The following is a 53,779-nucleotide window of genomic DNA, read 5'->3' as shown; positions in this document are numbered from 1 at the left end:
ACTGGAATGGAATGGAATGGAATGGAATGGAATGGAATATGGATCGGAATGAAATGGAACGAAATTGAATGGAATGGAACGGAATTGAAAATAAAATGGAATGGAATAAGGAATGGAATGGAATGGAATGGGATATGGAATGGAATGCAATAAGGAATGGAATGGAATAGAATAGAATGAATGGAATCGAATGGAATGGAATATGAAATGGAATGTAATGGAATATTGAATGGAAAAGAATGAAATGGAATGGAATATGGATTGGAATGGAAGGAATATGGAATGAAATGGAATATTCAATGGAATGGAATATGGAATGGAATGCAATGGAATGCAATGGCAATGGATGGAATGGAATATGGAATAGAATAGAATGTAATGGAACCGAATGGAATGGGACAGAACGAATATGGAAAGAGTGGAATGGAATGCAACATGGAACGGAATAGAATATGGAATGGAATAGAATATGGAATGGAAAGGTATTGGAATGGAATGGAATGGAAGCATATGGAATGGAGTGGAATATGGAATGGAATGAAATGGAAAGGAATATGGAATGGAATGGATAGAATATCAAATGAAATATAATGTAATATGGAATGGAATGTCTCATGGAATGGAATGGAATATGGAACAGAGTGGAATGGAATGGAGTGGAATGAAATATAGAGTGGAATGGATGGATGGAATGGAATGAAATGGAATAGATATATAGAATGGAATGAAATATTGCATGGAATGAAAGAGAACGGAAGGGAACGTAACGGATTGAAAAGGTATATGAAATGGAATGGAAGGTACGGAATGGAATCGAATGCAATGGAGTATGGTATGGGATGGATATGGAATGCAATGGAATTGAATGCAATGGAATATGAAATGGAATGAAATCCGGAATGGAATGGAATGGAATGGAATGGAAGCGAATGGAATATGGAATGGAATGGAGTATTGAGTGGAATGGAATAAGGAAAGGAATGGAATGGAATATGGAATGGAATGGAATTTAGTGGAATGGAAGGGATATGAATGAAATGTATATAATGTAATATAATGGAATGGAAAGGAATTCAATGAAATATGGAGTGGAATGGAATATGGAATGGAATGGAATGGAATATGGAATGGAATGGACTATGGGATGGAATGGAATATGGAATGGAATGGAATGGAGAACTGAAAGGAATGGATATATAATGGGATTGTACACGGAATGGAATATGGAATGGAATGGAATGGAATGGAAGGAATGCAATGGAATGGAATCGAATGGAATACCAAATAGAATGGAATATGGAAAGGGATGGAATATGGGATGGAATGTAGAATGGAATGGAATATGGAATGGAATGGAAGGAATGGAAAGAAACGGAATATGAAATGAAATGGAAGGGAACAGGATGGAATGGAATCGAATAAAATGGAATGAAATGGAAAGGTATATGGAATGAAATGGAATATGGAATGGAATGGAATGGAATGGAATGGAATGGAATGGAATGGAAAGGAGTGAAATAAGGAATGGAATGGAATGGAATGAAATATAGAATGGAATTCAATGTAATGCATTACGTGGATGGAATGGAAAGGAATATGGAGTGGAATGGAATATGGAATTCAGTGGAAAGGAATGGAACACAACGAAATGTAATGGAACGGAATATGGAATGGCATGGAATGAAATATGGAATGGAATGGAATATCCAATGGAATGAAAGATGGAATGGAAAGGAACATGGATGGAATGGAGAGGAATGAGATATAAAATGCAATGGAATTGGATGGAATGGAATGGAATGGAATATGGAAAGTAATGGAAAAGAATACAGAATGGAATGGAATATGGAATAGAATGGATTATGTAATGCAATGGAATGGAATATGGAATGGAATGTAATTGATTATGTAAGCAATGGAATGGAATATGGAATGGAATGGAATACGGAATGAATATAATAAAAGGGAATGGATGAATATAGATTGGAATGGAATGGAATGCAATGGAATGGAATATGGAATGGACTATGAAGTGGAATGGAATGCAATGGAATAGAATGGAATGGAATGAAATGGAATATGGAATGGATTGGAACATGGAACGAAATGGAATGGAAGGGAATCGAATATGGAATGGAATAGAATGGATGGAATATGAAAAGGAATGGAATATGGAACGGAATGGGATGGAATCGAATATGCAACGGAATGGAATGGAATGGAATGGAAATTGGAATGGAAGAGAATATGGAAGAGAATGGAAGGGAACTGAATGTAATGGATAATGGAATGCAATGGAATATGGAATGGAATTCAATATGGAATGTAATGGAATATGGAATGAAATGCAACGGAATGGTATATGGAATGGAATGGAAGGGAATATGAAATGGAATGGAATGGAATGCAATGGAATATGGAGTGGAATGGAATGGAATATCGATTGGAATGGAATGTGTAATGCAATGCAATGGAAAGGTATGGAATGGAACTGAATGGAATGGAATAAGAAATGGAATGAAATGGAATGGAATGTAAAAAGGTAATGGAATATAAAATGGAATGGAATATGGAATGGAATGGAATGGAATGGAATAGAATATGGAATGCAATGAAATAAAATGAAATGGATTATTGAATGGAATGAAATGGAATATGGAATGGAATGGAATGGAACGAAATGGAATGGAATGCAATGCAATGGAATATGGAATGGAATGGAATGGAATAGGAATGGAATGAAATCTGGAATCGAATGGAATATGGAATGGAATGGAATGGAATGCATTGGAATGCAATGCAATGGAATGGAATATGGAAAGGAATGGAAACGAATGGGTTGTAATATGGAATCGAATATAGAATGGAATGGAATATGGAATGGAATGGAACAGAACAGAACGGAATATGAAATGGAATAGAAGGAACGGAATGGAATGGAACAGAACAGAAGGAATATGAAATGGAATAGAAGGAACGGAATGGAATGGAATGAAATGGAATATGGAATAGAGTGGAATATGAAATGGAACGGAATGGAATGGAACAGAATGGAATGGAATGGAAAGGAACATGGAATGCAATCTAGAATGAAATGGATATGGAATGGAATGGAATGGAATGGAATATGGATTGGAATGGAATATGGATAGAATAGAAAGTAACTGAACAGAACGGAATGGAACAGAACGGAATATGGAAAGGAATGGAATGTAATGCAATATGGAATGGAATGAATATGGAATGGAAAGGAATATGGAATGGAAAGGAATATGGAATGGAAAGGAATGGGATGGAATGCAATATGGAATGGAAAGGAATGTGGAATGGAATGAGATGGAAAGAATATGCTGTGGAATGCAATAGAATATCAAATGAAATGAAATGTAATATGGAATGGAAAGTGATATCGAATTGAATGGAATATGAAACAGAGTGGAATGGAATGGAGTGGAATGGAATATGCATGGAATGGAATGGAATGGAATATGCAATGGAATGGAATGGAATGGAATGCAATGGAATGAAATGGAATGGAATATGGAATGGAATGAAATATTGCATGAAATGACATAGATCGGAAGGGAACATAGTGGAATCAAACGGTATATGAAATGGAATGGAAGGGGACGGATTGGAATGGAATGCAATGGAATATGTTATGGGATGGAATATGGAATGCAATGGAATTGAAGGCAATGGAATATGAAATGGAATGAAATACGGAATGAAATGGAACACAATGGAAGGGAATGGAATATGGAATGTAATGGATTATTTAATGGAATGGAATATGGAAAGGAATGGAATGGAATATGGAATGGAATGGAACGGAATGGAATGGGATATGGAATGAAATGTAATGTAATGTAACATAATGTAATGGAATGGAATTCAATGAAATATGGAATGGAATGGTAAGGAATATGGAATGGAATGGAATATGGTATGGAATGGAATGGAATATGGACTGGGATGGAATGGAATATGTAATGGAATGGAATGGAGAACTGATAGGAATGGAATATGTAATGGGAATGTACGTGGAACGGAATGGAATGCAATATGGAATGGAATGGAATGCAGTGGAATGGAATGGAATACGGAATGGAATGGAATGTGGAAAGGGATGCAATATGGAATGGAAAGTAGAATGGAATGGAATATGTAATGGAATGGAAGGAACAGAAAGGAACGTAATATGAAATGAAATGGAAGGGTACAGAATGAAATGGAATCAAATAAAATGGAATGAAATGGAATGGTATATGGAATGAAATGGAATATGGAATGGAATGGAATATGGAATGGAATGGAATAGAAAGGAATGAAGTAAGGAATGGAATGGAAGGAATGGAATGGAATGGAATATGGAATGGAATTTAATGTAATGGAATTGAATGGAATGGAATAGATTTGAATATGGAATGGAGTATGGAATGGAATGGAATGAAATGAAATATGGAGTGGAATGCAATGGTATATAGAATGGAATGGAATATGGAATGCAATGGAATCGAAAGGAATGGAATGGAATTGAATAGAATGAAATATGAAATGGAATGAAATGAAATGGAATGTAAAAGGTAATGGAATATGAAATGGAATGGAGTATGGAATGGAGTGGAATGGAATGAAATGGAATGGAATGCAATGCAATGGAATATGGAATGGAAAATGGAATGGAATGGAATGGAAGAGAATGGAATGGAATTGAATAGAATATGGAATGGAGTGAAATATGGACTGGTATGGAATATGGAATGGAATGGAATGGAATGCTTGGAATGCAGTGGAATGGAATGCAATGGAATGGAACTGCACGGAAGGGAACAGAACGGAGTGGAACGGAATATGAAATGGAATAGAAGGGTACAGAATGGAATGGAATGAAATGGAATATGGAAGAGAGTGGAATATGGAATGGAATGCAATGGAACGGAACGTAATGGAAGGAATGGAATGGGTTTGGAATGGAATGGAATGGAAGGAATGGAATGAATGAAATATGTAATAGAATGTAATGTAATCGAATGGAATGGAATATGGAATGGATTGGAACGGAATGGAATGCAATATGAAATTGAAGGAGAACGGAATGGAATGAAATGCAATGGAATATGGAATGGAATGGAATATGATATGGAATGGAATGAAATGCAATGGAATATGGAAAGAATTGGAATATGGAATGGAGTGTAATGAATATATAATGCAATGGAATATGGAATGGAATGGAATGGAAGGTGGAATGGATTACAATGGAATATGAATGGAATGAAATATGGAGTGGAATCGAATGGAATGGAATATGGAATGGAATGGAATGCAATGGAATGAAATATGGATTGGAATGGAATATGGAACGGAATGAAATGTGTCGAAATTGAATGGAATGGATTGAAATGAAATATGGAATGGAATGGAATACAGAATGGAATGGAATGAAATGGAATGGAATATAGAATGGAATGGAATATGGAATGGAATGGAATGGAATGGAATAGAATGGAATACAGTGGAATGGAATGGAAGGAATGGAACAAAATGCAATGGAATAAGGAATGGAATGCAATGGAATAATGGAATGGAATGGAATATGGAATGGAATGGAATGGAATGGATGGAATGGAATGGAATGGAATGGAATACTGAATGGAATGGAATGGAATGCAATGCAGTGGATGGAATGGAATGGAGTGGAATATGGAATGAAATGGAATATGGAATTTACTGGAATGGAACGGAACGGAACGGATGGAACGGAACGTATTATGTAATGGAATGGAATGGAATGAAGTGAAACATGGAATGGAATGCAATATGGAATGGAATGGAACATGGAGTGGAATGGAATGGAATGGTATATGGATTGGAATGGAATGGAATGGAATGGAATGGAATGGAATATGGAATATAATGGAATATGGAGTTGAATGAAATGGAATGAACAGAATATGGAATATAATGAAATGGAATGGAATGGAGTGGAATATGGAATGGAATAGGAATGGAAAGGAATATGGAATGGGATGGACTGGAATGAATGTAATGGAATGGTATATAAAATCGAATGGGAACGAAAATGAAAAGAATGGAATCGAAAATGGAATGGAATGGAGTATGGAATGGATTGGAATGGAATGGAATGGGATATGGAATAATTGAATTGAAAATCCAATAAAAAACAGAAAGATGCACCCGAAGAAACTGCTCTCTGACGTCTCCATTTTTACACAGTGTTAAAGCTTACTCTACGTTTCCCAGTTTGAAATTCGGTCTTAGAGGGTTCTGAGAATGGATAGTAAGTGGCAACTGGAGGCCTGTGTTGAGCACAGAAATGTCTTCCATCGAATTTTTGAGAGAAGCTTTCTGTGTAAATTTTTGAAGTTTGTGCTCATCTCAGAGAGTTAAATCATTCTTTGGATTGAGTCGTTTGAAATCACTGTTCTGGGGAATCTGCGAAAGACCATTGGAATAACGCCTTGGAATATCCTGAAAAATAAATAACCTCAGAGAGGAACCAGAGGGAAGCCTTCTGTGAAACTGCTCTGTGTCATGTGAATTTCGCTCACACAGTTAAACTTCTCTTTTCATTGAGCAGGATCATAACACTGTGTTTGTATAGTCTGCGAAGGGATATTCAGGAGCACTTTGAGGCTTATGGTGAGAAAGTAAAGTCTTCACATGGAAACTGGAGAGAAGTTTTCCGAGGAGCTGCTTCGTGACGTGTGCATTCCACTCACAGAATTCCACTCACAGAATGACGTGTGCATTCCACTCACAGAATGACGTGTGCATTCCACTCACCTTTCTTCTCCTAGAGGATTCCAGAATCCCTTCTGGATAAAAAGCTACAAGAGACATTCGGGAGTATAGGGATGGCTGTGCTGAAAAAGGAAAATCCTCAGACAAAAATTGAAAGATTTCTGTGAAACTGCTTTGTGTTAGATATATTTATTCATCTCGCATAGTTAAAACTTTTTTATATTATGCAGTTTGGAACTCTGTCATGCACGGTTCTGTGGAGGGACACTCGGGAGCACATTCAGGCCTACGGTGCAAGAGGAGATATCTTCAGATACAAAGTGGTGAGAAGGTTTCTGAGAAACGACTTTGTGATGTATTCATTCCACTCAGGGAGTTATACCTCTTTTTCACAAGGCAGGATTTGAACACTGTTCCTGTGAAACCAAAAAAGTGATATTTCAGAGTGCATTGAGGACTATGGCGAATAGTGAAATATACTGAAATAAAATCGAGGAAGAAGCGTTCCAAGCATCTGCTCTCAGATATGTGCATTCACTTCACAGAGGTAATGCTTTCTCTATGTTGCGCAGTTTCGAAACTCTGTCTTTGAAGGATGTGGGAAGAAATATTTAGTGACACCCTGAGGCTTGTGGTGTGCAAGGAAACATCTTCTGATGAAACCTGTAGAGAAACTTCTGAGCAACTGCTTTGCGATTGTGTATTTCTCTCATAGAGTAAAACAATTCTTTCGATGAACAGCTTGAAATCACTGGTTTGTGGAATCTGATTGAGGACATTTCGGAACGATCCTTAGAACATGGAGAAAGAAATATCCTCTGGTAAAATCCAGAAGAAAGCTTTCTGTGAAACAGTCGACTTAATGACTCTCATTCAGTTAATCCCCTCTTTTCATTGAGCAGTTTTCTAACCCTGTGTGTGCTTAGCTTGTGACGGGATATTTGGGAGCACTTTGAGTCTCCCAAATGTGGAGAGGAAATCTGTGGAAAAGGTGGAAAAGGAAATCTGTCAGACCAAAACTGGAGAGAAGCTTTCTGAAGAACTGCCTTGTGACGTGTGCATCCCACTCACAACGTTATACCTCTCTCTCATACAGCGTCAGGGAAACCCTTTTGGAGAAAAAGGTACCAAATGATATTCGGGAGCATGTTGGTGCCGACGGTGAAAAGGAAAATAGCCTCAGACTACCACGGGAAAAAGCTTTGTAGGAAACTACTCCGTGTTATGTGTAACCATCTCACATATATAATGCCTTCTTTACATACGCAGCTTGGAAACTGTCATGGACGGATCTACAAAGGGACCTTCGGGAGCACTTTGAGGACTATGGTGAAAACGAAATATATTCAGATCAGAACAGAAAGAATCTTTCTGTGAATCTGATTTTGCTATGTTTATTCATCTCTCATAGATGTAGCTTTCTTGACATTACACAGCTTGGAAACTCCCTCGTGGATGGATCCCTGAAGGGTTATTTGGGATCACATTCCGGTCTATAGTGAAATAGGAAATATAGTCAGATCAAAACGAGAGAGAAGGTTTCTGACAACTGATGGTAACGTGTGCATTCCACTCAGGGATTTGTAACTTTCTTCTCATAAGGCACAATTTGAACACTGTTCTTGTAAAACCAAAAGAGTGATATTCGGAGAACGTTGAAGACTATTGCAAAATTGAAATGTCCAATAAAAAACAGAAAGAAGCACTTAAAGAAACTGCTCCTGACATGTCCATTTTTACACAGGGTTAAAGCTAACCTTCATTGTCCAGGTTGAAAGTCATTAATGAGGGTTCTGCGAAGGAATAGTAAGTGGCAACCGGAGGCCTGTTTCGAGGAAGGAAATGTCTTCCATCGAATATTTGACAGAAGCTTTCTGCGCAACTCTTTTTTGAAGTGGTGCTCATCTCATAGAGTAAGTCATTCTTTGGATTGAGTAGTTTGAAATCTCTAATTCTGTGGAATTTGAGAAAGGACATTTGGAAACGCTCTTTAGAATATTCTGAAAAAGAAATATCCTCAGAGAGAAAGCAGAAAAAAGCTTCTGTGAAACTGCCCTGTGTCACGTGAATTACACTCACAGAGTTAAGCTTCTCTTTTCACTGAGAAGTATCATAACTCTGTTTTTGTTTAGACTGAGAAGGGATATTCAGGAGCACTTTGAGGCTTACGGTGAAAAAGAAAACGTCTTCAGATAGAAACTGGAGAGAAGTCCTGAGGAGCTGCTTTGTGACGTGTGCATTCCACTCACAGAATGACGTGTGCATTCCACTCACCTTTCTTCTCCGAGAGGATTCTGGAATCCCTTTTGGAGAAAAAGCTACCAAGAGATATTTGGGAGTACAGGGAGGCTATGGTGAAAAAGGAAATATCCTCATTCAAAAACTGGAAAGAGGATTTCTGTGAAACTGCTTTGTGTTAGATATATTTATTGATCTCACATAGTTTAAACATTTCTTATATTATGCAGTTTGGAAACTCCATCATGCACGGATCCATGAAGGGACATACGGGAGCACATGCAGGCCTATGGTGAAAGAGGAGATATCTTCAGATAAAAAGTGGAGAGAAGCTTTCTGAGAAACGACTTTGTGATGTATGCATTCCAGTCAGGGAGTTATACCTCTTTTCTCACAAGGCAGTGTTTGAAAACTATTCCTGTGAAACCGAAAATGTGATATTTCGGAGTGCATTGACTATGGCGAATAGTGAAATATACTGAAATAAAATCGAGGAAGAATCATTCCAAGGATCTGCTCTCTGATATGTGCATTCACTTCACAGAGTTAACGCTTACTCTATGTTGCCCAGTTTTGAAACTCTGTCTTTGAAGAATCTGTGAAGGCATAATTAGTGATGCCTGGAGGCTTGTGGTGAGCAAGTAAACGTCTTCCGATGAAACCTGCAGAGAAACTTTCTGAGCAACTGCTTTGCGATGTGTGTATTCGACTCATAGAATTAAACCATTGTTTGGATTGAAGAGCTTGAAATCACTGTATTTTTGGAATCTGAGAAAGGATATTTGGGAACAATCTGTAGAACATGGAGAAAGTAAGATCCTCAGGTAAAATCCAGAAGGAAGCTTTCTGTGAAACTGCTCTGTGTTGTCTTAATGGCTCTCACTCAGTTAAGGCCCCCTTTTCATTGAGAAGTTTTCTAACCCTGTGTATGCTTAGAGTGTGAGAGGATATTCGGGAGCACTTTGTGGCTTATGATGAAAAAGGAAATATGTTCAGACCAAAACTGGAGAGAAGCTCTCTGAGGAACTGCCTTGTGACGTGTGCATTCCACTCACAGTGTTATACCTCTCTTCTCATACAGCATTGGGGAAACCATTCTGGAGAAACAGGTACCAAGTGATATTCGGGAGCATGTTGATGCCGATGGTGAAAAGGGAAATAGCCTCCGAGAAAAGGTGGAAAGAAGCTTTCTAGGAAACTACTCTTTCATATGTGTAATCATCTTGCATAGATAAAGCTTTCTTTACTTTACGCAACTTGGAAACTGTCATGGACGGATCCAGGAAGGGACCTTCAGGAGCACATTCAGGACTATGGTGAAAAAGGAAATCTCTTCAGTTTAAAACTGGAAAGAAGGATTCTGTGTTTCTGCCTTTTGCCATGTTTATTCATCTCACAGAGATGAAGCTTTCTTTACATTATGCAGCTTAGAAACTCCCTCTCGGATGGATCCACAAAGGTATATTTGGGATCACATTCGGGCCTAAGGTGAAATAGGAAATATAGTCAGATAAAAACTGGAAAGAAGCGTTCTGAGAAACTGCTTGGTGATGTGTGCATTCCACTCAGGGAATTGCAACTTCCTTCTCATAAGCCACCATTTGAATACTGTTCCTGGAAAAGCAAAAGAGAGATATTCAGAGCACATTGAAGACTATGGCAAAAAGTGAAATGTCGTCCAATAAAAAACAGAAAGAAGCATTCAAAGAAAGTGCTCTCTGACATGTCCATTCTTTCACAGGGTTAAAACTTACTCTACATTTCCCAGCTTGAAAGTTGGTCTTTGAGGGTTCTGCGAAGGGATAGTAAGTGGTAACCGGAGGCCTGTGCCGAGCAAGGAAATGTCTTCCATCGAATATTTGGGATAAGCTTTCTGCGCAACACTTTTGTGAAGTTTGTACTCATCTCATAGAGTTAAATCATTCTTTGGATTGAGTAGTTTGAAATCACTGTTTCTGTAGAATCTGAGAAAGGACATTGGGAAACGCTTTTTAGAATATGCTGAAAAAGAATTAACCTCAGAGAGAAAGCAGAAGGAAGCTTTCTGTGAAACTGCTCTGTGTCACGTGAATTCTGCTCACACAGTTAAACTACTCTTTTCATTGAGCAGTATCATAACACTGTTTTTGTTTAGTCTGTGAAGGGATATTCAGGAGTGCTTTGAGGCTTATGATGAGAAAGGAAATGTCTTCAGATAGAAACTGTAGAGAAGCTTTCTGAAGAGCCGCTTTGTGACGTGTGCATGCGACTCACAGAATTCCACTCACAGAATGATGTGTGCATTCCACTCACCTTTCTTCTCCTAGAGGATTCCAGAATCCCTTTTGGAGAAAAAGCTACCAAGAGACATTCAGTAGTATAGGGATAGCTATGGTGGAAAAGAAAATATCCTCAGACAAAAATTGGAAAGAAGATTTCTGTGAAACTGCTTTGTGTTAGATATATTTATTCATCTCGCATAGTTAAAACTTTTCTTATATTATGCAGCTTGGAAACTCCGTCATGCATGGATCCGCGAAGGGACATTCAGGAGCACATTCAGGCCTACGGTGAAAGAGGAGATATCTTCAGATAAAAAGTGGAGAGAAGCTTCCTATGAAACGAATTGTGATGTATGCATTCCACAGAGGGAGTTATACCACTTTTCTCACAAGGCAGTGTTTGAACACTGTTCCTGTGAAACCGAAAATGTGATACCTCAGAGTGCATTGAGGACTATGGCGAATAGTGAAATATACTGAAATAAAATCGAGGAAGAAGCGTTCCAAGAACCTGCTGACTGATATGTGCATTCACTTAACAGAGTTAATGCTTCCCAGTTTCGAAACTCTGTCTTTGGAGAATCTGTGATGGGATATTTAGTGACGCTCGGAGGCTTGTGGTGAGCAAGGAAACGTCTTCCGATGAAACCTGCAGAGAAACTTTCTGAACAACTGTTTTGCAATGTGTGTATTCGTCTCATAGAGTTAAACCATTCTTTGGATTGAACAGCTTGAAATCACTGTTTTTGTGGAATCTGAGGAAGGACATTTGGGAACAATCCTTAGAACATGGAGAAAGAAATATCCTCAGGTAACATCCAGAAGGAAGTTTTCTGTGAAACCGCTCTGTGTCATATTAATGACTTTCACTCAGTAAACTCCTCTTTTCCTTGAGCAGTTTTCTAACCCTGTGTATGCTTAGCGTGTGATGGGATACTTGGGAGCACTTTGAGGCTTACGGTGAAAAAGGAAATATATTAAAACCAAAACTGGAGAGAAGCTTTCCAAGGAACTGCCTTGTGACGTGTGCATTCCACTCACAGTGTTATACCTATCTTCACATACAGCGTCGGGGAAACCCTTTTGGAGAAACAAGTTCCAAGTGATATTCGGGAGCATGTTGATGCTGATGGTGAAAAGGGAAATAGCCTCACACTAAAACTGGAAAAAGCTTTCTAGGAAACTACTCTGTGATATGTGTAATCATCTCACATAGATAACGCTTTCTTTATATTATGCAGCTTGTAAACTTTCATGGACGGATTCAAGAAAGGACCTTCGGGAGCACTTTGTGCACTCTGGTGAAAAACAATATATCTTCAGATAAAAACTGGAAAGAAGCTTTCTCTGAATCTGCTTTTTGCTATGTCTATTCATCTCACATAGATGAAGCTTTCTTTACAATACACAGCTTGGAAACTCCCTCGTGGATGGATCCACGAAGGGATGTTTGGGATCACATTCAGGCCTATAGTGAAATTGGAAATATAATCAGATAAAAACGGGAAAGAAGCTTTCTGTGAAACTATTCAGTGACATGTGCATTCCACTCAGGGAGTTATAACTTTCTCCTCATAAGGCACAATTGGAACACTCATGCTGTAAAACCAAAAGAATTATATTTGGAGCACATTGACTACTATGGCAAAATTGAAGTGTCCAGTAAAAAACAGAAAGAAGCACTCGAAGAAACCGCTCTCTGACATGTCCATTTTTATAGAGCGTTAAAGCTTACTCTACATTTCCCAGTTAGGCGTAAAGCTTACTCTACATTTCCCAGATCGAAAGTCGGTCTTTGAGGGTTCTGCGAAGGGATAGTAAGTGGCAAACGGAGGCCTGTGTCAAGCAAGGAAATGTGTTCCATCGAATATTTGAGAGAAGCTTCCTGGGCAACACTTTTGTGAAGTTTGTGCTCACCTCATAGAGTTAAATCATTCTTTGGATTGAGTAGTTTAAAATCACTATTTCTGTGGAATCTGAGAAAGGACATTTGGAAACGCTTTTTAGAATACCCTGAAAAGAAACAATCTCAGAGAGAAACCAGAAGGAAGCTTTCTGTGAAACTACTCTGTGCACGTGAATTCCGCTCACACAGTTAAGCTTCTCTTTTCATTGAGCAGTATCATAACACTGTTTTTGTTTAGACTGCGAAGGGATATTCAGGAGCCCATTTAGGCTTATGGTGAGAAAGAAAACCTCTTCAGATAGAAACTGGAGAGAAGCTTTCTGAGGAGCTGCTTTGTGACATGTGCATTCAACTCACAAAATTCCACTCACAGAATGACGTGTGCATTCCACTCACCTTTATTCTCCTAGAGGATTCCGGAATCCCTTTTGGAGAAAAAGCTACCAAGAGACATTCAGTAGTATAGGGATAGCTATGGTGGAAAAGAAAATATCCTCAGACAAAAATTGGAAAGAAGATTTCTGTGAAACTGCTTTGTGTTAGATATATTTATTCATCTCGCATAGTTAAAACTTTTCTTATATTATGCAGCTTGGAAACTCCGTCATGCATGGATCCGCGAAGGGACATTCAGGAGCACATTCAGGCCTACGGTGAAAGAGGAGATATCTTCAGATAAAAAGTGGAGAGAAGCTTCCTATGAAACGAATTGTGATGTATGCATTCCACAGAGGGAGTTATACCACTTTTCTCACAAGGCAGTGTTTGAACACTGTTCCTGTGAAACCGAAAATGTGATACCTCAGAGTGCATTGAGGACTATGGCGAATAGTGAAATATACTGAAATAAAATCGAGGAAGAAGCGTTCCAAGAACCTGCTGACTGATATGTGCATTCACTTAACAGAGTTAATGCTTCCCAGTTTCGAAACTCTGTCTTTGGAGAATCTGTGATGGGATATTTAGTGACGCTCGGAGGCTTGTGGTGAGCAAGGAAACGTCTTCCGATGAAACCTGCAGAGAAACTTTCTGAACAACTGTTTTGCAATGTGTGTATTCGTCTCATAGAGTTAAACCATTCTTTGGATTGAACAGCTTGAAATCACTGTTTTTGTGGAATCTGAGGAAGGACATTTGGGAACAATCCTTAGAACATGGAGAAAGAAATATCCTCAGGTAACATCCAGAAGGAAGTTTTCTGTGAAACCGCTCTGTGTCATATTAATGACTTTCACTCAGTAAACTCCTCTTTTCCTTGAGCAGTTTTCTAACCCTGTGTATGCTTAGCGTGTGATGGGATACTTGGGAGCACTTTGAGGCTTACGGTGAAAAAGGAAATATATTAAAACCAAAACTGGAGAGAAGCTTTCCAAGGAACTGCCTTGTGACGTGTGCATTCCACTCACAGTGTTATACCTATCTTCACATACAGCGTCGGGGAAACCCTTTTGGAGAAACAAGTTCCAAGTGATATTCGGGAGCATGTTGATGCTGATGGTGAAAAGGGAAATAGCCTCACACTAAAACTGGAAAAAGCTTTCTAGGAAACTACTCTGTGATATGTGTAATCATCTCACATAGATAACGCTTTCTTTATATTATGCAGCTTGTAAACTTTCATGGACGGATTCAAGAAAGGACCTTCGGGAGCACTTTGTGCACTCTGGTGAAAAACAATATATCTTCAGATAAAAACTGGAAAGAAGCTTTCTCTGAATCTGCTTTTTGCTATGTCTATTCATCTCACATAGATGAAGCTTTCTTTACAATACACAGCTTGGAAACTCCCTCGTGGATGGATCCACGAAGGGATGTTTGGGATCACATTCAGGCCTATAGTGAAATTGGAAATATAATCAGATAAAAACGGGAAAGAAGCTTTCTGTGAAACTATTCAGTGACATGTGCATTCCACTCAGGGAGTTATAACTTTCTCCTCATAAGGCACAATTGGAACACTCATGCTGTAAAACCAAAAGAATTATATTTGGAGCACATTGACTACTATGGCAAAATTGAAGTGTCCAGTAAAAAACAGAAAGAAGCACTCGAAGAAACCGCTCTCTGACATGTCCATTTTTATAGAGCGTTAAAGCTTACTCTACATTTCCCAGTTAGGCGTAAAGCTTACTCTACATTTCCCAGATCGAAAGTCGGTCTTTGAGGGTTCTGCGAAGGGATAGTAAGTGGCAAACGGAGGCCTGTGTCAAGCAAGGAAATGTGTTCCATCGAATATTTGAGAGAAGCTTCCTGGGCAACACTTTTGTGAAGTTTGTGCTCACCTCATAGAGTTAAATCATTCTTTGGATTGAGTAGTTTAAAATCACTATTTCTGTGGAATCTGAGAAAGGACATTTGGAAACGCTTTTTAGAATACCCTGAAAAGAAACAATCTCAGAGAGAAACCAGAAGGAAGCTTTCTGTGAAACTACTCTGTGCACGTGAATTCCGCTCACACAGTTAAGCTTCTCTTTTCATTGAGCAGTATCATAACACTGTTTTTGTTTAGACTGCGAAGGGATATTCAGGAGCCCATTTAGGCTTATGGTGAGAAAGAAAACCTCTTCAGATAGAAACTGGAGAGAAGCTTTCTGAGGAGCTGCTTTGTGACATGTGCATTCAACTCACAAAATTCCACTCACAGAATGACGTGTGCATTCCACTCACCTTTATTCTCCTAGAGGATTCCGGAATCCCTTTTGGAGAAAAAGCTACCAAGAGACATTCAGGAGTATGGGGATGGCTATGATGAAAAAGGAAATATCCTCAGACAAAAACTGGAAAGAAGATATCTGAAACTGCTTTGTGTTAGATATATTTATTCATCTCACATAGTTAAAACTTTTCTCATATCACTCAGTTTGGAATCTCCGTCATGCACGGATCTGTGAAGGGACAATCGGGAGCACATTCAGGCTTACAGTTACAGAGCAGATATCTTCAGATAAAACGTGAAGGTGAGCTGTCTGAGAAACGAGTTTGTGATGTATGGGTTCTACTCAGGGAATTATGCTTCTTTTCTCACAAGGCAGTGTTTGAACACTGTTGCTGTGAAACCGAAAATGTGATATTTCGGAGCACATTGAGGACTGTGGCGAATAGTGAAATATACCGAAATTAAATCGAGGAAGAAGTGTTCCAAGAATCTGATCTCTGATATACGCATTCACATCACAGAGTTAATGCTTACTCTATGTTGCCAAGTTTCGAAACTCTGTCTTTGAAGAATCTGTGAAGGGATATTTAGTGACGCTCAGAGGCTTCTGGTGAGCAATGAAACGTCTTCCGCTGAAACCTGCAGGGAAAGTTTCTGAGCAACTGCTTTGCGATGTGTGTATTCATCTCATAGAGTTAAACCGTTCTTTGGATTGAACAGCTTGAAATCACTGTTTTTGTGGAATCTGAGGAAGGACATTTGGAACGATCCTTAGAACTTGGAGAAAGAAATATCCTCAGGGAAAATCCAGAAGGAACCTTTCTGTGAAATTGCTCTGTGTCATCTTAATGGCTCTCACTCAGTTAAGCCTCTCTTTTCATTGAGCAGTTTTCAAACCGTGTGTATGCTTAGCATGTAATGGGATATTCAGGAGCACTTTGAGGCTTACAGTGAAAAAGGAAATCTGTTCAGACCAAAACGGGAGAGAAGCATTCCGAGGAACTGCCTTGTGACGTGTGCATTCCACTCACGGTGTTATACCTCTCTTCTCATACAGCATCGGGGAAACCCTTTTGGAGAAACTGGTACCAAGTCATATTCGGGAGCATGTTGGTGCTGATGGTGAAAAGTGAAATAGCCTCAGGCTAAAACCGGAAAAAGCTTTCTGGAAACTCCTCTGTGATATATGTAATCATCACACATAGATATTGCTTTATTTACATGATGCAGCTTGGAAACTATCATGGACGGATCCACGAAGGGTTCTTCGGGAGCACTTTGAGGTCTATGGTGAAAAATGAAGTATCTTCAGAATAGAACCGGAAAGACGCTTTCTGTGAAACTGTTTTTGCCATGTTTATTCATCTCACATACGTGAAGCTTTCTTTACATTACACAGCTTGGAAACTCCCTCGTGGATGAATCTGTGAAGGGATATTTGAGATCACATTCAGGCCTATAGTGAAATAGGGAATATAGTCAGATCAAAATGGGAGAGAAGCTTTCTGAGAAACTGCTTGGTGACAGGTGCATTCCACTCAGGGAATTATAACTTTCTTCTCATATGTCAGTTTGAACACTGATCTTGTAAAACCAAAAGAGTGATATTAGGAACACATTGAAGACTATGGCAAAATTGAAATGTTCAATAAAAAACAGAAAGAAGCACTCGAAGAAACTGCTCCCTGACACGCCCATTTTTACACAGGGTGAAAGCTTATTCTACATTTCCCAGTTTTAAAGTCTGTCTTTGAGGGTTCTGTGAAGGGATAGTAAGTGGCAACCGGAGGCCTGTGTCGAGCAAGGAAATATCTTCCATCGAATATTGAGAGAAGCTCTCTACGCAACTCTTTTCTCTAGTTTGTGCTCATCTCATAGAGTTAAATCATTCTTTTGATTGAGTAGTTTGAAATCACTGTTCTGTGGAATCTGTGAAAGGACATTTGGAAACGCTCTTTAGAATATCCTGAAAAGAAATAACCTCAGAGAGAACAAGAAGGAAGCTTTCTGTGAACCTGCTCTGTGTCACAAGAATTCTGCTCACACAGCTAAGCTTCACTTTTCATTGACAGTATCATAACACTGTTTTTGTTTAGTCTGCGAAGGGATATTCAGGAGTGCATTGAGGTTTACGGTGAGAAAGGAAACGTCTTCATATAGAAAGTGGAGAGAAGTTTTCTGAGGAGCTGCTTTGTGACGTGTGCATTCCACTCACAGGATTCCACTCAGAGAATGACGTGTGCATTCCACTCACCTTTATTTTCCTAGAGGATTCCGGAATCCCATTTGGAGAAAAAGCTACCAAGAGACAATCGGGAGATAGGGATGGCTACGGTTAAAAAGGAAATTTCCTCAGACAAAAACTGGAAAGAAGATTTCTGTGAAACTGTTCTGTCACGTGAATTCCGCTCACACAGTTAAGCTTCTCTTTTCATTACCAGTATCATAACACCATTTTTGTTTAGTCTGTGAAGGGATATTCAGGAGCGCTTTGAGACTTACGGTGAAAAAGGAAACCTCTATAGATCGAAACTGGAGATAATCTTTCTGAGGAGCTGCTTTGTGATGTATGCATTCCACTCACAGAATTCCACTCACAGAATGACATGTTCGTTCCACTCACAGAATGACGTGTGCATTCCACTCACAGAATGACGTATGCATTCCACTCAACTTTCTTCTCCTAGAGAATTCGGGAATCTCTTTGCAGAAGAAGCTACGAAGAGGCATTCGGGAGTATAGGGTTGGCTATGGTGAAAAAGGAAATATCCTCAGACAAAATTCGAAAGAAGATTTCTGTGAAACTGCTTTGTGTTAGATATATTTATTATCTCACATAGTTAAAACTTTTCTTATATAACGCAGTTTGGAAACTCCGTCATGCATGATCCGTGAAGGGACATTCAGGAGCACATTCAGGCCTATGGTGAAAGAGGAGATATCTTCAGATATAAAGTGGAGAGAAAATTTCTGAGAAAAGACTTTGTGATGTAGGCATGCCACTCGGGGAGTTATACCTCTTTTCTCAAAAAGCAGTGTTTGAACATCGTTCCTGTGCAACCGAAAAAGTGATATTCGGAGCTCATTGAGGATTATGGCGAATAGTGAAATATACTGAAATAAAATCGAGAAAGAAGCATTCCAAGAATTTGCTCTCTGATATGTGTATTCACTTCACAAACTTACTGCTTACTCTTCATTGCCAAGTTTCGAAACTCTGTCTTTGAAGGATCTGTGAAGGGATATTTGGTGATGCCCGAGGCTTGTGGTGAGCAAGGAAACGTCTTCAGATGAAACCTGCAGAGAAACTTCCTGAGCAACTGCTCTGTGATGTTTGTATTCGTCTCATAGAGTTAAACTGTTCTTTGGATTGAACAGCTTGAAATCAGTGTTTTTTCTGGAGTCTGAGGAAGGACATTTGGGAACAATCCTTTGAACATGGAGAAAGAAATATCCTCAGGTAAAATCCAGATGGAAGCCTTCTGTGAAACTGCGCTGTGTCGTCTTAATGGTTCTCACTCAGTTAAGCTCCTTTCATTGGGCAGTTTTCCAACCCTGTGTATGCTTACCGTGTGACAGGATATTCGGGAGCACTTTGAGGCTTACAGTGAAAAAGGAAATATGTTCAGACCAAACCTGGAGAGAAGCTTTCGAGGAACTGCCTTGTGACGTGTGCATTTCAATCACAGTGACACTCTCTTCTCATACACCGTCGGGGAAACCCTTTTGGAGAAACAGGTAGTATGTGATATTCGGGATCATGTTGGTGCGATGGTGAAAAGGGAAATAGCCTCAGACTGTAACAGATAAAAGCTTTCTAGGAAACTACTCTGTGATATGTGTAATCCTCTCACATAGATAATGCTTTCATTACATTACGCAGCTTGGAAACTGTCATGGATGGATCCACGAAGGCACCTTCAGGGAGCACTTTGGGAACTATGTTGAAAAATGAAATATCTTCAGATTAGAACGCTAAAAAAGCTTTCTGTGAATCTGCATTTTGCTATATTATTCATCCCAAATTGATGAAGCTTTCTTTACACTACACATCTTGGAAACTGCTCATGAATGGATCCGTGAAGGGATATTTGTGATCACATTCGGGCCTATAGTGAAATAAGAAATAGAGTCTGACCAAAACAAAGAGAAGCTTTCTGATACACTACTTGGTGTCGTGCGCATTCCATTCAGGGAGTTATAACTTTATTCTCATAAGGCACAATTTGAACACTGTTCCTGTAAAACCAAAAGAGTGATATTCGGAGCACACTAAAGACTATGGCAAAATTGAAATGTCCAATAAAAAACAAACAGAAACACTCGAAAAAACTGCTCTCTGACGTGACCATGTTTGCACAGGTTGAAAGCTTACTCTACATTTCCCAGTTTAAAAGTCGGTCTTTGAGAGTTATCAGAAGGGCTAGTAAGTGGCAACGGGAGGCCTGTATCAAGCAAGAAAATGTCTTCCATCGAATATTTGAGAGAAGCTTTCTGCGCAACTGTTTTGTGAAGTTTCTGCTCATCTCAAAGAGTTGAATCATTCCTTGGATTGAGTAGTTTGAAATCACTGTTTCTGGGAATCTGTGAAAGAACATTTGGAAACGCTCTTTAGAATGTCCTGAAAAAGAAATAACCTCAGAGAGAAACCCAAGGAAGCTTTATGTGAAAATGTTCTGTGTCATGTGAATTCCACTCACACACTTAAGCATTCTTTTCATTGAGCAGTATCAAAACACTTTTTGTTTAGTCTGCGAAGGGATATTCAGGAGTGCTTTGAGGCTCATTGTGAAAAGGAAACATCTTCAAATAGAAACTGGAGAGAAGCTTCCTGAGGAGCTGCTTTGTGATGTGTGCATTCCACTCACAGAATTCCACTCACTGATTGACGTGTGCATTCCACTCACCTTTCTTCTCCTAGAGGATTCCGGAATTCCTTTTGGAGGAAAAGCTACCAAGAGACATTCGGGAGTATAGGGATGGCTATAGTGAAAAAGGAAATATCCTCAGAGAAAAAACTGGAAGAAGATTTCTGTGAAACTGCTTTGTGTTAGATATATTTATTCATCACGCATAGTTAAAACTTTTTTTATATTACCCAGTTTGGAAAATCCATAATTCACGGATTGGTGAAGGGACATTTGGGAGCACATTCAGGCTTACGGTGAAGGAGGAGATATCTTCAGATAAAAAATGGAGAGAAACTTTCTGAGAAACGACTTTTGATGTATGCTTTCCACTCATCGAGTTATATCGCTTTTCTCACAAGGCAGTGCTTGAACACTGTTTCTGTGAAACCGAAAAAAGTGATATTTTGCAGTGCACTGAGGACTACAGCAAATAGTGAAATATACTGAAATAAAACCGAGGAAGAATCATTCCAAGAAGCTGGTCTCTGACATGCGCATTCACATCACAGAGGTAATGCTTACTATGTGTTGCCCAGTTTTGAAACTCTGTCTTTGAAGGATCTGTGAGGGGAATTTAGTGACACCTGGAGGCTTGTGGTGAGCAAGGAAACGTCATCCGTTGAAACCTGCAGAAAAACTTTCTGAGCAACTGCTTTGTGATGTGTATATTCATCTCATAGAGTTAAACTGTTCTTTGGATTGAACAGCTTGAAATCACTGTTTTTGTGTAACCTTAGGAAGGAAAATTGGGAACCATCCTTAGGACATGGAGAAAGAAATATCCTCAGGTAACATCCAGAAAGAAGCTTTCTGTGAAACTGCTCTGTGTTATCTTAATGGCTCTCACTCAGTTAAACTTCTCGTTTCATTGAGCAGTTTTCTAACCCTGTGTATGCTTAGCGTGTGACGGGATATTCAGGAGCCCTTTGAGGCTTACGGTGAAAAAGCACATATGTTAAAGCAACACTGGAGAGAAGCTTTCCGAGGAAGTGCCTTGTGACGTGTGCATTCCACTCACAGTGTGATACCTGTCTTCACATGCAGCATTGGTGAAAACTGTTGGAGAAAACTGGTACCAAGTGATATTTGGGAGCATGTTAATGCCAGTGGTGAAAAGGCAAATAGACTCAGACTAAAACTAGAAAAAGCTTTCTAGGAAACTGCTCTGTGATATGTGTAATCTTCTCTCACAGATAATGCTTTCTTTACATTACACAGCTTGGAAAATGTCATGGATGGATCCACGGAGGGACCTTTTGGAGCACTTTGAGGACTATGATGAAAATCAAAATATGTTCAGATGAAAACGGGAAAGAAGCTTTCTGTGAATCTCCTTTTTGTTATGTTTATTCATCCCACATTCATGAAGCTTTCTTTACATTACACAGCTTGGAAACTCCCTCGTGGATGGATCCATGAAGGGATTTTGGGATCACATTCGGGCTATAGTGAAATAGGAAATAGCGTCAGATAAAAACGGGATAGAAGCTTTCTGGGAAACTGCTTGGTGACGTGTGCATTCGACTCAGGGAGTTATAACTTTTTTCATAAGGCACGATTTGAACACTGCTCCTGTAAAACCTAAAGAGTGATATTCGGAGCACATTGAAGACTATGGCAAAATTGAAATGTCCAATATAAAACAGAAAGAAGCACTCGAAGAAACTGCTCTCTTACATGTCCATTTTTACACAAGGTTAAACTTACTCTACATTTCCCAGTTTGAAAGTCAGTCTTTGAGGGTTCTGTGAAGGAATAGTAAGTGGTAACCAGAGGCCTGTATCAAGCAAGGAAATGTCTTCATTGCATATTTGAGGGAAGCTTTGTGCGCAACTCTTTTGTGAAGTTCATGCTCATCTCATAGAGTTAAATAATTCTTTGAATTGAGTAGTTTGAAATCACTGTTTCTGTGGAATCTGAGAAAAGACATTTGGAAACGCTCTTTAGAATATCCTGAAAAAGAAATAATCTCAGAGAGAAACCAGAAGGAAGCTTTCCGTGAAACTCAGTGTGTCACATGAATTCCGCTCACGCAGTTAAGCTTCTCTTTTCATTGAGCAGTATCATAACACTGTTTTTGTTAAGACTGCGAAGGGATATTCAGGAGCCCATTTAGGCTTACGGTGAGAAATAAAACCTCTTCAGATAGAAACTGGAGAGAAGCTTTCTGAGGGATGCTTTGTGACGTGTGCAGTCCACTCACAGAATGACGTGTATTCCACTCACCTTTCTTCTCCTAGAGGATTCTGGAATCCCTTTTGGAGAAAAGCTACCAAGAGACATTCGGTGGTATAGGGATGGCTATGGTGAAAAAGGAAATATCTCAGACAAAAACTGGAAAGAAGATTTATGTGAAACTGCTTTGTGTTGGATATATTTATTCATCTCGCATATTAAAACTTTTCTCATATCACTCAGTTTGGAATCTCCGTCATGCACGGATCAGTGAAGGGACATTCGGGAGCACATTCAGGCTTACAGTACAGAGCAGATATCTTCAGATAAAACGTGAAATAAGCTGTCTGAGAAACGAGTTTGTGATGTATGCGTTCCACTCAGGGAATTATGCTTCTTTTCTCACAAGGCAGTGTTTGAACACTGTTGCTGTGAAACGGAAAATGTGATATTTCAGAGCACATTGAGGACTGTGGTGAATAGTGAAATACACCGAAATTAATCGAGGAAGAAGTTTCCAAGAATCTGATCTCTGATATACGCATTCACATCACAGAGTTAATGCTTACTCTATGTTGCCCAGTTTCAAAACTGTGTTTGAAGGACCTGTGAAGGGATATTTAGTGACGCCCGGAGGCTTGTGGTAAGGAAGGGAACGTCTTCTGATGATAACTGCAGAGAAACTTTCTGAGCAACTGTTTAGAGATGTGTGTATTCATCTCATAGAGTTAAACCGTTCTTTGGATTGAACAGCTTGAAATCACTGTTTTTGTGGAGTCTGAGGGAGAACATTTGGGAACGATCCTTAGAACATGGAGAAAGAAATAACCTCAGATAACATCCAGAAGGAAGTTTTCTGTGAAACTGCTCTGTGTCGCATTAATGATCTCACTCATTAAGCCCCTATTTCTTGAGTAGTTTTCTAACCCTGTGTATTCTTAGCATGTGACGGGATATTCGGGAGCACTTTGAGGCTTACGGTGAAAAATGAAATATGTTCAGACCAAAATTGGAGAGAAGCTTTCCGAGGAACTGCCTTGTGACGTGTGCATTCCACTGACGGTGTTATACCTCTCTTCTCATACAGCTTCGGGGAAACCCTGTTCAAGAAACAGGTACCGAGTGATATTCGGGAGCATGTTGGTGCCGATGGTGAAAAGGGAAATAGCCTCAGACTAAAACTGGAAAAAGCTTTCTAGGAAACTACTCGGTAATATGTATTATCATCTCACATAGATAACACTTTCTTTACATTACACAGGTTGGAAACTGTCATGGAGAAATCCAAGAAGGGACCTTCGGGAGAACTTTGAAGACTATGGTGAAAAACGAAATATCTTCAGATTAGAACGGGAAAGAAGCTTTCTGTGAATTTGCCTTTTCTATGTTTTTTCATCTCACATAGATGAAGCTTTCTATACATTACACAGCTTGGAAACTCCCTCGTGGATGGATCTGCAAAAGGATATTTGGGATCACATTCGGCCCTATAGTGAAAGAGGAAATATAGTCAGATCAAAATGGGAGAGAAGCTTTCTGAGAAACTGTTTGGTGACGTGTGCATTCCACTCAGGGAGTTATAGCTTTCTTCTCATAAGGCGAAATTTGAACACTCTTCCTGTAAAACCAAAAGAGTGATATTCGGAGCACATTGAAGACTATAGCAAAATTCAAATGTCCAATAAAAAACAGAAAAAAGCACTCGAAGAAATTGTTCTCTGAGAGGTTCCTTTTTACACAGGGTTAAAGCTTACTCTACATTTCCCAGTTTGAAAGTCGATCTTTGAGTGTTCTGTGAAGGGATAGTAAGTGGCAACCGGAGGCCTGTGTCAAGCAAGGAAGTGTCTTCCATCCAATATTTGAGAGAAGCTTTCTGCGCAACTCTTTTGTGAAGTTTCTGCTCATCTCATAGAGTTAAATCATTCTTTGGATTCAGAAGTTTGAAATCACTGTTTCTGTGGAATCTGAGAAAGGACATTTGGAAATGCTCTTTAGAATATCCTGAAAAAGAAATAACCTCAGAGAGAAACCAGAAGGAAGCTTTCTGTGAAACTACTCTGTGTCACATGAATCCGCTCACACAGTTAAGATTCCTTTTCATTGAGAGTATCATAACACTTTTTGTTTACTTTGTGAACAGATATTCAGGAGTGCTTGAGGCTTACAGTGAGAAAGGAAACGTCTTCAGATAGAACTGAAGAGAAGCTTTCTGAGGGGCTGCTTTGTGAAGTGTGCATTCCACTCACAGAATTCCACTCACAGAATGACGTGCATTCCACTCAGGAATGACGTGTGCATTCCACTCACCTGTCTTCTGCTAGAGGATTCGGAATCCCTTTTGGAGTAGAAGCTACCAAGAGACATTCGTGAGTATAGGGATGGCTATGGTGAAAGAGGAAATATCCTCAGATGAAAACTTTAAAGAAGATTTCTGTGAAACTGCTTTGTGTTAGGTATATTTATTCATATCGCATAGTTAAAACTTTTCTATATTACGCAGTTTGGAAACTGCCTCATGCATGGATGCACGAAGGGACGTTCGAGAGCACATTCAGGTCTACGATGAAAGAGGAGATATCTTCAGATAAAAAGTGGAGAGAAGATCTGAGAAACAACTTTGTGATGTATGCATTCCACTCAGGGAGTTATATCTCTTTCACAAGGCAGTGTTTGAACACTGTTCCTGTGAAACCGAAAAAGTGATATTTCAGAGCTCATTGAGGATTAGGGCCAATAGTGAAATATACTGAAATAAAATCGAGGAAGAAGCGTTCCATGAATCTGCTCTCTGATATATGCATCCACTTCACAGTTACTACTTACTCTACGTTGCCCAGTTTCGAAACTCTGCCTTGAAGGATCGGTGAAGAGATATTTATGATGCATGGAGGCTTGTGGTGAGCAAGGAAGTGTCTTTCGATGAAACCTGCAGAGAAACTTTCTGAACAACTGCTTTGCAATGGCTGTATCGTCTCATAGTGTTAAACTGTTTTTGGATTGAACAGCTTGAAATCACTGTTTTTGTGGAATCTGAGGAAGGATATTTGGAAACGATCTAGAACATGTAGAAAGAAATATCGTCAGGTAACTTCCAGAAGGAAACGTTCTGTGAAACTTCTCTGTGTCGTCTTAATGGCTCTCACTCAGTTAAGCCCCTCTTTTCATTGAGCAGTTTTCTAACCCTGTGTATGCTTAGCATGCGACGGATATTCAGGAACACTTAGAGGCTTATGGTGAAAAAGGAAATATGTTCAATCCAAAACTGGGGAGAAGCTTTCCAAGGAACTGCCTAGTGACGTGTGCATTCCACTCACAGTGTTATACCTCTCTTCTCATACAGCGTCAGGGAAACCCTTTTGGAGAAACAGGTACCAAGTGATATTCGGGAGCATGTTGCTGCCGATGGGGAAAACGGAAATAGCCTCAGACTAAATCTGGAAAAAGCTTTGTAGGAAACTACTCTGTGATATGTGTAATCATCTCACATAGATAATTCTTTCTTTACATTACACAGATTGGAAACTGTCATGGACAGATTGATGAAAGGACCTTTGGGAGCACTTTGAGGACTATGGTGAAAGACGAATTATCTTCAGATTAGACCGGGAAAGAAGCTTTCTGTGAATCTACTTTTTGCGATGTTTATTCATCTCACATAGATGAAATTTTCGTTACATTACACAGCTTCGCAACTCCCTTGTGGATGGATCCGTGAAGGGATATTTGGGATCACATTTGGGCCTATAGTGAAATAGGAAATACAGTCAGATCAAAATGGGAGAGAAGCTTTCTGAGAAACTGCTTGGTGACGTGTGCATTACACTCAGGGAGTTATAACTTTCTTCTCACAAGGCACAATTTGAACACTGTTCCTGTAAAACCAAAAGAGTGATATTCGGAGCACATTGAAGACTATGGCAAAATTGAAATGTCCAATAAAAAACAGAAAGAAGCACTTGAAGAAACTGCTCACTGACATGTCCATTTTTACACAGGGTTAAAGCTTACTCTACATTTCCCAGTTTGAAAGTTGGTCTTTGAGGGTTCTGCGAAGGGATAGTAAGTGGCAACCGGAGGCCTGTGTCTAGCAAGGAAATGTCTTCCATCGAATGTTTGAGAGAAGCTTTCTGCGCAACTCTTTTGTGAAGTTTGTGCTCATCTCATAGAGTTAAATAATTCTTTGAATTCGTAGTTTGAAATCACTGTTTCTGTGGAATCTGAGAAAGAACATTTGGAAATGCTCTTTAGAATATCCTGAAAAGGAAATAACCTCAGAGAGAAACCCGAAGGAAGCTTTCTGTGAAACGCCTCTGTGTCAGGTGAATTCCGCTCACAGTGTTAACCTTTTCTTTTCATTGAGCAGTATCATAACACTGTTTTGTTTAGTCTGCGTAGGGATATTCAGGAGGGCTTTGAGACTTATGGTGAGAAAGGAAACGTCTTCACATAGAAACTGGAGAGAAGCTTTCTGAGGAGCTGCTTTGTGACATGCGCATTCCACTCACAGAATTCCACACACAGAATGATGTGTGCATTCCACACACAGAATGACGTGTGCATTCCAATCACCTGTCTTCTGCTTCAGGATTCTAGAATCCCTTTTTGGGAAGAAGCATTCCGGATTATAGCGATGGCTATGGTGAGAAAGGAAATATCCTCAGACAAAAACTGGAAAGGAGATTTCAGTGAAACTGCTTTCTGTTAGATATATCTATTCATCTCGCATAGTTAAAACTTTTCTTATATCGTGCAGTTTGGAAACTCCGTCATGAGCGGATCCGCGAAGGGACATTCGGGAGCACATTCAGGCCTACAGTGAAAAAGGAGATATCTTCAGATGAAAAGTGAATAGAAGCTTTGAGAAATGACTTGTGATGCATGCATTGCACTAGGGAGTTACACCTCTTTCTCACAATCAGTGTTCAACACTGTTCCTGTGTACCCGAAATAGTGATATCCGGAGCGCATTGAAGACTAAGGTGATAGTGGATATGTAATGAAATAAAATCGAGGAAGAAGCCTTCCTATAATCTATTCTGATATGTGCATCAATTTACAGAGTTAATGCTTACTCTATGTTGCCCAGTTTCAAACTCTGTTTTTGAACAATCTGTGAAGGGATTTAGTGACGCCCGAAGGCTGTGGTGAGCAAGGAAACGTTTTCTGATGAAAGCTGCAGAGAAACTTTCTGAACAACTGCTTTGTGATGTGTGTAGTCATCTCATAGAGTTAAACCGTTCTTTGGATTGAACAGCTTGAAGTCACGATTCTGTGGAATCTGAGGAAGACATTTGGAAACAATCCTTAGAACATGGAGAGAGAAATATCCTCAGGTATCATCCAGAAGGAAGCTTTCTGTGAAACTGCTCTGTCTCATCTTAATGGCTCTCACTCAGTTAAGCCCCTCTTTTCCTTGGGCAGTTTTCTAACTCTGTGTGTGCTTAACGTGTGACCGGGTATTTGGGAGGACTTTGAGGCTTACGGTGAGAAAGAAAACATGTTCAGACCAAAACAGGAGAGAGGTTTTCCGAGGAACTGCCTTGTGACGTTTGCATTCCACTGATCGTGTTATACCTCTCCTCTCATACAATGACGGGGAAACCCTTTTGGGGAAACAGGTACCAAGTGATATTAGGGAGCACGTTGGTTCTAATGGTGAAAAGGGAAATAGCCACAAACTGAAACTGGAGAAAGCTTTCTAGGAAACTACTCTGTGATATGTGTAATCATCTCACAAAGATAATACCTCTTTACATTACGCAGCTTGGAAACAGTCATGACGGATTCACGAAGGGACCTTCGGGAGCAATTTGAGGATGTGGTGAAAAACGAAATATCTTCAGATAAAAACGGGAAAGAAGCTTCTGTGAATCTGTTTTGCTATGTTTATTCATCTCACATTGATGAAGCTTTCTATACATTACACAGCTTGGAAACTCCCTCGTGGATGGATCCAGGAAGAGATATTTGGGATCACATTCGGGCCTATAGTGAAATAGGAAATAGAGTCAGAACAAAGCAAGAGAGAAGCTTTCTGAGAAACTGCTTGCTGACATGTGCATTCTACTCAGGGAGTTATAACTTTCTTCTCATAAGGCACAATTTGTACACTATTCCTGTAAAACCAAAAGAGGATATTTGGAGGACATTGAAGACTATGGCAAAATTGAAAATCCAATAAAAACAGAAAGAAGCACTCGAAGAAACTGCTCTCTGACATGTCCTTTTACACAGGTTAAAGCTTATTCTACGTTCCCTAGTTTGAAAGTCGGTCTTTGAGGGTTCTGCGAAGGGATAGTAAGTGGCAACCGGAGGCCTGTGTCTAGCAAGGAAATGTCTTCCATCGAATGTTTGAGAGAAGCTTTCTGCGCAACTCTTTTGTGAAGTTTGTACTCATCTCATAGAGTTAAATCATTCTTTGAATTGAGTAGTTTGAAATCACTGTTTCTGTGGAATCTGAGAAAAGGCATTTGGAAACGCTCTTTAGAATATCCTGAAAAAGAAGTAATCTCAGAGAGAAACCAGAAGAAAGCTTTCTGTGAAACTACTATTTGTCACGTGAATTCCGCTCACACAGTTAAGCTTCTCTTTTCATTGAGCAGTATCATAACACTGTTTTTGTATAGTTTCTGAAGCGCTTTTAGGCTTACTATGAGGAAGGAAACGTCTTCACATAGAAACTGGAGAGAAGCTTTCTGAGGAGCTGTTTTGTGACGTTTGCATTCCACTCACAGAAATCCACTCACAGAATGACGTGTGAGTTCCACTCACAGAATGACGTGTGCATTCCACTCACCTTTCTTCTCCTAGAGGATTCCGGAATCCCTTTTGGAGGAAAAGCTACCAGAGACATTCAGGAGTATAGCGATGGCTATGGTGAAAAAGGAAATATCCTCAGACAATAACTGGAAAGAAGATTTCTGTGAAACTGCTTTGTGTTACATATATTTATTCATCTCACATAGTTAAAACTTTTCTTATATTACGCAGTTTTGAAAATCCGTCATGCATGGATCTGCGAAGGGACATCCGGGAGCACATTCAGGCTACGGTGAAAGAGGAGGTATGTTCAGATGAAAAGTGGAGAGAAGCTGTCTGAGAATCGACTTTGTGATGTATGCATTCCACCCAGGGAGTTATACCTCTTTTCTCACAACGCAGTGTTTGAACACCATTCCTGTAAAACTGAAAAGGTGATATTTTAAAGCGCATGAGGACTATGAATTGTGAAATAGACTGAAATAAAATAGAGTAAGAAACGTTCCAAGAATCTGCTCTCTGATATGTGCATTCACTTCACAGAGAATGCTTACTCTATGTTGCCCAGTTTCAAAATTCTGTCTGGTGAATTTGTGAAGGGATATTTAGTGACGCCAGGAGGCTTGAGGTGAGCAAGGAAAGGCTTCCAATGAAACCTGCAGAGAAACTTTCTGAGCAACTGAATTTCAATGTGTGTATTCATCTCATAGAGTTAAATCGCTCTATTGATTGAAGAGCTGGAAATCACTGGTTTTATGGGAATCTGAGGAAGGACATGGAATTGGGAAAACCCTTAGAACATGGAGAAAGAAATATCCTCAGGTAACATCCAGAAGGAAGCATTCTGTGAAACTGCTCTGTGTTGTCTTAATGGCTCTCACTCAGTTAAGCCCCTCTTTTCATTGAGCAGTTTTCTAACCCTGTGTATCTTTAGCGTGTGATGGGATATTCGGGAGCGCTTGAGGCTTACAGGGAAAAGGAATATGTTCAGACCAAAACTGGAGGGAAGCTTTCCACGGAACTGTCCTGTGACGTGTGCATTCCACTCACAGTGTTATAACACTCTTCTCATACAGCCTCTGGGAAACACTTTTGGAGAAAGAGGTACCAAGTGGTATTCCGGAAAATGTTGGTGCTGATGGTGAAAAGGGAAATAGCCTCAGACTCTAACTGGAAAAAGCTTTCTAGGAAACTACTCTGTGATATGTGTAATCATCTTTCATAGATAATGCTTTCTTACATTACGCAGCTTAGAATCTGTCATGGACGGATCCAAGACGGGACCTTCGGGAGCACTTTGAGGACTATGGTGAGAAACGAAATATCTTCAGATCAGAAAGGGAAAGAAGCTCTCTGTAAATCTGCTTCTTGCTATGTTTATTCATCTCACATAGATGAAGCCTTCTTTCCATTACACATCTTGGAAACTCCCTCGCGGATGGATCCGCAAGAGATATTTGGGATCACATTCGGTCCTATAGTGATATAGGAATTATAGTCAGATAAAAACGGGAGAGAAGCTTTCTGAGAAACTGCTTTGTGACATGTGCATTCCACTCACAGAACTGCACTCACAGAATGACGTGTGCATTCCACTCACAGAATGACTTGTGCATTCCACTCACCTTTCTTCTCCTAGAGGATTCTGGAATCCCTATTGGAGAAAAAGCTACCAAGAGACCTTCGGGAGTATAGGGATTGCTATGGTGAAAAAGGAAATATCCTTAGAAAAAACTGGAAAGAAGATTCTGTGAAACTGCTTTGTTTTAGATATATTTATTCATCTCGCATAGTTAAAACTTTTATTTTATTACACATTTTGGAAATTCCGTCATGCACGGATCTGCAAAGGGACATCCAGGAGCACATGCAGGCCTATGGTGAAAGAGGAGATATCTTCAGATAAAATGTGGAGAGAAGCTTTCTGAGAAACGACTTTGTGATGTATGCATGCCACTCAGGGAGTTATACCTCTTTTCTCACAAGGCAGTGTTTGAACACTGCTTCTGTTAACCTGAAAAAGTGATATTTCAGAGTGCATTGAGGACTATGGCAAATAGTGAAATATACTGAAATAAAATCGAGGAAGAAGCGCTCCAAGAATCTGCTCTCTGATATGTGCATTCACTTCACAGAGTCAATGCTTACTCTATGTTGCCCAGTTTCGAAACTCTGTCTTTTAAGGATCTGTGAAGGGATATTTAGTGATGCCTGGAGGCTTGCGTGAGCAAGGAAGCGTCTTCAGATGAAACCTGCAGAGAAACATTCTGAGCAACAGCTTTGTGATGTGTGTATTCGTGTCATAAAGTTAAACCATTCTTTGGATTGAAAAGCTTGAAATCACTGTTTTTGTGGAATCTGAGGAAGGATATTTGGGAACGATCCTTAGAACATGGAGAAAGAAATATCCACAGGTAACATCCAGAAGGAAACTTTCTGTGAAACTTCTCTGTGTCATCTTAATGGCTCTCACTCAGTTAAGCCCCTCGTTTGGTTGAGCAGTTTTCTAAACCTGTGTATGCTTAGAGTGTGACGGGATATTCGGGAGCACTTTCAGGCTTATGGTGAAAAAGGAAATATGTTCGGACCAAAACTGGAGAGAAGCTTTCCGAGGAACTGCCTTGTGACATGTGCATTCCACTCACAGTGTTATACCTCTCTTCTCATACAGAGTTGGGGAAACCTTTTGGAGAAACAGGTACTAAGTGATATTCGGGAGCATGTTGGTGCGATGGTGAAAAGGGAAATAGCCTCAGATTAAATTGGAAAAAGCTTTCTAGGAAACTACTCTGCGATATGTGTAATCATCTCACATAGATAATGCTTTCTTTACATTACGCAGCTTTGAAACTGTCATGGACGGATCCACGAAGGGACCTTCGGGAGCACTTTGAGGACTATGGTGAAAAAGGAAATATCTTCAGATCAGAAAGGGACAGAAGCTTTCTGTGAAACTTCTTTTTGCTATGATTATTCATCTCATATAGATGAAGCTTTCTTTACATTACACAGCTTGGAATTTCCCTCGTGGATGGATCCGCGAAGGGATATTTGGGATCACATTCGGTCCTATAGTGAAGTAGGAAATATAGTCAGATAAAAACGGGAGAGAAGCTTCCTCAGAAACTGCTTCGTGACGTGTGCATTCCACTCAGGGAGTTATAACTTTCTTCTCACAAGGCACAATTTGAACACTGTTCCTGTAAAACCAAAAAAGTGATATTCGAAGCACATTGAAGTCTATGGCAAAATAGAAATGTCCAATAAAAATCAGAAAGCAACACTCGAAGAAACTGCTCTCTGACATGTCCATTTTTACATAGGGTTAAAGCTTACTCTACATTTCCCAGTTTGTAAGTTGGTCTTTGAGGGTTCTGTGAAGGGATAGTAAGTGGCAACCGGAGGCCTGTGTCGAGTAAGAAAATGTCTTCAATTGAATATTTGAGAGTAGCTTTCTGCGCAACTCTTTTGTGAAGTTTGAGTTCATCTCATAGAGTTAAATTATTCTTTGGATTGAGTAGTTTGAAATCAGTTTCTGTGGAATCTGCAAAAGGACATTTGGAAACGATCTTTAGAATATCCTAAAAAAGAAATAACCTCAGAGAGAAACCAGAAGGAAGCTTTCTGTAAAACTGCTCTGTGTCACGTGAATTCCGCTCACACAGTTAAGCTTCTCTTTTCATTGAGCAGCATCATAACACTGTTTTTGTTTAGTCTACGAAGGGATATGCTGGAGCGCTTTGAGGCTTACAGTAGGAAAGGAAACGTCTTCACATAGAAACTGGAGAGAAGCTTTCTGAGGAGCTGTTTTGTGACGTGTGCATTCCACTCACAGAATTCCACTCACAGAATGACGTGTGCATTCCACTCACAGAATGACATATGCATTCCACTCACCTTTCTTCTCCTAGAGGATTCCGGAATCCCTTGAGGAGAAAACGCTACCAAGAGACATTCGAGAGTATAGGGATTGCTATGGTGAAAAAGGAAATATCCTCAGACAAAAACTGGAAAGAAGATTTATGTGAAACTCCTTTGTGTTACATATATTTATTCATCTCTCATCTAGCGTCAGGGAAACCCTTTTGGAAAAACAGGTACCAAGTGGTATTCGGGAGCACCTTGATGGCAATGGTGATTTCCCATTCTGGACCCCATCGGGTGAGAATGGATGGGCTGAGCACATCTACTGAGGCAGGCAGGGCCTTGCTGCAGCCCAGAATGGTCACATGGGCCCCAAGGCATGGTGTCAGCTGAAAGTTGACTGACCTGTGAGCTCTCTGACTACCTCCTTTGAAAGAGCAATGGGCTGCCCTGATTAGAAAGGGCCTGGGGCTCCTGCAAACTGATCCCGCTTTCCAGCGCACGTGTAAAGAGGTCCAGTGGCGATTCTGAGCTGGCCCCAATGTGACCACACAAGCCACTGGCGCACCCTAGAGCAGATGGTGTGAACGTTTGTCACAGAGGGCATATGGGGCGATGGTGAAAGAATCCATAGAGTCCAGGCATGTACACTATGGAAGCGTTGTGCAGGTGACCTTTCCATGAATGCCAGGGAAAATCAAAGAACACCTGGGATCTAGTGTCCAGTTAATAATTTCAGGGTGTCAGTCCACACAGGAACAGAGGAGACTCTCATTCTCAGTGTCCGGGCGGCCCTGAGGCTGGGATGCGGCGCTGCTTCCCCCGGACTCCGCCTGTGCTGTCAAAATCCTGGTCAGCCCTTGGCCAGGACTCCTGGCATCCGGAGACAGCCCTGTCGACCCAGTGGAGAGGTCAGGCTGGAGCCTCGGAGCCCCGCCACCCAAGAACTGCCACGGAGGGCTCCTGTTGGCCAGGCCTCAGGACGTGGTTTATCTGACAACCGTGGGAACCACTGTGAAGCCAGCAACCGCTCACCACTAGCGCATGCGCATTGGCTTGTCCGCCCCACGCTCCACTGCTGGCAGTCAGACTGCGTCCCCTTTAAACGAGGACGGTGACTGCTGGTTGCCAGGGGCTCTCCAGCTGCAGGCTTGGCAGCGGCTGAATCCGGGGTCCAGGAGGGGGACGCGTGGGACAGGCGGCAGCGAGCGGCGTCCAGGATTAAACACCCAGGGGTCCCATCTTCAGGACCTCTTTGAGATGATATCCACAGGGAGAGGTCGAATATCAGGGCGCCTGCTGGGGTCATCTAACCAACCAACACCAGATCCGATTCTGGAGCCCTCTGGGTGAGAATGGATGGATTGAGCACATGTACTGAGGCAGGCAGGGCCGCGGAGCAGCCGAGAATAATCGCATGGGACCAAAGGCGTGGTGTCAGCTGAAAGTTCAAAGACCCGTGAGCCCTCTTCCTCCCTCCTTTGAGAGATCGGTGGGCTGCCCTGATTAGAAAGTGACTGGGGCTCCTGCAAGCGGATCCTGCTTTCCAGGACACCTGTCAGCAGGTCCAGGGGCGAATCCGAGGTAGAGCCAATGCATGGCACTAGCGCATCCTGGAAGAGATGATGTAAGCATGTGTCACTGAGGGTACAGGGGCCGATTGTCAAAGAAATAACGGTGTGCTGACATGTGCCCAGTGGAAAAGGGGCACAGGTGACCTTTCAGTGAATGCCAGGGAAAATCAAAGAATGTCTGGGATCTAGCAGCGGGCCAAAAGTCTCAGGGGGTCAGTCCACCCAGGAGCAGAGGGGGTCTCATCCTCAGGAAGGAGACTGGGTGTGCGGAGGAAATGCGACAGCACCTCTTCCAGAAGACAAGGACCTGTCTTTCAAAGGAGGAGGGAGGCAAAGGGCTCAGAAGCCTCAGTGAACTTTCAGTTGACAGCACGTTTTGAGGACCGTGGGATGATTGTGGGCTGCAGCGAGATCCTGCCTGCTCAGTCGAGGTGCTCAGTCCATCCATTCTCCCCCATAGGGGTCCTGAATTGGGTCTGAAGCAGAGTCCTGAGACCCCACCAGGCGCCCTTAAGCTCCCACACCCCCGGATGAAATGGGTTCAAACTGAAGCAGTTTGGAGAGAAAAGCAATCACAACAGGGATCTCCAGGAAGTGTCCACCTGATGGACTGGGAAGTCATCTTTTTGGAAGACATCCAGCCAGACCGAGAAGCATCCAGGCCCTGGAGAAATAGGGGATACACAGCCAGAGGGAGGACGGAGCAGAGGCCAGAGCCCAGGTGGGGTACAGCACCGTGCCACCGCCACGGGCTTAAGGGGAAGGGTGCCAAAAGGGTGGCTTGTGCAGTGAGGCCAGCGTGCCAGTGACTGGGATTGTGGCCATCTCCCATTCCCGGCTTCTTCTTTCAGCCTGTGTCTTGGTGTGGCTTGTTTTCTCAGAGAAGAGCTGGAAAAGATACAAGCCTCTTCAGTGATGTGGGCCTGCTCCTCTCCTGCAGGACAACGAGCTTCGTGCGGCTTTTGTCCGTGGCTGCAGTGTGTTCGTCTTGCTCAAGAAAAGATGCCGCACCGGCTGGGGATGAGGTTGCAACTACTCCGGGAGCCTGGCATCTCCTCACTAGGTTGAGGCCTTCACAAACCCAAAGTGGAACCGCCGCGAAAACGGTTGACAAGCGGACACATGACCCAGGCACAGACGCGGAGGGAGGCTCGCCAAAGACAGGTCGACATACAGGAAATCACTTTTAGGCGCAAAGGGCACTTTCCTCCACACACACACACACACACACACACAAACACACACAGACACCAATCGAAAGAGAGAGGGCAAGAAACTCACAGAGACTGAGAGACAGAGAGAGAATCGAAAACGGGATACGCACAAACACATACACGCACAGAGAGTCATACAGCAGTGGCACAGAAACCAACAATCGCAGGCAGCCGCTGAGGCTACTGCGTTCGGCTTTCGACTGAGAACGACCCTCGGTGGAGAGATCAGCCAACGGGTCTGCAGGCCGACCCATCCTTGAGATCACGAGGGGGCACGACTTCTGTGGAGACTCATCCGAACAGCGTCTGGGCGGGGCTGAGGCTGGGATGCGGCGCTGCTTCCCTCCGGACCCCGCCTGTGCTTTCGACATCCTGGTCAGCCCTTTGTCAGGACTCCCTGCATACGGAGACAGTCCTGTCGACCCCGTAGAGAGGTCAGGCTGGAGCCCCGAAGCCCGCCACCCAAGCACTGCCACGGAGGGCTCCTGTTTGCCTGGCCTCAGGGCGTAGTTCCTATGAAAACCTTGGGACCCACTGTGACACGAGCACCTCCCCCCCACCCCCCATCCCCCTCCACCCCCCGCCGCCACTCGGGCATGCGCAGTGGCTGGGCCGCCCCGCGCTACGCTGACAGCAGTCAGGCTGCGTCCCCTTTAAAGGACAGTGGCCGCTGGGCGCCAGGGGCTGTCTTGCTGCAGCCTTGGCAGCGGCTGCATCCGGGGTCCTGAAGGCGGCGGCGTGGGAGAGGCGACCGCGGGCGGCGTCCCACGATCCAACCCCCAGGAGTCCCGACTTGAGAATACCCTTGAGCCCATTTCCACCAGGGGAGGGGGAGCTTCATGGCGCCTGCTGGGGTCATCTCATGACCCCCCATCGGATCCGATTCAGGACCATTACGGGGGAGAATGGATTGGCTGAGCACATCGCATCGACTGAGGCAGGCAGGGCCTGGCTGCAGCCCAGAACGATCCCATGAGCCTCAAGGCGTGGAGTCAGCTGAAAGTTCACTGCGCCATGAGCCCCTGCCTCCCTCCTTTCAAAGAGCGGTGACCTGCCACGCTTCTCAAGGGCCTGGGGCTCCTTCAAGCTGCTCCCGCTTTCCAGGACACCTGTCAACAGGTCCAGGGGCGAATCCGAGGTGGAGCCAATGCGTGGCACTGGCGCACCCTGGAAGAGGTGATGTAAGCATGTGTCACTGAGGGCACACGCGCCGATTGTCAAAGAAACAACCGTGTGCTGGCATGTGCCCCGTGGAAAAGGGGCACAGGTGACCTTTCAGTGAATGCCAGGGAAAATCAAAGAACGTCTGGGATCTAGCAGCGGGCCAAAAGTCTCAGGGGGTCAGTCCACCCAGGAGCAGAGGGGGTCTCATCCTCAGGAAGGAGACTGGGTGTGCGGAGGAAATGCGACAGCACCTCTTCCAGAAGACAAGGACCTGTCTTTCAAAGGAGGAGGGAGGCAGAGGGCTCAGAAGCCTCAGTGAACTTTCAGCTGACAGCACGCCTTGAGGACCCTGGGATGATTGTGGGCTGCAGCGAGATCCTGCCTGCCTCAGTCGATGTGCTCAGCCCATCCATTCTCCCCCGTAGAGGTCCTGAATCGTGTCTGAAGCAGTGTCCTAAGACGCCACCAGGCGCCCTGAAGCTCCCACACTTACGGACGAAATGGTTTCAAACCGAAGCATGTTTGGAGGGAAAAACAATCTCGACAGGGATCTCCAGGAAGTGTCCACCTGACGGACTGGGAAGTCATCCTTTTGGAAGACATCCAGCCAGACCGAGAAGCATCCAGGCCCCGGAGAAACAGGGGATACACAGCCAGAGGGAGGACGGAGCAGAGGCCAGAGCCCAGGTGGGGTACAGCACCGTGCCACCGCCACGGGCTTAAGGGGAAGGGTGCCAAAAGGGTGGCTTGTGCAGTGAGGCCAGCGTGCCAGTGACTGGGATTGTGGCCATCTCCCATTCCCGGCTTCTTCTTTCAGCCTGTGTCTTGGTGTGGCTTGTTTTCTCAGAGAAGAGCTTGGAAAAGATACAAGCCTCTTCAGTGATGTGGGCCTGCTCCTCTCCTGCAGGACAACGAGCTTCGTGCGGCTTTTGTCCGTGGCTGCAGTGTGTTCGTCTTGCTCAGGAAAAGAGGCTGCACGGGCTGGGGATGAGTTGCAACTACTCCGGGAGCCAGGCATCTCCTCACGAGGTTGAGGCCTTCACAAACCCAAAGTGGAACCGCCGCGAAAATGGTTGACAAGCGGACACATGACCCAGGCACAGACGCGGAGGGAGGCTTGCCAAAGACAGGCCGACATACAGGAAATCGCTTTTAGACGCAAAGGGCACTTTCCTCCACACACACACACACACACACACGCACACACCCCAATCGAAAGAGAGAGGGCAAGAAACGCACAGAAACTGAGAGACAGAGAAAGAATCGAAAACGGGATACGCAAAAACACATACACACACAGAGAGTCATGCAGCAGTGGCACAGAAACCAACAATCGCAGGCAGCCGCTGAGGCTACTGCGTTCGGCTTTCGACTGAGAACGACCCTCGGTGGAGAGATCAGCCAACGGGTCTGCAGGCCGATACATCCTCGAGATCACGGGTGTAGGGCACGACTTCTGTGGAGACTCACCCGAACAGCGTCTGGGCGGGCCTGAGGCTGGGATGCGGCGCTGCTTCCCTCCGGACCCCGCCTGTGCTTTCGACATCCTGCTCAGCCCTTTGTCAGGACTCTCGGCATCCGGAGACAGTCCTGTGGACTCCGTAGAGAGGTCAGGCTGGAGCCACGGAGCCCCGCCACTCAAGCACTGCCACGGAGGGCTCCTGTTTGCCCGGCCTCAGGGCGTAGTTTCTATGACAACGGTGGGACCCACTGTGACGCGAGCACCCGCTCGCCGCGAGCACCCGCCCGCCACTCGCGCATGCGCAGTGGCTGGGCCGCCCCGCTCTCCGCTGCCAGCTGTATAATAGTCTTTACTAAAAAAAAAAAAAAAAAAAAATGCAAAAACTACATGGGCAAGGTGGCAGGTGCCTGTAGTCCCAGCTACTCCGGAGGCTGAGGCAGGAGAATGGCATGAACCCGGAAGGCAGAGCTTGCAGTGAGCTGAGATCCGGCCACTGCACTCTCTCCTGGGTGACACAGTGGGACTCCGTCTCAAAAAAAAAAAAAAAAAAAAAAGCATATAAACATTTTGTGTTAAGAAATTGTCTTGAAAAAATTACGTGTACATAAATTACTGGCATACTTCTTTTCTTAACACATCACGAATATTTTTCATAAGTGTTAATATTCAATAATTTTTAAATTTTTAACAGCAGTATATCACTTCACCACCTCGTTAACATTCCACTGCTGGACACTTAACTAGCTACCAGATTTTGGCTCTTCAAACTGTGATTTCAGTCCGGGTGCAGTGGCTCACGCCTGTAATCCTAGGAGTTTGGCAGGCCAAGATGGCAGATCACTTGAAGTCAGGTGTTCAAAACTAGCTTGGCCAAGATGGTGAAACCCCATCTCTACTAAAAATACAAACAATTAGCTGGGTGTGGTAGTGCACACCTATAATCCCAGTTACTCAGGAGGCTGAAGCAGGGGAATTGCTTGTACCCAGGAAGTGGAGCTTGCAGTGAGCTGAGATCCGGTCACTGCACTCCAGCCTGAGCGATGGTAAGACTCCGTCTCAAAAAAAAAAAAAAAAAAAAAAAAACCTACATATATATACACACGTGGGTTAACATAATAATATTAGCAAAACTTTATATTCACAAACATTTGCCAGGCACTATTCCAAGTGCTTTATGTATTTTAAGCCATTTTAACCCTCACAAAAATGCATAAAGTGCTATTCCCTCCATTTCCCAGAAGGGAAGCTGAGGCACGGAGTGATTGATCACTGAGTTAGTAACAGGCAGGGCCAGGATTTGAACCGATGGCCTTATCATCGCCTACTCTCTCAGTAGACGACTATTATACAGCTGGTCTTTAAAATTAGGATGTAAATGTTCATAAGGAGCAGTGGTTCTCAAAGTCAGGTCTGGGCACCACCTGGGGACTTGTTAGAAATACATATCAACTGAGCCAGAAACCCCACAGTGGGGCCCTGCAGTCTGCCTTGTAACACACTCTCCAGTGGTTCTGGTGCATGCTCAGGTTTGAGGAAGAGAAAGTGGTAGGAAGAGCCCTCACCAAGGAAGCCAGAAAAGCTGCCGACTTCGCTGTACTTCAAGACGATTGTTGGAGGGTTTGTGTCTAAACCCCGGAGGATATGTTTTCTCATCTAGAAAACGGGAACACGGATCGCCATGAGGGATGACAGGCAGTAGATTAGACGACTTCTACCATTCATTCAAGCTCTACATTTCTATGACTCTAAGGCCATGGAAACATCATATATGATAAAGTTAAAAGTAATTGTTAAAATTGTGCAAAACTGGTTTATATCAGGGGTAGGAGAGGAAATTGGAAAGAAGTATAAAAAAGAGTGGGTATTGTAGAATTCCATTTGTGATGTTTTGAAGCTAATTTTATAAAGAATACACTTTTTATACAGCACACTAACCACATTCTGATTTCTTTAGGTCTCTGAATTAAAACAACAGCTTCGAATTCGGGGCCTGCCTGTGTCAGGCACCAAAACGGCCCTCACGGACCGGCTTTGACCCTTCCAGGACTGCTCTGGCAACCCAGGGCCGAACTTTGGGGATATAACGACTGTCACTTTTCCTGTCACACCCAACACTCTGCCCAATTACCAGATTTCTTCCACCAGTGCCCTCGCCAATGGTTTCTACCACTTTGGTAGCACCAGCTCCAGCCCCACGATCTCTACAGCCTCCTCTGACCTGTTGGTGGCCGGGCCCCGGCCAGACACCTTCAATGATGCCTCCCCCTCCTTCGGCGTGCATCCGTCCCCAGTCCACATGTGCACGGAGGAGTCTCATGAGCAGCCTGAATGGGGGTCTGTTCCTTCTGAGCTGGATCGGCTGGACTCTGAGAAGGACAAGATGCTGGTGGAGAAGCAGAAGGTGATCAACGAACTCACCTGGAAACTCCAGCAAGAGCAGAGGCAGGTGGAGGAGCTGAGGATGCATTTTCAGAAGCAGAAAAGGAATAACTGTTCAGAGAGGAAGCCACTGCCTTTCCTGGCTGCCTCCATCAAGCAGGAAGAGGCTGTCTCCAGCTGCCCTTTTGCATCCAAGTACCTGTGAAAAGACAAAGCAGCAGCTCAGAGTGTCAACCGCCGGCTTGTGAAGCGGCTCAACTCCAGCCTCTTGGAAATGCCTATTGTGTGGAGTCCTCAGATCAAACCAATGTACTTTATTCCACATTTCTCAAACCACAGTGTTCTCCTCAGCATTCACCGCTTGGGGTTGTGAAAAGCCCACAGCACACCAGTTTGCCCCCTCACCCAACAACCCTCACTTTATGCCCTCATCCTCCGGGGTCCAGGGAGAAGGACACAGGGTCTCCTCACCCATCAGCATCCAGGTGTGCACTGCACAGGTAAGAGCACCTTGCACCATGCCTGGTGCACACCTCTTTCTGGAAGTGGGTTACAAATTTTCAACTCTGTAAAGGGCCAGATGGTAAATATTTTTTGCTTTGCAGGTCACACTGCCTGTGTCATCCCAACCTAATTTTGCCCTTGTATCACCAAAGCAGCCACAGACATCATGTAAGCAAATTCACATGGCTACGTCCCAATAAAACTTTATTTTAAAGAAAAGTCAGTGAGCAAGACTTGGCTTGTGGGCTGCAGTTTGCTGACCACTGCTCTCAGGATTCCCAGGATTCCTTGGTATCCAACCTTATCATAGGCAAAACCAATGCCTCAAAGGTTTAAAGGAGAAATCATCAGATCTTACTCTTCATTTAATGGTCTGCATAGTGCAAACATTTACTGATCACCTACTATGTGCCAGGCCCTGTTCTCATCTCTGGGAATTAGCTGAGCTAGTCAAACAAAAATTTCTCTTCTCATGGGAACAGAGACAGTTTAAAAGCAAATGAAACAATTTCAAAGTAAATTCTGTACTATATTAGAGGAAGATACATCTTATGGGGAAAAAGCAAAAGGGTGTGTGTGTGTGTAATTTGGAAGTTTGCTACTTTTTTCTTGAGATGGAGTCTCATTCTATCACCCAGGCTGGAGTGCAGTGTCATGATCTTGGCTCACTGCAATCTCTGCCTCCCGGGTTCAAGCAATTCTTATGCCTCAGCCTCCCAAGTAGCTGGGACTACAGGCACATGCCGCCACACCTGGCTAATTTTTGTATTATTAGTAGAGCCAGGGTTTCACCATATTGGCCAGCTGGTCTCGAACTCCAGACCTCGTGATCTGCTCGCCTTGGCTCCAAACGTGCTGGGATTACAAGCATGAGCCACCACACTCAGCTGGAAATTTGCAACTTTAATTAGAAGGGCCAGGGACATTTAGCAAAACCTTGAAAGTAGTAAAAATAAAAAGTTGTGGATATTTGGGGTGCAGGCATTGAAGGCGAAGGAGAAATAGCACATACAGAGGCCCTGAGGTTAGATCTTGTAGGAACTGTTCAAGGATCAGAAAGAGGGCCAGTGGCTGGACTAGAATGGAAGTGGTCATAGGAGATGGCTTAGGAGACTCACTAATTCAAGTATGCTGCTGCTGGCCATGTAATTTGTCACTTCCTCTTTTACAGAACTCAGGAGCTCACGATGGCCATCCTCCAAGCTTCTCTCCCCATTCTTCGAGCCTCCACCCGCCCTTCTCTGGAGCCCAAGCAGACAGCAGTCACGGTTCTGGGGGCAACGCTTGTCCCAAAAGCCCATGTGTATGGCAAAAGGTAGGCACCTGAAAAAAGGCTTCAACATGGAATTCACTTTGCCTCTTCTCTCTTCTGTAACCCGGGAGGCAGAGGTTGCAGTAAGCTGAGATCGCACCACTGCACTGCAGCCCGGGTGACAGAGCGAGACTCTGTCTCAAAAAATAAATAAATAAAATAAAGAAAGAAAGAACAATATTGGTTAATAATGACTGATCTATGCTTACAACATTAAATGCTGGTGGGAGAGATGGACAGATTGATTATAAAGGGCTGGAAATGTCCTCCAAAGTGAGCAATAATGAAGTTCCCTTTAAAGGCAGAAATAAATTTCATTGTAGAGAGAAACAAATCCACTCCAAGTGCATGTAAAAGGATGTACAAATATGAGTTAGAAGTTTTCCCAGGGAGTCATTTGCTGGGGTCGTCCCAGAAATCATGATGACTAAAATGGCCATAATCTGCAAAACAACGTGAACAATTAACTAATTTCTGTGAAGTTAAAGATTAGGATCAGGGTGTGTGGGAAACAATGTTGGAGGAAGAGAGAGGGACACAGATCCCTGGACAGGATTGGAGAGATGCGCAAAGCAGAGGACACAGTGCAGTATCCTTATGGAAAAGGAAGAGACATCACCCTTCAGCTGGTGGAAGAAGTCAGGGGTATGAAGGATTCAGGGTATGGAGAGTCTCAAGGGGCAAAGAAGAGGTGGCAGAAAGGAGACAAACAACATAAGCATAACATAAAGTCAGGGAAGGGGCAGAGACCCTGACGTGGACCAGACACTCCACAGGAGAACACACTCACAATAAACAAAGCTGGTTCATAAAGAGACCTCAGCAATGCCTCCAGTTCTCTGCAAAATAACCCATTTGGAATAAATGACCTGTGGGATAGATTACTCTGGAAATTCCTGAGTTGATTTTTTTTTTTTTTTTTTTTTTGAGACACTCTGTCTCACTCTGTCACCCAGACTGGAATACAGTGGTGCAATCTTGGCTCACTGCAGCATCCACCTCCCAGGTTCAAATGATTCTCCCACCTCAGCATCCCGAGTAGCTGGGATTACAGGCCCGCCACCACGCCTGGCTGATTTTTTTTTTTGTTTTTAGTGAGATGGGGTTTCACCATGTTGGCCAGGATGGTCTCGAACTCCTGACCTCCGGAGATCTGCCTACCTCTGTCTCCCAAAGTGCTGGGATTACAGCCATGAGCCACCGCACCGGCCTGATCTTTTTCGTACTGAACTGGACTCTTACTTATTTTCCCCTAAAAGAAGAGGGTGTGCCTTAAGGGAGAAAATTGATCTGCAAGGTTCCCATTCTAAGATGCCACCCAACAAACCCACAGTACCATTCACTATTGTTAATATATGGGAGTTATTTTCTAAGCCCTGGACCTTTTCTTTCCTCTTAGATCAATTTTTCCAAAATTTAGCCTGTATTTTCTAGAACAGAAACAGTATCATGTCAGACCCATGAATTCAATACCTTTCTCCGTATTTCACCCACGCAGATGGTTGGTTTACACTCTTCTGATAAGGTGGGGCCAAAGTTTTCAATTCCATCCCAACTTTTTCTAAGTCAAGTTCAGCAATTTCAGAGGTAACACAGCCTCCATCCTATGAAGATGCCGTAAAGCAGGTCACCATGTGATTTGTTCTTTATGGAAGAATAAAAAGACTGACTCAATGAACAGACATTGTTTTATATGATTAAACTTCACATAGTTTGTAAATTCTGATACTGAGTGTGTCATGTGCCACGCCACCAAAATAAGCAAATTAAGTAGACAATAATTGGAAAACAGTGTTGCGTGTGTAGCTGTGTGAGGCAGGGAGAGAAGAGAGAGGTCACCTGTCTGGCTTTGGTACCAGCTCTGCCATCTGCCAGCTGCCACTGTTGCTCAGGTGAACATTTCACCTCTCTTATACAAAACAGGGATATTTACTTGGTAAGGATTCCAGATAACCTACACTTACCACTTTGTTCATGTACATAATCGCTTCTCAAATAGATGACAGTGATTGTCAGGGTAATACTTCCTAAGGTGCTCCCTGGCTTTAAAATTCAATGACCCTGTCAAAACATTGATGGGTGTTGAAGCTGGATAATAACGCAAGAGGTTCACTGTATCCTCTGCTTTCATTTGTATTTGGAAAGTCTCAAAATTAAAAAGTCGGAAAAAGAAAAAACAAGGCTGGGTCTGGTGGCTCACACCTGTAATCTCAGCACTTTGGGAGGCCAAGGCGGGTGGATCACATGAGGTCAGGAGTTTGAAACCAGCCTGACGAACATCGTGAGACCCCGTCTCTACTAAAAATACAAAAATTAGCCGGGTGTGGTGGTGTGTGCCTGTAATCCCAGCTACTCGGGAAGCTGAGGCAGGAAAATTGCTTGAACCTGGGAGGCGGAGGTTGCAGTGAGCTGAGGTTGCAGCACTGTATTCCATCCCAGGTGACAAGAGCAAAACCGTGTCTCAAAAAAGAAGAGAAAAGAAAAGAAAAACAGAAAACAATTAATGATCCCCTATTTCAATAGTTGGAGCTTGGATAAGTATTTGATAGCCCTTCATATGTGCTTAACCCAGAGAAGAACATTTACATCGGTTGCTGTTACGGATATCCCACAGATCAAAGTCAGCCTGCAGTTAAGTTTTGTCTGGCTTAAAAAGAATTTAACATAATAGGAGAGGTATGCAAAGGGGCTTTCTCATTTCTAAAAAGTTAGAGGATCTGGCAACCCAGAGCCACATTGCTGCAAGACAATTGCCTAAAGCAAGGCTCTTCTGCTACTTTGAGCCACAACTATGCTCTGCTCTCTGCCTCTTTTTCTTATTCTATATTCAGTTCATTTCAATTACCTGCCAGACAGAGCTTCTGGTACCTTCTGAACTGATAAATGACTCGTCTTTATCTCGGACCTCCTGACCTCGTGATCCGCCCGTCTCGGCTCTCAATGACCAAACTTTATATTTTTGGTCAGTGCTCCCATCCATATTGATTAGTGATACCTGTGTTTATTGAGTCTGTGCTCTCAGAGTAGTGAGATGGTATGAGAACCTTTGTTCTCCCCCTTCCTTCATCCTGATTCTTCAGTTTCAAAAGAAGGGCCAGGCAAAGTGGACGCCCAGAAATAAGACTCTACTGAGATGAGCCAGAGGGAGGGGACATACCCTACAAGTGTCTACAGCTTCCTCAAGCTACTGCAATGAAGAACCAACAAAATATGAGCCAAGTTCTTGGACCACATTGCAGAAACCAAGCAAGAGGTAGATTCAGGTCACTTCAAAGTAAGAGCCTAAAAAGTCATTTTCTATATACTAAGATGTCCTGCCCCTGGGATGAAAACCTCTCAAATAATAGAACTGACTCTAAAATACTCTGTGCTAGGAAGCATTCTGCCTTCTTTTTCCTTTCTCCTGTTTAGTAGACTGTTTCATTCAGCAGTTTATCTGCCTAAAATTAATACTGAAGCTGAATCAAATATGGTTAAAAAGCCATCAGGCAATAGACCCATGGTCATAGCAGCATGATTCACCGTAGCCCAAAGGTAGACACAACCCAAATGTCCATTGACAAATGAATTATAAACAACACGTGTTATCTATACAATGGAATTTTATTCAGTCTTTAAAAAAAGAAATTCTGGCCAGGCGCGGTGGCTCAAGCCTGTAGTCCCAGCACTTTGGGAGGCCGAGACGGGCGGATCACGAGGTCAGGAGATCGAGACCATCCTGGCTAACACGGTGAAACCCTGTCTTTACTAAACAAACAAACAAAAAAAAAAACAAAAACTAGCCAGGCGAGGTGGCGGGCACCTGTAGTCCCAGCTACTCTGCAGGCTGAGGCAGGAGAATGGCGTGAACCCGGAGGCGGAGCTTGCAGTGAGCTGAAATCTGGCCACTGTACTCTAGCCTGGGCGACAGAGCGACACTCTGTCTCAAAAAGAAAAAAAAATCTGTAATAGCAAATGACCCGGAGTCAGCAGATGGATGAACTCCGGACGTGATTATTGAAAGTGGAGGTAAGACTGCCTGTGTCCTGTCCATTAGGGCATTCTGAACCTGCGTGAACTCTTAAGGAATGAACTCTAGGCAAGATCAGATGCACACTGTGAGTCGGATGTACCAGCCAGTCCTCAGGGAGAGTCATTTCCTTTGAGCTTCTCGCACATTTTACAGCTGATAAAAGAAAGCATAGTGGATGATTCCTCACTGCCTTTGTCCTAGGAGCATTTTTCAGAATCACTTTAATAGTTTTCATGTCTCAGCCTAATCCTTGTTTCCTTAAGTGTTTTCTCTTGCTGCTCTACTGCTTTCTATGTTCTAATCTCAATGTGCCTGCCTTCTCAATTATGAGAAAAGAAAAACAGGATATGAACGTTTTGTGCCACCAACTCAAAGTGAAATTCAATTAGTAACCTTCCACTGGATGGTTCATTCGGGTTAAATGTTATTCATGCTAGCAATAAAACATAATCAACCTGTGCTTTTTGTCATCTTTTAATTTGTTCATTTATTTACTTAAAAAATTACAGAGTGTGTACCTAGAATTTCAAACCACACAAATGAATACGATGGACCTGAGGAGGATGTGTAGAAAAAAAAGAAAAGAACTCAGGGAAGAATCTTTAGGCCAAAAACATTTAAGATTTCAGAGACGGAGGTAGCAAAGACTCAGAGAAGAGGGTAGCCAGGCATTGTGCTAGTCTCGGTGCTGCATCAGACGAAGTCCTGATTTCTATAGAGTTTACAGTCTGTAAGGGAAACAGACAACAAGCAAGTGAACACACCTTTCCTCCACTGTAACAAGGGAAGAAGAAAGAGATGGGTACAAACAAATGTGTGTATATAAGTTCTGTGATGGAAAAATGTGAAGAGTTCATATCAGATGCCTGTATTTTTATACAGACCACATACACCACATACATATGCATACACAACACACACATTATATATATATATTACTACACATATATAATATATATATATATATATATATGTTTTGCAGTCTTAAATGCCACGGTAGGTCTGACATCATAAATCTAAAGTGAAACCAAGTCAATTTTGTTGATATATATATATTGAGATGGAATCTCACTCTGTCACCAGGCTGAAGTGCAGTGGTGCAATCTCGGCTCACTGCAACCTCCTACTCCTCCCGGATCAAGCAATTCTCCTGCCTCAGCCTCCAGAGTACCTGGAACTACAGGTGTGCCACCATGCCCAGCTATTTTTCATGTATTATTAGAGATGGGGTTTCACCATGTTGGCCAGGATGGTCTCAATGTCCTGACCTCATGATCCGCCCCCCTTGGCCTCCCAAAGTGCTGGGATTACAAGCGTGAGCCACTGCATCTGGCTTGCTCTTGTATATCTTTAATGAAATATGTGGCAAGGCCAGAAACGCATGAGAATGTAGAAGGGGAGTGTGGAAGATTCAGGTGAAGAAGAGCAGTTATGACTTAATTATGAATGAATTGAGTTTTCTGGAGAAACACAGCAGGGTTGTTTTGCAGTCTTAAATGCCAGTGGTAGTCTGACATCAGAATCTAAAGTGAAACCAGTCAGTTTTGTTGTTTAATTTTTCTGTTGCAATGTTCTGCTGATCCAGAGCATGCTCAGCGAAGGCAGATGGTCAGGCTCATCCAGAGGTAGGGTTGTGCCAAAACTACAGGCTGGACAAGAAAAGAAGTGAAGACCAGAGGGACTGGTGGACAGTGATAACGTAATAGAGTCTGTGGATTGGCGTGACTGTAAATGGTTGCAAAATTATTGTTACCAGGTACTTAATAAGTGGCTTGGAGGTTTGGAGAGGATGGACAGCGAGGAGGAAAACATAGCTTGAAAGTGAGCTTTCAGAGGGATGCAGTATTTGGAGATGACACAATCCAAGATGTGTCTGACGGGTGAGAAAGAGGGAATCACTGGAGTTGAGAGCAAGTCGGAGCTGAGAGGCCACCATGAATGCTGTGATTTCCAAGGATGCTCAGGTTACAGAATGAGAAGGGCTGAAGTGGGGGAAAGACAATGGAGTAGGAAGTAGAGCTTTCAGTGAATGAGGAGGAGTGACCAGAAGACTAGGGCGGAGGCATTGGTGTCACCCTCAAAACCCAAAACTGCTGAGTTGTCATCAGAAGGAGAGGGAGTAGCAATCAGAAAGTGGCAATGGTGTGGCACCTGGTCCCTCATCTTCAGGCCCTCACTGAGAGTGTCGGGATGGACTCAGTGTCCTCAAGGGACCACCAGGGGTCAGAGGAGTAGGCACAGGAACCTTCAGGGAAGAGAGTTTAAGAATCACAGAGTAGAATTCCCAACAGGAAAGGGTTTGGGAAAAATGAATTGGAGATTGATAGAGCAGCTTAGAGATGAGATTGGGTGGTGAGCGTGACCAGGGAAGCATGGCCGTCTTCCGTATCTAAGTGTAACTCGCTCATATTGCGTGGCATGCTCAATTTGAAGTGATTTAACAAGTCACATCGTGTATTGCCCACAGAAATGCCAGACGCTAGAGAGGATCACTCATGTCTTCAAAAAGTCCCAAAGATACCCAGATCTTCCAAAGTCCAGCTGCTGTCCTCCCCAGCCCTCGTCTTCTTTTGAACAAGCCTCTTCTGGCGGCCAGTCCCCTTTGATCCATGCCACCGACAGTGATGAGCATCTTGAAGTCTCAGTAAATTCCAGAGCCCCCTAGGAAAGGTGAGTGATGTCACCCTTCTAAAAATTGGGAGTGAAGAACCTCATTTTGATGGGATAATGGATGGATTCTCTGGGAAGGCTGCAGAAGACCTCTTCAATGCATATGAGATCTTGCCAGCCCCCTCTCTCCGATGCAGACACTGTTTTTGCCCTCTTCTGTGGACAGCAGTGGGCTGCAGTTAAGCTTCACTGAATCTCCTTGGGAAACCATAGAGTGGCTGGACCTCACTCCGCCAAGTTCCACACCAGGCTTTAGCGCCCTCAGCACCAGCAGTCCAGCATCTTCAACATCAATTTCCTGGATGTCACTGATCTCAATTTGAGTTCTTCCATGGACTTTCACTTACAGCAGTGGTAGAATGCCCGATGCACCAGCGCTACGGAAGACCAATAGGAGTTCCATGGGGGAAAGCACACAGCCATACGTACTTTACTGCCCAAAAATAGAAGAAGAAGAAGAAGAGAATTGAAGAGAAGCAATGTAAACTTCTGTGCCAATCAACAAGAACAAATAGAAGACATTTGAAGAAATACATATACTGTAATATTTACCAATATTCAGTACCTGTTAATATTTCAACATGCATTCAGAAATGTGCTTTCTCAGATTAAGGATGCCAAAAAAGATATTTCACTGTCTTTTCAAAGGCCAGTATATTTTCTAGTCCATTATTTTTCTCAGGCATGTTGGGGCATAAGCTCACACTGCAAGCTTTTCTCATTAATTCACTAGAGATAACATGGAAAGGAAACACAGTCTTTTGGGAGCACAGGGAAGCCAGCCCTCCAAGGTTATGGAAGACATACCTGCGATGGAAGCTGTTGCCCAATGTCTCCATTACTCTCTTTCAAAAGAGAAGCCAGATCCAGCATCAAATCAAAAGTTCTTGAGACAGAGGGACAAAACCAATCTTTTTTGAGGAAAGCTAAATCAACTCAATGTCCCTCTACCACAAAACTGCCCCATTGGAGTAGTTCTGAACCTGTACCCAGGATTCAGTGTGGTCACTAATAACAGTTAACCTGAACTAAGTCCACAGAACTCCACCCAGAACTTTCTTCTTTTCTAACCAGTAGCCCAATCATTCCCACCATATCTCTGCTGATAAGTACGTGTCCTAGATGAGAACCCTGAAGGATGCAGACCATCTTCCCCCAAAAGAGATGCCACAAACTCCCCAACACAGCCAGCCCCCTTTAGTTCCAAAGACTAGAGATGACCACATTGGTAGAAACATATCTGAGGCACAGGAAGGAAGCCGTACCAGGGATAATTCAGACAGGACTAGAGAATAACATCATTTCACATACCCTGAATAAACACCCTGGATTCCTATAACAGGACTATTACTTATGGGAGTCCACTTTCTCCTTTTTTTGCTATTATCACTTTATCTTTCTCTCACTCCACTTTTCCCTCAAGGTACCAATCCTTTCCTGTTCCTCACTGGGCCATCTTTCTTTTTCTGCCCCAACATTGGGAGGGGAGGACTCCTCAGCTCTAACAAGCTGCCATACTCCTAAGAAAGCCATTTTTGAAAAATGTAACAATCCAGGTTCTTCTGGAGAACTCATTCCCACACGCACAATTGCTGCAAAAGGAAGTCGCAAGAATTTCTTGAGGAAGAACTGGTGACTTGGTTCCTCAGTCACAATGTTCCTTCTATTCTCATTCAGTTTTCAAGAAAGTATTGGTTTGTTGTTGCTCTAGGGAAACTGGAAATCATTACATTGTAAAGACAAATACGGATGATATTTACAGGAGAGAATTTCAAATCTGGGTTTTTGAAAGAAAACAGAATTGCACATTGAAAACAATGGAAGTAAAAAGACAATGGTCTAATGTGCATTCCTCATTACCTCTCGTGACTTTGGCTGGGAGTTGGAAAAAACTAAAATTTCAGGACAGTCTCTGTAAGGCTCACTGTGGCTCCAGTTCAACATTTTATATTGTTGCATGCTGTAGAAGGAGCTATTGCTGTTGTTTTGTTTTTTTTATTAAATCACTAAGGCACTGTTTTTATCTTTTGTAAAAAAAAAAAAAAGTTGTTCACTGTGCACTTATAGAAAAAATAATCAAAAATGTTGTGATTTAGGAGCTCTCTTTTTGATAAACCAAAGATTTAGAAGTCATTCCGTTGTTAACTTGTAAAAAATGTGTGAAGCACAGAGAGTTTTGGTGATTGCTACTCTGAAGCTGCCAGATCTTATTCTGTGGGTGGGATGTGAGTGGGCGAATACACACACACACATAAATACACATGTATGTATGATAGATATATACATATGTGTACATTATATCTGTGTGCGCGTGTATCTTCAAAAGCAGCATTACTGACTTCTACACCAAAAGCCTTTAACCCTTAATCTGATGTGAATGATACCTGGCCTTTCTCACTATGAATTTCTGATTAATCAACCAGACTACACGTTGCCTCTCTGTGTGACTAACGGCTCCAACCCGATGACTCACAGCTACTTGCTTATCATGAACAAGCTCATCTTGGCAGTGAATATGGATGTGAAAAGACAGAACAGCTTCACCATTAGTAGCTGGAAATGGTATCACAGTCTCTTGTAGAAGAATATGAAAGGAACATGAAAATCATTTTACATTCCTTTATCTGCATTGTGTTTTAAAAGATCCACATGATAAATTTTTATTTTGCTTTTATGTCAGTCATCAGAACCAACAAAATCCAGAAGAAAAAATCGCCAGTGTTTCCTTCAAAGATGAAGCTACTGGGGAAGAAAACCTTATTAATACACTCCCACATTTGTTCATTCCTCAGCTGTTGATGTTTTCTTGGGGTCTTGACAAAGCTTGCTGGTCAGTGCACTTTCCAGGTGTCATGTTTTGCTGTTTGCATGTTCTTTTTCTTCCCCTTACTTCCTTTGGAAAACAAATTCACACAGTGCCCCTACTCTGAGACCTGGGACTGAGCGTTAATTATATTTTTCCTTTGGGTATTTCTGTCTGAGAGACTAGACCTAATTAGGAGGCCTCTGTACTTCTCCAGATTGTGCTTTTTTATGGGGATCTTTTAGGCTATGACCCAGGACTGATAGATACGCCTGACGGTAGACAAAAGATAAAATGGTTCCTATATCCCAATGGAAACCAACACAGTTAAAAGAGCAGATCTCTGGATAACTGCTCTCAACCTCCTTCCACAGTCTCCACAAACCACATTCACCCTCTCTCTTCATAGCTCAGATGTGAAATTTGAGGGAGAAAACTGGAGATAATTGGGAGAAGATTGATGAAGTTGGCTGCTTCCAGTACATCAGATAATCCATGAATTTGTCTCCCATTGAGAATTTTATTTTAAATTCTTTTAAACTCTTAGTTGTGTCTTTTGTGATGACAAATCAGGCACGACGAAAAGATGTACAGAGACTTACGAAGATGGTCACATTCAAGTTCCCTAATGCTCTTACAACCTGAAGATGACCATGTGCAGTTTTCTTAAGACCTCTGAGTCCCCGTGGTGATGAAGACTTGAAGACATTTGCAGCTATCTGTTGCAGTCTAGTAGATTCATACTTACCTAAAGAAGTCAAAAAATTTATTCATGCAAGTGCTTGCAGCAAGCCAGTGCTTATTAGTCGTGACCTGCTTCTAACAAATTAATATGAGACAACACATATTCTATTGGAAGGGAGAAAGAGGGAGGAAGAGAGGGATGGGGAGGGAGGAAGGAGAGGGAGGAGGGAGAAAGGAAGGGAAGACAGGAGATGGGAAGGGGTCAAAGAGAGAAGGAAGGAGAAGGGAAGGAAGGAAAGAAGAGAGAAAAGAAGGAAGGGAAGAAAAAAAGGCCAAACTTTCTGATCTAAGAACTTCTCAGTTCAGCTAAGATGTAACACTATGAGAAGTAAATCAGAATTTTTTTAAGGAGAAGTCATTCTTAGCACTGCAACAATTGTACCAGTAATTGAGGAAACCAAGAC

General features: G+C 42.6%; 1 pseudogene; it reads left to right on the top strand.

Annotated features, from left to right (window-relative positions):
* The first annotated feature begins 40,469 nt into the window (after positions 1–40,469).
* On the top strand, positions 40,470–50,255 carry LOC117089877 (annotated as a pseudogene).
* Positions 50,256–53,779: the final 3,524 nt, after the last annotated feature.

Source organism: Trachypithecus francoisi, unplaced genomic scaffold (assembly GCF_009764315.1).
Source record: "Trachypithecus francoisi isolate TF-2019V2 unplaced genomic scaffold, Tfra_2.0 Contig00904, whole genome shotgun sequence".
In the NCBI taxonomy this organism is placed as follows: domain Eukaryota; kingdom Metazoa; phylum Chordata; class Mammalia; order Primates; family Cercopithecidae; genus Trachypithecus; species Trachypithecus francoisi.
This window is presented reverse-complemented; position numbering and strand designations above follow the sequence as displayed.